Source organism: Hordeum vulgare, chromosome 7H (genome assembly GCF_904849725.1).
Source record: "Hordeum vulgare subsp. vulgare chromosome 7H, MorexV3_pseudomolecules_assembly, whole genome shotgun sequence".
Classification (NCBI taxonomy): Eukaryota; Viridiplantae; Streptophyta; class Magnoliopsida; order Poales; family Poaceae; genus Hordeum; species Hordeum vulgare.
The window spans coordinates 473,584,831-473,656,919 of NC_058524.1; the positions used below are offsets into that span (position 1 = coordinate 473,584,831).

Genomic DNA, 72,089 nt, shown 5'->3' on the forward strand with positions numbered 1-72,089 from the left:
GACTCCTTCCTTGCATCTTTAACACAGATATCTAATCCTAGTCCGATTATTTGCATACATGTCCATCACCGCGGATTGCATGTACCGCTCCACCTTCCATCCACTCACCTTCATGACCGACTGCATGGTATAACAAGCAAAAGGGTTATAAAATAAATAATGCATGCATGCTTCAAAGTCATATAAAATTTTTGCATGACCTTGCCTAAAAATATGACATATTGAGTTTTCTCGAAATTCACCGAAACGGAAATAAATCGACATTTCGGCAAAACATAAGCAACTGGAGGGCATGTCACACTTGCACAAATCTCTCCATATATATATCCCAAACACACATATTCTCATTCACACACATATTCCCATTCTTTAAATGAACAACTTTTGTTACTCACCTATATATCTCCCGAGAGAGACCGATCGAGAGAGATGAAGAGAGACCGATCGAAAGAGCACGCGTGGATGGCTAAATAGCTAGGTAGATCTAGTTGTTGGGGAGGAGAGGTGAATCTAGCCATCTAACTAATGGAGAGGGAGTTATGGTGGAGGGGGCATTAATGGGGAGAGGAAGAGAGGTAGGACAAAGAGAGATGTGTGATACGTTGTCACATCCCTAACCCTTAACCAAGATAGCATTGTGCTCATGTCTTCTTTGCATTTGCATCCAAGAAGTTTCAACAAAAACAACAAAGTGGCAAAGGAAAAAACACTCAAAACCCTAGCCACCATTTCAATTAAAGGAAATTTCAACTAGTTCAAAATCAATGAACCCAAAATGGCCTCAAGAAATGTTCAAACTTTCTGATAAATCATGAAAGTAAATGAGCATTGGAGAAAACTATTTTCTTGACACTTTAAGCATTTTAAATAAATGCAAAAGCCACTGGTTTCAAATTTAAAATTTGAAATCAGAAACTATAATTTTTCCAAAAATGTTGAAAGTCTTGGAAATGTGTGGGGATATTATAATAAATATTTCAGGAGGTCTAAAATAGTTTTTACTTTTTGTTTGGAGCTGAAATAATTAGCAAAGCAATAAATAGCAAAACAGAAAAAACAAAAAAAGAGAAAATGGAAAAAGTATTACCTGTCGCCCAAGCCAGGCCTGGCCCATCTCGCCGCTCGTCCCCTCCCTCGCGCCAGTAGGCAGCACGAGGTGGCCGCCGCCTCCTCCGGCGCGGCCACGCACTTGCGTGCCTGCCTGGCCGCCGGTTCGCGCTGGCGACGATGGGGATAAGCTCCCCAGAGCTTCCCCTATCCATTCCCCGCCTCGGTTCTTCCCCTCCTCCCGGATCCCCTCCTTCTCCCTGCTGCCGCCATTAGAACCGAGCTCGAGCTCGAGCTCGCCGTGCCCCTGGCCATAGGATTCCCTCCCCGAGCACGCCATTAGCTCCGCCTCGTCGCCCTGGTCGTCTCTGCAGAAGCCGAAGCCTCCTCGAGCCCTGCAACGCCCGCAATGCCGTCGTTCTCCTCCTCCGGCCGCCGGACCTCTCCCGTCGATTCGTCGCCCCCAGGCCTTCCCCGAGCCGTCTGAGCTCTTCTCTGCACTCCCTGTGAGCATGCGATGGTTTTCCCTAAGTTTTCCCCGTCGATCCCTTCTTCTAGCCCTAGTTCCACAGGAGCCCGACGAGCACCGCCGCTGCCGCTCGTCGCCGGTAGCCCTCCGATGTCCAGCTCGTCCTCCCCAGAGCACCAGAAGCTCCAGGACGACGCGTAGATGCCGTAGCAGCTAAGAACTAAGCGTGGATCCCTCTGATTCAAAGCCCCCGACGACGCCCGAGCTTCGGCCGCCGCTCCGGCTCGTCGCCGACGCCTCTTCCGGCGACCCTAGCCTCCCTAGTTGGTCCTGCCAGATCGGCCACTTCGCGAGCTTGCTGTAGCTGCCAACCGCGTGCGTTTTCGTGTTGTGCAGCGCCGTCTAGGTCGCCTCCGGCGAGCCCTCCGCCGCGGGTTTGGTCGCCGGCGACCCCCCTCCGGTGGCCGTCGACGTGGCCGACCATTAGGGCGTAATCGCCCTCCCCTCAGTCACTGACAGAGGGCCCCACGCCTGGTCAAACCCCAATTAGGGGCTGGTCAGCGCGGGATTAGCCCCAGAGAGGCTGACCAGTGGGGCCCCTTGTCAGGTTTGACCTGCACAGGTCGGCTGACCTGCTGACGTCAGCCTGATGCAATAAATGGAATTTCCAGTATAAAAATAATTCAGGAAATTGCTAAAAAATTGCAAAAATCATAGAAATTAATCTGTAACTCCAATGAAAATAATTTATATATGAAAAAGTATCAGAAAAATTCAAGGATTCTGATTATGCTATTTTCAACTATGTTTGAAAAAGTTACAGAACCCTAAATTGTGAAATAAGGAATAATTCAATTCTTTTAATCACTTTATAAATGGAATTTGCAAAAATATCCAAATTTCATTATAAATACAATGATCACACACTGCCCTAGAGATAAATCAGTACCATAACATGACATTTCATGCATGTTAACATTAGGTTGATCTGAGCATCAGGTCGAATCAATTAAACCGGTATCCGAGAATACCCGTTTGAATTGCTATTCGAGTGTGATTCAAATCAACTCTAAACCTAAAACATCTTGATTATAATAAATTATCACTTGCATTCTCATGCCATGCCCATGCATCATTTTGATTGCATATGATTGTTATTGAATGTTGCCATTCATTTCGGTAGGCTCCGCACCCCCGGATTCCACCGAATATCCATCTGACGGATATCGTTCCTCCTCCGAGCAACAAGGCAAGCAACCCTTTTGATCATCACGATAACTCCTATGTTCTTGCCCCTGCACCTATTTATTACATTAGGATCAAATGCTTCAACTGCTTTTGCCACGATAGTTGGACCCACTTCCTTTGCATGACTTAACCTTGCCACAGTAAATAGCCGAACCTTGCAACCTAGCATACCTGGTAGTTGCTTGAGCTATGATGTGCCTTATCCTGCTATGCATGCTATGCTTAGAGTTGTGTATGGTCTGTCATCTGGGAGATGAACAGAAATGTGGAATGTGTTCGGTGAGCAAAGGTCGTGTGTTGAAGTTGATTTGGTAAAGGTACCGGTGAAAGGCTGTGTAGGAGTACATGGCAGGTTGTTTCATTGGAACCGTCCTTAGGAACTGAGTTCCGTGTATGTAATCCAAGACTAGATACTACCACATGCTGGGACCTGAAATATGACCCCGCTCGGCCTATTAATCGCGTAGTACTCGGTCCAGGAGTTGCAAGTAGTTTCTGGTGTTTATAGTAATGCTGGAGGCCGTGCATGGTGTTGACCTGAGAGGTGGACTGTGATGCGGTAGGCAGTGGCACGGTGTACCAAGTGGCACCCGGATGGTGGGCTTGAGAACCCTGCGCACATCGTTTGAGGCCGTGGCGGAAACCTCGGCCGGACTTCCGTACGGGTTACTCTCAGATAGGCGATAAACCTGGACTAGGTACTAGTGTGGTTAACGGTCGTGGCCGACTCCCTCGCTGGGCTTCCGCTTGAAGGTTGCCGAGGTGCATGACGTGCACATGGCGATAAGTGGCGGGAGCGTGTGTGACGAAGTACACCCCTGCAGGGTTATGATCTATTCGAATAGCCGCGTCCGCGGATATGGACTACTTGGAGACATATGTTGTTCATAGATAACTTCAATGGCTACTCATAAAATTGTCAAGATAAGCGTGAGTGTCGTGGACGGCATTTCCGTATGGAGACGGAATGATTCCACGATAGTGTATTGTTGTGGTGTTAGTGGACTCGTGTGCGAGAAATCAAGTTGTCAAAACTAATTTCAAAAAGCAAGTTGTCTAGCCACGAGTCAAATGCTGGCTTTCCGCATGAAACCACACAATACCTTCTTGATACCTTGCATGAGTAGTTAGTCATCCCAAAGTCTTGCTGAGTACCTTCGTACTCATGTTTGCTTAATAAATGTTGCAGAGGTTGCTAATGACCCTAATGGAGGGTTCTTTGTAGACATCGACGACGACGAGTAGCTGGTGTCCCAGCTACGATCTGGCCCTACGTCGGCTGTGTAGTATAGTCAGGCCATGTGCCTTCTAGTTGCTCTGTCTGTACCCAGACAGTTTATAACTCTTCCGCTGGCTTGTAATTGTATGACTGCTATTATGGGTCGAGAGACCCTTAATGTGTAATATTATGTGTGTGGCTCTTCCGGGCCTCTTAAATAAAGTTTGTATGGTTATGGTTATGTTGTGATGCCATCGATGTATCTATACATATCGGTATGCCATGCGTACGTGTGTCTTACTTGATATGTATGGGGTTCGAATACCTAGTCGTGAACTTTAGTAGCACTCCTTACAAGGAAATGCCCCTTTGTGATCCAACGAGCCTTGGTAGTTCGCTACTGCTCCGGACACATTGGTTGACCGGCATGTGTCCTTCTTAGTTGTTGTGTCTGTCCCCTTTGGGGAAATGTCACGCGACGTAATGGAGTCCTTGTAGCTTGCTACGACTCGTCTACGTTAGTTGGTGACCGACACCTGCTCTGTTGGGTCATGTATGCCTGTCCTTGTGCGGAACTGCCACTTTGGTTTATGACTAGACATGTCGATCCGGGTTCTTTGACATTGGATTGCTAGCGACACTATCGCATACGTGAGTCAAAAGACGCAAACGGTCCCGGCTAAGGTAAGGCTGCAGCCGTGGAGTTAACCGTGCGTGAGACCACAAAGGGATGCGATGTGTTACAGGCTGGATTCCTAGGGCTTAGGATCGGGGTCCCGACAGCGTTGGTATCAGAGCCTGATGACTGTAGGATTACTAAGCCAAACTGGTCGAAGTTGAGTCTAGAATTGCTTTAGTTATATATAAGGGAATTGTTTGTGGAAGGGAACGTAACACTCTTGTTCTCTTCTCAAGATATTCTATTCTGGTCATCCTCGTCTTTTCTGCGGGAATTAAGGACTAGGTTACTCATCTTCTCCTAGGCTCGTGTTTCCGATCGGTAGCTTATAGGACTACGGGTCGAGAGATATTGGGTTTCTTTTATTCCTAGGAAGCAGGAAGTAAGTTTGGTGACCAGAGAATTGAACTTGATAGTTGAGTGGTTACGCTATTCCATTTTGGGTTGTCTCAAAATTTATTTTTGAGCATTTACAGCCGTTACGCTGCCCAATTTTGCATTCAGAGCTCTAATGCTTTTTGCATTACTCTCTATTTACAGATGCCTGGCCGTCCTTCTCGTCACGTGGTACGTTTGACCAGGTGCATTGATGTACCGGGTCATACGGCCATGCTGGTCAGGGTGATGTCGGTGTGCGGTTACCGCTGGTACCCCGAGTACACAGTGGAGGAACAGTACCAAGACTTCAACCAGAGCCAGTACATTTGCACTGTTAGGGTATTTCCAGATTACCCTGGAGCGGAGAATCCAATCCATTGGTCCTATGGGTTGGGAGTCACTGTTGACATGGCAGTACAAGATGCTGCCTATTCAATGCTGACTATTATGAGAGCGAGACATGCACTGCTGCAGAATTCAGAGTTCTGTTATGTTCTGGCCTCTCAGTCTGGTGAAGAGGGATACCTCAGTGGAGTCTATTTTGATTCTTCTATGGAGGACCCACTTCTGCAGTCCACTGTTGAGATGCTAGAGAACAGAGACAAGGATGCTCGTGCTCTCCGCATGGAGCTTTACGCTACCCGTGCCCGTCTGTGGTCAGCTTTGACGCAGCTGGCACCGGTAGTCCAGACAAGGTATGGAGAGATGGAGATGCTGAACCCTGTTAGGACCCATCTTCCGGCCCACGTTGACTGGCCAGCTATAGGAGGAGTCACACCTCTTCGGGGACCCCTCTTACCACCAGTCAGGGGACCAAGGCCACATCCGTGTCCTTATGGATCCTAGGGATCTCAGGCCGGAGTGTTTCCTGATCCGCAGGTTGAGCTTCCGGGTCATGGAGGTAACCTCTATGAGATGTTCTATGCGGATGCCTGAGCTATGAGCGGAAGGATAGTATGGTAGTAATGTGAAACGAATTCCGGAGGCCTAGATAAATAATGTATAGGAAGCTTGTAAGCCTCTGATGAGTAGTTCCACCATTTCAGTAGTTTGCTCTTCGAGTAAGTTTGTACTGAACTATGTAACGGTGTGTATGAACCATGGTGTATATATAGCAGTTGCTTGTTACCATGTTGTTCGGATATTCATTTCCGCATTCCGTGTGTTCAGTACATTCTTAATCCATAGTTAGTATTGATATGATATTGGTCTAAGCTATGAGTTTGTTTGTCAGGATGGTGTTCACCAGGTTGAACCGTGCCCCTGCTCATGAGCAAGGTGAGGGTAGTCAAGCGTCGCAGGAAGACCTGCCTCACCCACCTTCTCTGGTAGAAGTGATGCTTGAGGCAGAAAGAAACAAAAGGGAGACCAACCGACTGCTAGAGCATATTGAGCAGAATACGGCTCGACGGCCTAGGAATGCTGCAGTGTCCCTCAATGACTTTGTGAAGCTGAATCCTCCAAAGTTTCATCATTCCGTCGATCCCCTCGATGCTGATGACTGGCTGTGCAGCATTTCGCGCAAGATTCGCTCTGCGAATGTGTCTGAGGCCGACAAGGTGACCTTTGCGGCGTATTTCCTGGAGGGACCCGCCAATCTATGGTGGGAGATTTTTGAAGCTATGCGTCCCGCTGAACCAGTGGCCACATGGGCAGACTTCAGCGCAGCTTTCCGTCTGCACCATATTCCAGAGGGCCTGATGGACAGAAAGAGAGAGGAGTTTTGTGCCTTCACTCAGGGCAAGTTGTCTGTGGATGCCTATAGCCGCGAGTTCGGTAACCTCGCCCGCTATGCAACAGAGGAGGTGTCTACTGACGCCAAGAAGCAAGCAAGATTCCGTAAGGGTTTGAGCCCTGAGCTCCGTCGAGACCTGCGCCTCCATGAGTGTGCAAGCTTTCAAGCCCTGGTCAACAAAGCGATCAGTGCGGAGACTGGTCATACTGACTTCGAAGCCACAAGGAAGCACTCCCGTGACTTTGGCTCGTCTTCTGGTTCCGCGTTTCCAAAACGCAGGCTGTGGGTTCCAAACAGTTCTCTGCCGCCAAGATACACTCCGAGGCCATCCTACGTGGCGCCTCAGACGAATCAGGCCAACCCTCCAGCAAAAGCTTATGGTGGTCCAGCTAGCAATGCTGCACCACGTGCCAACCAGGTGATATGCTACAAGTGTGGAGAACCAGGGCATTATTCCCGTGAGTGTCCTCAGAATGTGGGTGCGAAGCAACCCGGAAAGTCCGTTGGGCAGGCCAAGTCGGGCAAAGCGTTTTATGTGAAGCCAACTCCTGCACGTGGCCGTGTGAACTATGTGTCAGCAGAAGAAGCTGCAAAGGATCCCGACGTCATGTTGGGTACGCTTCTTGTTAATCATTACCCAGCGTCTGTTCTCTTTGACACTGGGTCTTCTCATTCCTTCATTTCAGAAAGTTATGCACAGTTGCATAACATGTCATTTTGTGATATGCCAATCCCATTGGTTGTCCAAACCCCTGGTAGTAAATGGCAAACCTCTAGGATAACCTATGACAATGAAATTCTAGTAGACAGGCTAGTTTTTCTAGCCTCATTGATAGCGTTGAAATCTTCGGATATTAATATCATCTTGGGCATGGACTGGATGTCAGCTCACTATGCCAAGATTGATACTCGCTCTAGAAATGTCCAGCTTACCCATCCCTCGGGTGAGATAGTAAATGTCTCTACTCGAGTTGCCAAATGCCAGCTCTATTCCCTAAATGCCAACCCTCTTCCGGAACTTGAAGACATTCCGGTAGTCCGTGACTTCCCGGATGTTTTTCCAGAGGAACTGCCAGGAATTCCACCTGACAGAGATGTAGAGTTTGTGATAGATCTTGTTCCGGGAACTGTCCCAATAGCCAGAAGACCTTATAAGATGGCACCCCTGGAGCTAGCCGAACTTAAGAAGCAATTAGATGAGGCCTTGAACAAGGGTTTCATTCGTCCTAGCTCTTCTCCTTGGGCTTGTCCCGTCCTCTTCGTCAAGAAGAAAGACGGAACGGATCGGATGGTTGTAGATTACCGACCAGTTAACCTGGTCACCATAAAGAACAAGTATCCGCTCCCCAGGATCAACGATCTGTACGATCAGCTCACTGGATCCTCAGTCTTCTCCAAAATGGATTTGAGGTTGGGATACCATCAAATCAAGATTATGAACGGGGACATTCCAAAAACGGCTTTTGTTACTCGTTATGGCCAATATGAGTACACCGTTATGTCCTTCGGTTTAACCAATGCCCCAGCCACCTTCTCTCGACTGATGAATTCAATCTTTATGGAGTATTTGGATAAATTCGTCGTAGTATACCTCGATGATATTCTCATCTACTCCAAGAATGAACAAGAACATGCCGAGCATCTAAGGCTGGTATTGATGAAACTTCGAGAGCATCGCCTTTATGCCAAATTTTCAAAATGTGAATTCTGGTTACCAGAAGTGACCTATCTAGGCCACGTAATCTCTGGTAAGGGTATTGCTGTCAATCCCGAGAGAGTTCAAGCTGTCCTTGATTGGACTCAACCTGAATCGGTTAAGCAAGTTAGGAGTTTTCTTGGTCTAGCGAGCTATTGTCGCCGCTTCGTCGAGAATTTCTCCAAGGTTGCAAAGCCTCTGACTGAACTCCTCAAGAAGGATAAAAAGTTCGAGTGGACACCACAGTGTGAGCATAGTTTTCAGGAACTGAAAAGACGCCTGACTTCCGCACCTGTGTTGCTACCACCAGATTTTTCTAAGGACTTTGTTATCTATTGCGACGCCTCGCGACAAGGATTAGGTTGCATTCTCATGCAAGATCGTCATGTGATCGCATACGCCTCTCGACAGTTGCGTCCACATGAGGATAATTATCCCACACATGACCTCGAGCTTGCAGCTGTGGTCCATGCACTAAAAACCTGGCGACATTACCTTCTGGGTAATCGTTGCGAAATATTCACTGATCACCAAAGTCTGAAATATATCTTCACCCAGCCGGATTTGAATCTCAGGCAAAGACGGTGGGTTGAGTTGATCTCGGATTACGACTTAGGGATAACTTACACCCCGAGGAAGGCCAATGTAATGGCCGATGCACTAAGTCGTAAATCTTATTGTAACAATTTGATGCTACAACAAGGTCAACCACTTCTCCATGAGGACTTTCGGAAGTTGAATCTTCATATTGTTCCTCAAGGATTCCTTTCTACCCTGGTGGCGAAGCCTACTCTTAAGGATCAAATTACAGCTGGCCAAAAGCGTGACAAGGGTATATCACGGATCAAGGAGAATATTTTTAGCGGAAACGCTAAAGAATTTTCCATGAATGATCAAGGTGTGGTGTTCTTCCAGAATCGTTTAGTGGTTCCTAAGAACCCACATCTAAGGCAGTTAATCCTTAAGGAGGCTCATGATTCCCCTCTCACCATTCATCCCGGTAGTACTAAGATGTATCAGGACCTACGCCAGAGGTTCTGGTGGACTAGGATGAAGAGAGAAATTGCTGAGTTCGTTGCTAACTGCGATGTTTGTCGTCGAGTTAAGGCAGAACATCAAAGGCCTGCTGGCACCCTTCAACCTTTAGCTATTCCTGAATGGAAATGGGATAAAGTTAGCATGGATTTCATTACCGGATTTCCCAAGACCAAGAAAGGAAATAATGCTATGTTTGTGGTCATTGACCGTCTTTCCAAAGTGGCTCATTTTCTTCCTGTTCGTGAGAGTATAACAGCTAGTCAGCTAGTAGAGTTATATATCTCTCGAATAGTGTCTCTTCATGGTGTTCCCCTGGAAATTAACTCGGACCGTGGAAGTATCTTTACTTCTCGCTTCTGGGAAAGTTTTCAGAATGCCATGGGGACTCACTTATCTTTTAGCACTGCTTTCCATCCTCAATCAAGTGGTCAAGTAGAAAGAGTGAATCAAATCCTAGAAGATATGCTCCGAGCTTGTGTTATTTCGTTCGGTATGAATTGGGAGAAGTGCCTTCCATTCGCCGAATTCGCTTATAACAATAGTTATCAATCAAGCTTGGGCAAAGCCCCTTTTGAAGTTCTCTATGGACGAAGATGTCGAACACCTCTTAATTGGTCAGAAAGCGGAGAGAGGCAACTCTTTGGCCCGGACATGATCCAGGATGCAGAAGAGCAGGTTCGCATTATTCGTGAAAAGTTGAAAACAGCCCAGTCTCGTCAAAAGAGCCAATATGATCGTCATCATAAGGCTGTGACCTTTGAAGTTGACGAGAAGGCTTACCTTCGGGTTACACCTTTGAAGGGTACCCATCGTTTCGGTATCAAGGGCAAGTTGGCTCCTCGTTACATTGGACCTTTTCGCATTCTTGCCAACGAGGAGAAGTTGCCTACCAGTTGGAACTTCCTCCGCATCTTTCCAAGGTTCATGATGTTTTCCACGTCTCGCAACTCAGGCGTTGCTTTTCGGATCCTATCCGTGAAGTAGACCACGAAACGCTTGATCTACAAGATAACCTTTCTTACCGAGAATACCCCGTGCGTATTCTTGATCAAGCTGAGCGTACCACTCGACGTCGAAACCTCAAGTTTCTTAAAGTTCAATGGTCAAATCATTCTGAAAAGGAGGCAACTTGGGAAAGAGAGGATCGTCTCCGACTCGAATATCCTGCATTATTCCCGACGACTTCTAAATCTCGGGACGAGATTCTTTTGAGTGGGGGTGAGTTGTCACATCCCTAACCCTTAACCAAGATAGCATTGTGCTCATGTCTTCTTTGCATTTGCATCCAAGAAGTTTCAACAAAAACAACAAAGTGGCAAAGGAAAAAACACTCAAAACCCTAGCCACCATTTCAATTAAATGAAATTTCAACTAGTTCAAAATCAATGAACCCAAAATGGCCTCAAGAAATGTTCAAACTTTCTGATAAATCATGAAAGTAAATGAGCATTGGAGAAAACTATTTTCTTGACACTTTAAGCATTTTAAATAAATGCAAAAGCCACTGGTTTCAAATTTAAAATTTGAAATGAGAAACTATAATTTTCCCAAAAATGTTGAAAGTCTTGGAAATGTGTGGGGATATTATAATAAATATTTCAGGAGGTCTAAAATAGTTTTTACTTTTTGTTTGGAGCTGAAATAATTAGCAAAGCAATAAATAGCAAAACAGAAAAAACAAAAAAAAGAGAAAATGGAAAAAGTATTACCTGTCGCCCAAACCAGGCCCGGCCCATCTTGCCGCTCGTCCCCTCCCTCGCGCCAGTAGGCAGCAGGAGGTGGCCGCCGCCTCCTCCGGCGCGGCCACGCACCTGCGTGCCTGCCTGGCCACCGGTTCGCGCTGGCGACGACGGGGATAAGCTCCCCAGAGCTTCCCCTATCCATTCCCCGCCTCGGTTCTTCCCCTCCTCCCGGATCCCTTCCTTCTCCCTGCTGCCGCCATTAGAACCGAGCTCGAGCTCGAGCTGGCCGTGCCCCTGGCCATAGGATTCCCTCCCCGAGCACGCCATTAGCTCCGCCTCGTCGCCCTGGTCGTCTCTGCAGAAGCCGAAGCCTCCTCGAGCCCTGCAACGCCCGCAACGCCGTCGTCCTCCTCCTCCGGCCGCCGGACCTCTCCCGTCGATTCGTCGCCCCCAGGCCTTCCCCGAGCCGTCTGAGCTCTTCTCTGTACTCCCTGTGAGCATGCGGTGGTTTTCCCTAAGATTTCCCCGTCGATCCCTTCCTCTAGCCCTAGTTCCACCGGAGCCCGACGAGCACCGCCGCTGCCGCTCGTCGCCGGTAGCCCTCCGATGTCCAGCTCGTCCTCCCGACAGCACCAGAAGCTCCAGGACGACGCGTAGATGCCGTAGCAGCTAAGAACTAAGCGTGGATCCCTCTGAATCAAAGCCCCCGACTACGCCCGAGCTTCGGCCGCCGCTCTGGCTCGTCGCCGACGCCTCTTCCAGCGACCCTAGCCTCCCCAGTTGGTCCTGCCAGATCGGCCACTTCGCAAGCTTGATGTAGCTGCCAACCGCGTGCGTTTTCGTGCTGTGCAGCGCCGTCTAGGTCGCCTCCGGCGAGCCCTCCGCCGCGGGTTTGGTCGCCGGCGACCCCCCTCCGGTGGCCGTCGACGTGGCCGACCATTAGGGCGTAATCGCCCTCCCCTCAGCCGCTGACAGAGGGCCCCACGCCTGGTCAAACCCCAATTAGGGGCTGGTCAGCGCGGGATTAGCCCCAGAGAGGCTGACCAGTTGGGCCCCCCTGTCAGGTTTGACCTGCACAGGTCGGCTGACCTGCTGACGTCAGCCTGATGCAATAAATGGAATTTCCAGTATAAAAATAATTCAGGAAATTGCTAAAAAATTGCAAAAATCATAGAAATTAATCTGTAACTCCAATGAAAATAATATATATATGAAAAAGTATCACAAAAATTCAAGGATTCTGATTATGCTATTTTCAGCTATGTTTGAAAAGGTTACAGAACCCTAAATTGTGAAATAAGGAATAATTCAATTCTTTTAATCACTTTATAAATGGAATTTGCAAAAATATCCAAATTTCATTATAAATACAATGATCACACACTGCCCTAGAGATAAATCAGTACCATAACATGACATTTCATGCATGTTAACATTAGGTTGATCTGAGCATCAGGTCGAATCAATTAAACCGGTATCCGAGATACCCGTTTGAATTGCTATTCGAGTGTGATTCAAATCAACTCTAAACCTAAAACATCTTGATTATAATAACTTATCACTTGCATTCTCATGCCATGCTCATGCATCATTTTGATTGCATATGATTGTTATTGAATGTTGCCATTCATTTCGGTAGGCTCCGCACCCCCGGATTCCACCGAATATCCGTCTGACGGATATCGTTCCTCCTCTGAGCAACAAGGCAAGCAACCCTTTTGATCATAACGATAACTCCTATGTTCTTGCCCCTGCACCTATTTATTGCATTAGGATCAAATGCTTCAACTGCTTTTGCCACGATAGTTGGACCCACTTCCTTTGCATGACTTAACCTTGCCACAGTAAATAGCCGAACCTTGCAACCTAGCATACCTGGTAGTTGCTTGAGCTATGATGTGCCTTATCCTGCTATGCATGCTATGCTTAGAGTTGTGTATGGTCTGTCATCTGGGAGATGAACAGAAATGTGGAATGTGTTCGGTGAGCAAAGGTCGTGTGTTGTACTTGATTTGGTAAAGGTACCGGTGAAAGGCTGTGTAGGAGTACATGGCGGGTTGTTTCATTGGAACCGTCCTTAGGAACTGAGTTCCGTGTATGTAATCCAAGACTAGATACTACCACATGCTGGGCCCTGAAATATGACCCCGCTCGGCCTATTAATCGCGTAGTACTCGGTCCAGGAGTTGCAAGTAGTTTCTGGTGTTTATAGTAATGCTGGAGGCCGTGCATGGTGCTGACCTGAGAGGTGGACCGTGATGCGGTAGGCAGTGGCACGGTGTACCAAGTGGCACCCGGATGGTGGGCTTGGGAACCCTGCGCACATCGTTTGAGGCCGTGGCGGAAACCTCGGCCGGACTTCCGTACGGGTTACTCTCAGATAGGCGATAAACCTGAACTAGGTACTAGTGTGGTTAACGGTCGTGGCCGACTCCCTCGCTGGGCTTCCGCTTGAAGGTTGCCGAGGTGCATGACGTGCACATGGCGATAAGTGGTGGGAGCGTGTGTGACGAAGTACACCCCAGCAGGGTTATGATCTATTCGAATAGCCGCGTCCGCGGATATGGACTACTTGGAGACATATGTTGTTCATAGATAACTTCAATGGCTACTCATAAAATTGTCAAGATAAGCGTGAGTGTCGTGGACGGCATTTCCGTATGGAGACGGAATGATTCCACGATAGTGTATTGTTGTGGTGTTAGTGGACTCGTGTGCGAGAAATCAAGTTGTCAAAACTAATTTAAAAAAGCAAGTTGTCTAGCCACGAGTCAAATGTTGGCTTTCCGCATGAAACCCCACAATACCTTCTTGATACCTTGCATGAGTAGTTAGTCATCCCAAAGTCTTGCTGAGTACCTTCGTACTCATGTTTGCTTAATAAATGTTGCAGAGGTTGCTAATGACCCTAATGGAGGGTTCTTCGTAGACATCGACGACGACGAGTAGCTGGTGTCCCAGCTACGATCTGGCCCTACGTCGGCTCTGTAGTATAGTCAGGCCATGTGCCTTCTAGTTGCTCTGTCTGTACCCAGACAGTTTATAACTCTTCCGCTGGCTTGTAATTGTATGACTGCTATTATGGGTCGAGAGACTCTTAATGTGTAATATTATGTGTGTGGCTTTTCCGAGCCTCTTAAATAAAGCTTGTATGGTTATGGTTATGTTGTGATGCCATCGATGTATCTATACATATCGGTATGCCATGCGTACGTGTGTCTTACTTGATATGTATGGGGTTTGAATACCTAGTCGTGAACTTTAGTAGCACTCCTTACAAGGAAATGCCCCTTTGTGATCCAACGAGCCTTGGTAGTTCGCTACTGCTCCGGACACATTGGTTGACCGGCATGTGTCCTTCTTAGCTGCTGTGTCTGTCCCCTTTGGGGAAATGTCACGCGGCGTAATGGAGTCCTTGTAGCTTGCTACGACTCGTCTACGTTCGTTGGTGACCGACACCTGCTCTGTTGGGTCATGTATGCCTGTCCTTGTGCGGAACTGCCACTTTGGTTTATGACTAGACATGTCGATCCGGGTTCTTTGACATTGGATTGCTAGCGACACTATCGCATACGTGAGTCAAAAGACGCAAACGGTCCCGGCTAAGGTAAGGCTGCAGCCGTGGAGTTAACCGTGCGTGAGACCACAAAGGGATGCGATGTGTTACAGGCTGGATTCCTATGGCTTAGGATCGGGGTCCCGACATACGTCTCAAACGTATCTATAATTTTTGATGGTTTCACGCTGTTATCTTGCCAACTTTGGATGTTTTATATACCTTTTATATCTTTTTGGGACTAACTTATTAATTCAGTGCCAAGTGCCAGTTCCTGTTTTTTCTGTGTTTTTGACTCTTTTCAGATCTGATTTTGGAACGGAGTCCAAACGGAATAAAATCCCCGAAATAAATCTTTCCAGAACAGAAGAAGATCGGGGGACGTGAGGGCCAAGACAGGGGGCCCACAGGGAGCCCACAAGCCCTGTTGACACGGTCAGGGGGGCGCGGCAACCAGGCTTGTGGCCTCCCTGACGCTCCCCTGCCCTGGCTCTTTGGCCTATAAATTCCCTAAAATCGCAGAAAAAATCAGGGCATCCAAGAAAACACTTTTCTGCCGCCGCAAGCTTCCGTTTCCGTGAGATCTCATCTCGACCCCTTCCTGGTGCTCTGCCGGAGGGGACTTTGGAGTTGGAGGGCTTCTACATAAACATCATCGCCTCTCCAATGACTCGTGAGTAGTCCACTTTAGACCTGCGGGTCCGTACTTAGTAGCTAGATGGCTTCTTCTCTCTCTTGGATCTTCAATACAAAGTTCTCCATGATCTTCATGGAGATCTATCCGATGTAATCCTCTTTGGCGGTGTGTATGTCGAGATCCGATGAATTGTGGATTTGTGATCAGATTATCTATGAATTATATTTCAGTCTTTGCTGATTTCATATATGCATGATTTGATATCCTTGTAAGTCTCTCCGAGTCTTGGGTTTTGTTTGGCCAACTAGATCTATGATTCTTGCAATGGGAGAAGTGCTTGGTTTTGGGTTCATACAGTGTCGTGACCTTTCCCAGTGACAGAAGGGGCAGTAAGGCACGCATCATGTTGTTGCCATCAAGGGTAACAAGATGGGATTTCATCATAGATTTGAGATTGTTCATCTACATCATGTCATCTTGCTTAAGGCGTTACTCTGTTCTTTTGAACTTAATACACTAGATGCATGCTAGATAGCGGTCGACGTGTGGAGTAATAGTAGAAGATGCAGAAAGTATCGGTCTACTTGTTTTGGACGTGATGCCTATAGATATAATCATTGCCATAGATAACGTCACGACTTTGCGCGGTTCTATCAATTGCTCGACAGTAATTCGTTCACCCACCATCTACTTGCTTTCATGAGAGAAGCCACTAGTGAACACTACGGCCCCCGGGTCTATTCACAACTATCGTTTCCACTTTCACTTTTACTTTGCTTTGTTTACTAATTGCTTTCAGTTCTCACTTTGCAAACAATCTATAAGGGATTGACAACCCCTTCATAGTGTTGGGTGCAAGCTCTTTGTGTTTGTGCAGGTACTTGTGACTTGAACGGTCCTCCTACTGGATTGATACCTTGGTTCTCAAAGTGAGGTAAATACTTACCGCCGATCTGCTACATCACCCTTTCCTCTTCAAGGGAACACCAACGCAAGGCTCCAAGGCCGCAGGGAAATCCTTTGCATATTTGCCAAGGAAGTCCCTATAGGCGTAGTCGTAGCAGCAGGATTCCTGGCGCCGTTGCCAGGGAAGGTCTGTTGTCGCAGTAGCAGAATGATTTCTGGCGCCGTTGCCGGGGAGGAGAGATCAAGTCAAGATCTATCCAAGTAGGTGTCACAAACTCATCTCTTGCATTTACCTTTTTTGCGAGTTGCCTCTCGTTTTCCTCTCCCCCACTTCACATTTGACGTTTTCATTTGCCTTTCTCCCTTGCCGTTTTCATTTGCCTTTTTGCCTTTCTCCTTTGCCGTTTTCTTTTCTCTTTTGCCTTCTTTCTCTGCTCATTTTTCTCGCTTGCTTTCTGTTTGCCTGTGTGCCATGTGCCTTCAATATGCTTGCATCTTCGTTTTCTCAAAATCTAGTGATATGGATCCTCATCCACTTGCTAATCTCTTTAAGAGATCCAATTATGTTGATCCAATTGCTAGTAAGTTGAGTGCACTTGACTTTCTCTATGGAGTTTTGCTTGAGATGCGTGAATCTGAAAATCGTGATGAAGAAACTTATGAAGTGATTCACGAGGGCTCCTTGAATGAAAAGCATGATTGCAATGGTTTCACTATAAATCCTATTAGTGACAATCATGCTAAAAATATGCAAAACCCTAAGCTTCGGGATGCTAGTTTTGCTATGTCCCCTACTTGTTGCAATAATCATGATTGGGGTGATGATCTTTCTTATGATCTTGAAAATTTGTTCAAGCCTCATGATGATTATGATATTTGCAACAATATTGAAAGTGGGATTGGAGAACTCATGACTTTAGTTGATGACAATCCCACTATTATTGAAGAGCGTAAACTTTGCATGCATGTGGATCATGAAAAGAATATCCTATGGGATAGCTATATTGTTGAATTTGAATATGATCCCACATGTAATTGCTATGAGAGAGGAAAATATTATGGTAGAAACTTCATGTTACCAAATTACCTCTCGTTATGTGGAGATTGCTATTGTCTCTTTCTTCTTCCTTGCATATGGCAACTATTGGTTGTCTTGACAATCTATTTTCCTATAAAATGCCTATGCATAGGAAGTATGTTAGACTTAGATGTGATTTTCACATGCTTTATGATGCTCTCGTTGTGCTTCAATTCTTGTCTTTTGTGTGAGCATCATTGAATTATCAATGCCTAGCTAAGGGCGTTAAACAATAACGCTTGTTGGGAGGGAACCCAATGAATTTATCTTTTTCTTTCTGTTTTGTTGCTTCCACACTTTCATAATTCTATTATGATTGTGTTTCTTGTGTTTCTTTTGCGTTTGTGCCAAGTGAAACCTATATGATTAGTCTTGGGGATGATCGTTTGATCATGCTGGAAAAGACAGAAACTTTTTGCTCACAAAAAGAATTTTCATTTTTTGACTGTGAGAGATTTTGAGTTGATTCTTTTTTCTGCTGATCGCTACGCAAATTCTTCAGACCGTCGTAAGTTTTCAGAATTGTTGAAGTACCAGAAGTATACGAAGTATACAGATTGCTACAGACTAGTCTGATGTTAACAGATTCTGTTTTTGTTGAGTTGGTTGCTTATTTTGAAGAAACTATGGATAGTATCGGGGGGTATTAGCCATGGAAGATTGAAAATACAGTAACCCAACATCAACATAAGTAGAATTTAAGTTTGCTACAGCACCTAAGGAAGTGGTGGTTTGCTTTCTTATACTAATGTTATCACGAGTTTCTGTTTAAGTTTCGTGTTGTGAAGTTTTCAAGTTTTGGGTGAAGTTCTTATGGACAAAAAGATAAAGAGTGGCAAGATCTCAAGCTTGGGGATGCGCAAGGCACCCCAAGTTGATTCAAGGATGTCGTAAAAGCCTAAGCTTGGGGATGCCCCGGGAAGGCATCCCCTCTTTCGTCTTCAATCCATCGGTAACGTTACTTGGGGCTATATTTTTATTCACCACATGTTATGTGTTCTTCTTGGAGCGTCTTGTATCGTAGGAGTCTTTTATTTTTTTTGTGTCACAATCTTCCTTGCTGCACACCTAGATATAGAGACATGCACTCACCGTGATTTTGTCGAGCTTCACTTATATCCTTTGGTTAGACAATTCAGCTCACATGTGCTTCACTTATATCTTTTGAGCTAGTTGATTTTGCTCTATGTGTTTCACTTATATCTTTTAGAGCACGGAAGCGCGTGTATTGGTAGTTGATCTATGCTATGATATTAGTATCAAAAGGGGTAGTTATCCAAAAGGATATGAAAACTTCCACCTTCATGTGCATTGAGTAGTTGGAGAAGTTTGATTCATCTCAATTAGTTTTGAGTTGTGGTTGCGGTAATATTGAAGTTATATTAGTAAGGTGTTGTGAATCTAGAAATACTTGTGTTGAAGTTAGTGATTCCCGTATCATGCACGTATGGTGAACCGCTATGTGATGAAGTCTGAGCATGATTAGTTCATTGGTTGTCATCCTTTGTGTGGCGGTCGGGATCGCGCGATGGTTTATACCTACCAACCCTTCCCCTAGGAGTACGCGTTGAATGCTTTGTTTCGATTACTACTAAAACTTTTGCAACAAGTATATGAGTTCTTCATGACTAATGTTGAGTCCATGGTTTAGATGCACTTTCACCTTCCACCATCACTATCTTCTTTAGTGTCGTGCAACTTTCGCCGGTGCACAAAACCCACCATATAGCCTCCCTCAAAACAACCACCATACCTACCTACTATGGCTTTTTCAAAGCTATTCCGAGATATATTGCCATACAACTACCACCATGACATGTGCCACCACTTCTACATTGCCATTGCATGATCATAAGATAGCTAGCATGATGTTTCTATTGATGTCTATGTCATGCTAGATCATTGTCACGGTACACTACCGAAGGCATTCCATATAGAGTCATCATTGCTCTAAGTTTTGAGTTGTAAGTGTGATGATCATCATTGATGGAGCATTGTCCCATGTGAGGAAATAAAAGAGGCCAAAGATGCCCACCAAAATAAAATAAAAATAAAAAAGAGGCCAAAGAGCCCACCAAAAAATGAGAGAAAAAGAGAGAAGGGACAATGCTACCACCTTTCCACACTTGTGCATATTAAGCACCATGATTTTCATGATTGAGAGTCTCTCGTTTTGTCACCACCATATAGCTAGTGGGAAATTTTCATTATATAACTTGGCTTGTATATTCCAATGATAGGCTTCCTCAAAATTGCCTCAGGTCTTCGTGAGCAAGCAAGTTGGATGCACACCCACTAGTTTTTTAAGAGCTTTCACATACTCTTAGCTCTAGTGCATCAATTGTATGGCAATCCGTACTCATTCACGTTGATATCTATTGATGAGCATCTCCATAGCTCATTGATATGCCTAGTCAATGTGACCATCTTCTCCTTGTTTGTCTTGCAACCTCCACCACACTCCACACCACTTATAGTGTTAAAAACATGGCTCACGCTCATGTATTGCGTGAGAGTTGAAAAGGTTTGAGAAAGTAAAGGTGTGAAAACAATTACTTGGCCAATACCGGGGTTGTGCATGATTTAAATTTGTTGTGCAAGGATGATAGAGCATAGCCAGACTATATGATTTTGTAGGGATAACTTTCTTTTGGCCTTGTTATTTTGAAAGTTCATGATTACCTTGCTAGTTTGCTTGAAGTATTATTGTCTCCACGTCAATAGACAACTATTGTTTTGAATCTAATGGATCTGAACATTCACGTCACATAAGAGAAGTTACAAAGGACATCTATGCTAGGTAGCATGAAAGCATCAAAAATTCATTCTTTATCACTTCCCTACTCGAGGACGAGCAGGAGTTAAGCTTGGGGATGCTTGATACGTCTCAAACGTATCTATAATTTTTTATGGTTTCACGCTGTTATCTTGCCAACTTTGGATGTTTCATATACCTTTTATATATTTTTTGGGACTAACTTATTAATTCAGTGCCAAGTGCCAGTTCCTGTTTTTTATGTGTTTTTGACTCTTTTCAGATCTGATTTTGGAACGGAGTCCAAATGGAATAAAATCCCCAAAATAATTTTTTCCATAATAGAAGAAGATCAGGGGACGTGAGGGCCAAGGCAGGGGACCCATAGGGAGCCCACAAGCCCTATTGCCGCGGCCAGGGGGGCCGTGGCAACAAGGCTTGTGGCCTCCCTGGCGCTCCCCTGCCCTAGCTCTTTGGCCTATAAATTCCCTAAAATCGCAGAAAAAATCAGGGCATCCACGAAAACACTTTTCCGCCGCCGCAAGCTTCCGTTTCCGCGAGATCTCATCTGGAGACCCTTCCCGGTGCCCTGCCGGAGGGGACTTTGGAGTTGGAGGGCTTCTACATCAACATCATCGCCTCTCCAATGACTCGTGAGTAGTCCACTTCAAACCTACGGGTCCGTATTTAGTAGCTAGATGGCTTCTTCTCTCTCTTGGATATTCAATACAAAGTTCTCCATGATCTTCATGAAGATCTATCCGATCTAATCCTGTTTGGCGGTGTGTTTGTCGAGATCCGATGAATTGTGGATTTGTGATCAGATTATCTATGAATTATATTTGAGTCTTTGCTGATTTCTTATATGCATGATTTGATATCCTTGTAAGTCTCTCCGAGTCTTGGGTTTTGATTGGCCAACTAGATCTATGATTCTTGCAATGGGACAAGTGCTTGGTTTTGGGTTCATACCGTGTGGTGACCTTTCCCAGTGACAGAAGGGGCAGCAAGGCACGCATCGTGTTGTTGCCATCAAGGGTAACAAGATGGGCTTTCATCATAGATTTGAGATTGTTCATCTACATCATGTCATCTTGCTTAAGGCGTTACTCTGTTCTTTTGAACTTAATACACTAGATGCATGCTGGATAGCGGTCGACGTGTGGAGTAATAGTAGTAGATGCAGAAAGTATCGGTCTACTTGTTTTGGACGTGATGCCTATAGATATAATCATTGCCATAGATAACGTCACGACTTTGCGCGGTTCTATCAATTGCTCGACAGTAATTCGTTCACCCACCGTCTACTTGCTTTCATGAGAGAAGCCAGTAGTGAACACTACGGCCTTCCACTTTCACTTTTACTTTGCTTTGTTTACTCTTTGCTTTCAGTTCTCACTTTGCAAACAATCTATAAGGGATTGACAACCCCTTCATAGCGTTGCGTGCAAGCTCTTTGTGTTTGTGCAGGTACATGTGACTTGAACGCTCCTCCTACTGGATTGATACCTTGGTTCTCAAACTGAGGGAAATACTTACCGCCGCTGCGCTACATCACCCTTTCCTCTTCAAGGGAACACCAACGCAAGGCTCCAAGGCCGCGGGGAAATCCTTTGCATATTTGCCAAGGAAGTCCTTATAGGCGTAGCCGTAGCAGCAGGATTCCTCGCGCAGTTGCCAGGGAAGGTCTGTTGTCGCAGTAGTAATGTGAGAGAGGCCATTTATGAAGGAGAGCTATGGTGGAGGGGGACATTAATGAGGAGAGAAGAGAGGTAGGAGGAAGAGAGAAGAAGAGCAACAATGGTGTGGAGAGTGGAGAGGGGAAAGGAGGGGGAGAGACGTCAAAGTGGGGAGAGGAGGGGTAAAAAGGTGGCACCAGCCACAACTAGCAGTAGCGCTGCATACCAGAAAGCACTGCTACTATTTTATTAGTAGTAGTGCTTGTCACATGCGAGCGCTACTACTAAGTGGGGCCCACTAGCAGCAACGGTGGTGCAAAACAAAGCGCTACCGCTAAACACTTAGCACTAGCGCTGTATTTTGGGCTACACTGCTACTACAGCTATCGTCAGTGGCATCGTCTGGTCCCACATAGTAGTAGCGCGTTTTTGATAAGCAGCGCTACTGCTAAGGTGTTAGTAGTAGCGCTTAACTCGATCAGCGCTACTGCCAATTAGCAGCAGCGTTTTCTTTTTTCCAGCGCTACTACTGAGGTACTGCCTATAAGCATTTCCGTAGTAGTGTTAGCTTTGCCCTTCTTCTTGTCATGAGTACCCTCGTCGGCTTTAACAAAGGTTTCCTTAAGCGGGGGAGGTTGCTAGTTTTTAATCTTCTTGTTCTTATTGGACTTGGGTGCAAACCTAATTCCTTCCTTCGCAACCACTTCCTTTTGATTGCTCAAATGATCATTAAGATTCTTTTCGCCTTGGATGCATGTCACAAGGCCTTTCTCAAGTTGCTCTTTTAATTTGGCATTCTCCTCCACAAGATGCACATGCCACAACATGGGTTAGTAGCATGGGCATTATCAATTAATACAAAAGGAGAACATGTGGCTATTTCCTTAGTGAGTTTTACTTGGAGTTGAACATGAGACTCTTTTGAAGAAGCATGAACACTCTTCAAATCCTTGTGAGCCTTGTCAATTGTGGCAAACTATTCCTTGAGTCTATCAAGGTCAACCCCAAGTGCAACTTTTTCGGATTGGAGCACATGAGTAAGAACAAGAGCATGATCCTGACCCCTTTGTAATTTAGCAAGGTCACAGTTGTGTGACTCCTGAAGAGAAAAATGAAGACCTTACTCCTTCTCAAGAGCGATAGAAAGATTTGCTATCTCATCGGCATAGTCATGACTATGTCCTTGTAACATAGAGATATTTTCTTCATGAGTTTCAGTGAGGTCACTAGCCTCTCCTAGTTGATCCAAGAGAGAAACAAAGTACTTCTTAGTTTTACCCTTGACCTTTCCCATGAATGTATCAAAGGAATTTTCCTCAACATTTACCTTCTATTCTTCATCTCCACTATCCATAGCAGAAGGGGTAGTGGAAATGGTAGTTTTCATGTTTGAGGTTACCATGTTGGTTGCCTTGGCCATAAGGAACTTGGCAATGCGGTTCTTGTTGGGGGCATCAAAGAGGGGCACCTTTCTTGGGGAATAGAATGCAATGGCCACCGTGGCCATTCCCATTACCTCACCACTTCTGCAATCATCATCACTGATCATCCTCATCGGAGAGGTACTCTTCTTGAGCCACCAACGCCTTTTGGGGCATCTTTTTGGAGAAGTTGTTTGGCTTTGTATTCACGAACAAGTTTGCCACCATTGTCATCCCTCTTGTCATAAGGATAGTCTGCCACAAAGTGACTCACATTCCTACAATTGTAGCAAGTCCTCATGCGTTGCTTTCCCTTGGACCCACTCGAGTTATTCTTGGACAAGTTGGGCCTTGAGTTTCTCTTGTTGCCCCAAAATTGCCTTGACGCAAGAGCCATGTGCTCGTTATAAGCATATTTGGTATCTTTGAGACAACTTTCCTCTTCTTCTTGTTCATCTTCCTCCAAAATAGCCTTGGCCTTCAAAGCAAGGTTGGAGGAGTCTTTTCTTGACTGTTGCACACGAGCAAGAGCGTTCTCGGCGGTCTTGTTTAAAATGTTCATTGCTATGAACTCATCCAACAAATCACTCGAGGACAATGAGTGAAAGTCCGACCTTTTCCGGATGACAGAGGACATGGCCTTGTTGAAAGGCATGATGGCCTTGAGAAACTTCCGCTTAATCCAATTCCCATCCACATCCTTTCTTCCATAATCTTTAAGAGCAACGTCAAGAGTTGTCACTCTCCGGTAGAGCTCACGAGGGTCGTCATCTTCTATCATCAAAAATTCATCGGCTGCATCAAGAAACACTTCATAGTTAGACCGTTGAGTACTTGAGCTTCCCTTGTACATGGAAATAATGTGCTCCAAAAATTATTTGACATGAGTGAAGGGACACAGTGAGCAAGATCTTCAAGGCGGAGTGATTGAGCTGATTGTCGACCTCTTCTCTTGGCGTGAGGTTGCTTGGGTCATGTGGGTAGTACCCTTGCTCAATGATTCTCCAAAGTTGTGATGAGCTGTGATTCAAATGAGCCTTGATACGGAAAAAAAAACCAATTAGCAAAATCATTCTTAACAAGTTTAGGAGGAGGACCGAGGTTAATAATATGCGGTGGGTAAACCGGTCTTCCATGGACCACAGGAGGAGGAACCGAAGCAATGGTATTTGCTCCACTCGTTCCTTGAGGCAACTTATTTTTGTAACTACTATCATTCTCCTTCTTGGAGTTGGTCTCCGACTCTAAAGTTGTGGGATTAACCACTCGCAACGGACCGGTAGAAAGACTGATGCCTTCAAGGAAATCTTTGAGCATGTTTTTGACCTTGATAGCCACTGAGGATCTAAGAGAGGAAATAGCCTCATTTAGTTCCTCTCGGGTGATCGAGTTAACAACCCCGGACTTGGGCAACTCCAAGACCCATTCCCCGTCGTCAACCATACTCTTTGGGTGGTGAAACCCTTAATAAAGAGACGTAGCTATGATACCAATCGAAAGGATTTATATGGTTGACTAGAGGGGGTGAATAGGCAACTAACAATTATTAAGCTTTTCTTTAACAAATTAAGTTTAGCAACAAATAGGTTGTCTAGATGTGCAACTAAGTGAGAAACCTATATGCTACTAGCAACAACAACAACAAACAAGTAGCTAATACAAGTAAAGTTAAGAAGTAACCACAAGTGGAACCGATGAAGACGAGGATGTGTTTCCAAAGTTCCTTCCCTTTGAGGGGAAGTACGTCTCCGTTAGAGCAGTGTGGAGGCACAATGCTCCCCAAGATGCCACTAAGGCCATCATATTCTCCTCACACCATCACACAATGCAAGCTATCGTGATTCCACTAGTGGTGCCCTTGAAGATGGCGACCGAACCTTTACAAACAAGGTTGGGGCAATCTCCATAACTGAATTGGAGGCTCCCAACGGAACAACGAAGCTTCACCGTAATGGAATATGGCTTTGAGGTGACCTATTCCATATAGGGTGCTCAAACACCCAATAGTAACAAGATCCGCAAGGGATTATTGGGGGAACAACTTTTCTCTTGGTGGAAGTGTAGATCAAGGCCTCCTCCTCCAAACCCTAGAGCATCAACAAGAATCGATGACTAGGGAGAGTGATCGAGCAAGTTTGATCTTAGGGGCAACAATGGAGCTTGGAGAGGGAAAATATAAGGTCTCTTGGGAGAAGAAGGCCTATATATAGTGGGAAGAATCTATCATTTTTCTGCCCAAAGTTGCACTTCAGTGATAGTACCACGCAGGGGAGCGATACTTTCGCTTGCACGGAAGTACCGGACACCATAGGCAATACAACACAGTCGGAGGGGCGGCAGTTCTGCCATAGCGGTACTTATCCTTAATATTCTCGATAGGGGCCAATGAAGCCAACAGGAATTTATAAGCGGAAGAAAGAACGGAAGGGGAGGGCGGCAGTACCGCTGGAGCGGTACTACCACTCCTCCCCAAGCGGTACTTCTGCTTAAAGTGAGAAAAGGCCCCAAAGATGCCACACATGATGACCAAGCGGAAGAGGGGCCGGACCTGGAGGGCGGCAGTACCGTTGGGGCGGTACTACCGCTCCAGAGAGCGATACTTCCAAATCACTTTGAAGGCCTAAGGGGCAGAATAAAGGCTCCATTGTGCCAAGAATGGGATGGGGTGCAAGTGTGTGTGAGTTTGTTCCTGCCAACCTTTCCATACGCGGATCCCCTCTTGATAGTACGGTTTACCTATGACTCAAGTCCACCATCACTAAATCGATAGACAAACACCGTCTTCTCTTTCAATCACTAAGGGGATAATAACCGTCTCGTGCCACCTGATAATTCTTTGAAATATTAATGCACATGATTAGTCCGCAAAGGGGCATTGTCATCAACCACCAAAACTATTTAGGATAAATTGTGCTCTTACACATGGGTTACTATAGCTAGGAACCAGGGGTGTTACAACACCTTGATGGCATGTCGAGGTGCGAAGGATGGTTCTACATATGGAGGTAACCTAATGCCACCCCGCGCTTCTTGGCGAAGAGTTTTGGCCAATACTTGCTCTTGTACGAGTATCGAGGCTTGAGTACCTTTCTCACCGATAGTGCTTGCCGTTGGTGGCTTGTCTTTACCGCGAGAGGCCTTCCTTTTGGAATCGGCTCGACCTGCACCCCGTAGACGCTCTAAAACCTCAATTGGCGGCACAACGCCCCGCTAGCCCCATTTTTTTTGAATCAGACATAGTAAAAGTAATGTATCCAGATTTCTTTGCGATTCGGGTCGTGGATGATCAGTTGATGTGACTCGACATTGGATTCCTGAATGGAGACGGACTACGACCTGCAGTTTTTTCAATTATTTCGGAGTAGTATCGTAGGCAAAATTTAGATCTCAGTCGAGCGGCAAAACCTCTTTGTAGCCCCTGAAAGGATCAATATGGTCGACTAGAGGGGGTGAATAGGAGACTAACAATTTTTAGCTTCTTGTTTTCAATTGGGCTAAACAATAAAATAGGTTGTCTGGATATGAAACTAGGTGGACAACTTATATGATGAGCTCAACAACAACAACAACGACAATAGCACGCACAAGATACAAACACAATATAGTTTGCACGAAGTAAAGATACGAAATAACCACAAGAGGAGTCGATGGAGATGAGGATGTGTTACCAAAGTTCCCTCCCTTTAGGGGGGTACGTCTCCCTTGGAGCAGTGTGGAAACACAATACTCCCCAAGAAGCCACTAGGGCTATCGTATTCTTCTTACGCCCTTGCATAGTGCAAGGTGTCATGATTTCACTAGTAGTGCCCTTCAAGGCGACGACCAAACCTTTACAAAAAAATATTAGGCCAATCTCCACAATTTAATTGAAGGCCCCCAACACCATCACAAAGCTTCACCATAATGGAATGTGGCTCCGAGGTGACCTCTTCCGTCTAGGTTGCCCAAACATCCAAGATTAACAAGATTCGCAAGGGATTAATGGGGGAGTCAATTTTTTCTTGATGGAGTCACCATATTTTTTCTTTATTTCCACATGAACATATTTTTAGATACATGATAATATATATATATATATATACATATATATATATAGGGTTGCGCTATTCGTCAACCTGGATGAGGAATAGTTATTCTTCAACCCCCTCTATTTTCACATCAATACACCGTAATTTTACGTTTCTGAAATTTTAATCTTATCTCATACGTAAAAATAGATCATATTCTTCACCCGAGGTAATCTTACGAGCTTTTTATAAATAAATTACATTTAAAATACAAACAGTTACATTCATATTGACCCACTATGTAAAATTTGGCATAAAAAATTAAAAATACAGGCTATAAGACAAGAAAATATGCATTTTATGTATCGTTTACACTATGTTTGTACGTTTGTAAATTTACGTAACAAAAATATTTTTTACGGTGATTATATATTTTCTTACTGTGTTTTTACGTATGGAATAAGCAAAAAAAATATGAAACGTAAATTTACGATGCATTGATGTTAAAATGGAGGGGGTGAAGAATAACTATTCTTCATCCAGTGTGACGAATAGCGCGACCCTATATATATATATATATATATATATATATATATATATATATATATATATATATATATATATATATATATATATATATATATATATATATATATATATATATATAAATGCAAGATGATTTTTGAAACTAATGAATAATATTTTCTGTATACATATTGAATATTTTCCCAATACACAACAAAAAAATTCTAGATACAATTTTATTATTTTTAAATATGGGATGAACACTTTTAAATAATGTTTTTTTTCTAAATGTGTGATGCATATTTTTTAAGTACAAGATAATAGTTTTCTTCAATGTGCGAACACTTTTTCGAAGTACCATGAATGTTTACATTTATCAAGGAACAACCAAAACATAAACAAGAAAGAAAATAACCTCACCTTTGGAAGGAGAAGAATATTTTCCTGCCTCCCTCTATATTTTGCCTCCGAAAATATGTGGGCTCTTCTTTTTACATGTTCACTTATTTTTTTTATTTTATCTTTTCATACAAACCACGAGCTTTCTATTATTTGCGTATTATGATGGTTGCGTCAAACTGGAGCTAAAAGAAGTCAAATGAAAGACAAAATGAGCCTATACAAAAATCTTCGTAAGACACAGGCCGAACCCAAAAATACAATGGACAAACAAGCCTATGAAACATCCAAGCAAAAGAGAAAGAAACACACATATGAGGGCAAATGGAGGAGGCGTCTAGCAGGGCGTCTAGGGCGTCTAGCGGGGCGACTTGTGGGGCGCCCCGTGCGGAGGCTCCACAGGAGATCGGATTGCCGGCGGCTAGAGAGGTGATCGGACCGCCGGCGTCTCATGTCCAGGGATCTGAGTCCGACGATGAGATCCAGGAGATCTCTCCTCGGGCGTTTACTACGGGGGGTGGGGTGGACTGCTGCCCTGACGGCGGCGAGTTCAGTCAACTATGGAGTGGATCTCGGACAGAGCATACTCATCGCCGGTGGGAGGTTCTCTTCCGGGATTCGTCCGCGAATTCTCTGGATGACATGCGAGGGTATATCATTCTACACTTACAGTCTATGTGGGCTACCATTAGAGATGAAGAAGGAGACATTCTGGCGGGGCGCTATCTACAAAAGGAGGAATTCCCCAAGGCGGGACAGATCCTTCTCATCGATGGCTATCGTTTGACAGTGCAGGAGCAGTCGACGTTAGGGGGCCAGATCCAGGATTCGGTAAGTGTTCCTTCGCTTCCTAGTCGTTTCGGTGGTAGGTTTTGGGTTCTTGCTGATCAGGATGACGAGATGGAGGAGGAGCTGGGGGAAGGTGACGTGCTGGCGGAGGTGTCGCCGATATCCCCGTGTACCCCATCTCCAACCACGGCGGCGCTACTGGAGCGCAAGGTCCATCGTGACCACATCCTTGCGAGGAAGAAGACGGAGGCGTCTTCTCGGAAACCATGGATTGGACCGATTCCAAAGGTAAGCCGGCGGCCTATCTCCCTTCTTGATTTCTTCAAGCCAGATTGCTAGATTAATTCCACAAAGAACAAACCGAAGGCAGCATCCGTTCTTCGGCCGGCAATGCCGCCGGTGATCGCGGCAGGCAAGAGTGTTTCCAGGGCGATAGTTACGGAGTCCCTGCGGGGCTCCAGGGAAACTTTTTTGAATGTTGCGTTGATGGCTGTTGGGCCTGAAGTGCTAGCGAGTTCGGCGGCCTCTTCTCTGCCTAATGTTGGGTATACGACCCAGGGTTTAATAAGTTTAATACCACAATCCGACCTGGACTCAATATCTCCTTGGTATATGGCCTAGGAAGTTCCAGTTCGGATTGATGTGTCCTCGACTGCGACCAAGCCTGCCGTCGCTACAGCGTTGTATCCCCTCGATCACCTGGTTCCTCCGTCGCCAAGAGCTAGGTTTCGGCAACCTAGGGTTTGTCCAAAGCCTGGCTTCCCAAGGCTAGGAACTGGGAGGGCGACTAGGGTGCCGCCTTCTGCTACGGCGTGGTTGGCTATAGCAGGGCGTGGCTCCAAGCAGTCGGCCACTAGTCGGCAACCGGGGCAGCACTCGGGCCAGGGGAACCCCCCCGTCGCTAAGTCCTTGGGCTCGACCCCCGCGCACGCAGGGTCATCCCAGGCTGTTGTTCCCGCTGGGAAGCCACCCATTGGTGCACCCAGGCAGAAGGACTCCACCCAGGCGAGGCCTCATCGCGGCCGCTGGGGTGATGAAGGTGGTAATGGATACAGTGATGGGCACTATCGTGGGGGTTCATCCTCGGGAGGCGGTCGTGGGTTTGCTTGGCAAAACAATGGATTTAATGCACCTCCGGGTCAGTTTGTCCCGGGGCCTTCCGGACCTGCGTATCCGAGGAGAGGAGGTTTTAGACATAATTGGATTGGCAGAGGGGGCGGGAGGAAGCCTAAACCTCTTGTCCCTACTCCTGAGCAGCCTGATGATCTCAATGATTCTGCCGTGGTGTCTACGGCGGAAACAACTAAGGAGGTAGCTGCTACGCCTCCGGCTGATCAGACCTTGGTGAGTGCCAAAGGCGAAGGTGCCGAGAGGCCTTCTAAGTGGGCTCGAAAGAAAGAGAAAATGACGTGCTATCGGTGCAGTGAGACCGGGCATTTTGTTTCTGAGTGTAAGGCCGAGCTTTGCATTTATTGCTTGAAACCTACACATGGTGCTGATAAGTGTCCTCTTACTGTTGGGCCTATGCCAGTCATGACTATCTATGGTGTTTCTAGCCAAGATTTGATGTTTTTTGAGTCACCACCCACTAAGGCTAATGTTCATGCTCCTGAGGCTGGCCACACGGATACAATGACGGTGACGCGGGGGGTGCTGACGGTGGAGCAGATAGTGCAGCAACTTAAGGAGCTGGTTTCCTCTACCTTCAGATGGGAACCTGTTTTGATAGCTGATAATGTTTTCAAAGTCGTTTTTCCTACTAAGGAGGATCTAGCTCGATTGCTTAAGTTCGGTATGTGCAGGGTTGCTAGCACGAGTATTGTTCTTGAGTTTGATGCCTGGAAGTGTGAAGAGCCTAAGGGGAGGCCCCTACCCCAGATTTGGGTGCACTTTGCAGGAGCTCCTTCTAGAGCGACTAATGACTTTCAGGTTGCATGGAGTCTGGGATCGCTCATTGGTAAAACTGAGGAGGTGGATATGGTGTACACTAGAGCCAAAGGAGTTGCGCGGATGTTGGTTAGTGTTCTTGATATTGAGCTTGTTCCAGATGAGGTTATTTGGACCTTTGAGGGGTTGCGATATACTCTCCAGCTGGAAATAGAAAGCCCTACAATGTTTGATGTACCTGACACAGATAAAGATACTCCCATGGCTGATGGTGATGATGCGAGTGGCTCCAAAGATAATGCGGAGGGGTCGAAGGATAGAGGTCCGACCGACTACCCTAATCAGACTACTAGGTCGCAGCAAAATCAGCCTAATCCTACCTCAGGTAATGGCCCAAACAGTTTGGGCTCGGCTATGCACCAGGATTTGCGATTTGGCTCTTTTCAACCCGCGTCCACGCCGGCTAAGTTTGATTCTCGGCCGGGATGCTTTGGGAGTGTAGTTCGGCCTAGGACGCCGCGCTTTTTAGGAAAGAATCCTCGGTGCAACAAAGAAACTGTGCAGCCTCAATCTACATTGCAACCACTATCTCTGGGGAAGTTTCTAGCGGGAGAAAGGGCAGCGAATTCTCAGCTTGGTTCGGATGTTGCACCATCGGCGGTACAGCCAGATATTGATACTTGCTTGGGAGGAGCAACATCGGATGGACTCGGGTATGGCGAACCTACTGGCTCGGCCATGCAAGTTTCATTTTTGCAGGGTGATGTTGGTGACGCCCAGGTGCTGTGCATGCAGGCTGCCGCGGCAAGTCAGGTGGACAGTGGTAGCGCTGGGGGGACAGACCACCACAGCACGATACGGATCGACTTCCTGTTCCAGAGGATGCATCGGCCGCTTGCGGCGGCGTGCTGGCATGTGCAGGAGATGCCCAGATGGGCTTCATTCCTGCTGCTGCTGTCGATGAGGCCAAGCAGGTTACGTACATACATACCGATGCGGCCATGCTGGCCATGCATGAGGATGTTACCGCTGGGGGTGGCAGCGATTTTTCTGGTGCTCTTCCTGCTCCAGTGGCTGTTGAGACCGCTTGTGTTGGAGCGCGGGCCAGCATAGGAGGCGACCCGATGGGTGATGCCCTTTGTGCTGCTCTACCAGATGACATTTCTGAGGTGGTTGTCGTTTCGATGGAGGGTCCAGCTTGTTTGCCCATGGCGGGCACGGAATTTACACCTACTGTTGTTGCACCAGAGTCTAGTCTGATCTCAGTTGATGATGTCATAGCATTCGGAGGTGTTCCCAATCCGATGGGTCCGGATAGACGGACTAGTCAACGGGTACAGTCTCAGCCAAATGTGGATGACCTGCAGATTGGACGGGCGATGCGTATGGCCAAAATGAAGGAGGTTCAGAATTCAACAGGTATGAATTTTAATACTAAACATTCTATTCTTCATTTTACTCCGCAAGAGATTTTACATAAGGCTACGGCAGTGGGGGTGACTTTGGGTGAGACTAGCCAACAAGTTTCAAAATCTATCAATGACTTATTAGACTTAGAAGTTGATAGGGCATTGGATATTATTCGAAACTTAGCGGTGGTTCGCCCTATGAATGATAACGACATATCGGATATGGGGGGATTGAATTTATTATGTCAAAACTTAGTCCCCGAGGAGGAGAGTAAACAGTCTCAAGTAGATATCGGTGATTCGAACATAGTTAATACTCATCTTAATGATACGGCCAAGGTTATTCATGGTTATATGGACCAGGACTATGCTTTGGATAAGCCAAAACGCAATTCGAAACGTAGAGTTTATCCAGTCTCTGCTGTTCGTAGGAGTGCTAGATTCAGGACTGCTAAATTTTTTTATGATGAAATATGAAAGGACTTTTTTGGAATAGCAGAGGTCTGAGAGACTTGGCTAAAATTAGGTTCCTTGCAGAATCAACGTTGCAACATAGTCTTGACTTCATCGCGTTGATGGAGACGGGGTGGGAAAACTTCACATCGCAGTTTCTGAACTCCCTTTCCGGAGGAGTGGATTTTGAATGACATTGTCTCCCTCCAAGAGGAAGGTCCGGAGGGATCTTACTTGGGGTACGATGCAATACACTTCAAGTGCGAGAAGTAATCATAGGTGACTTCACGGTAAAATTTAGAATTAGAAACAAGGAAGATGGGTTTCAGTGGGCTCTAGTAGCGGTATATGGTGCCGCTCAACCGGAGCACAAGCCAGCTTTCTTGGCTGATTTGGTTAGAATTTGCGATGAAAATCTACCACTGGTGGTGGGTGGTGATTTCAATATCATCAGCGCGAGCTGATGAGAAAAGCAATGATAATTTTGACGGTAGATGGCCCTTTATGTTTAATACAATCATAGAGAGTCTGAATCTACGGGAGATTGAACTCTCTGGACGGAAATATACTTGGGCCAATTCTTTACGTAACCATACTTTTCAAAAATTGGATAGAGTACTAACTAGTGTTGACTGGGAGCAGAAGTTCCCTTTAGTCACAGTTAGTGTTATGCAGAGGGCTATATCTAACCATACTCCATTATTGTTAGACTCTGGCAATGCTACTCACAAAGGAAAAAGAGATGCTTTCTCCTTTGAGGCCAGTTGGTTCACCCGTGAGGGATTTTTAGACATTATTGCTAGAGAATGGAGCAAACATACAGAGGGGAAATCTAGTGTAGACATCTGGCAAAGCAAAATCCGACACCTTAGACAATTCTTGAGAGGTTGGGCTAAGAATGTGTCCGGACAGTACAAAGATGAGCAGGACCAACTGCTTCACTTTATAGATGCCCTGGATCGTAAGGCTGAGACCACCATGTTAGATGAACATGAAAGGTCGTCAAAATATGAGGCCGAACAGCGGATGCGTGTTCTCCTCAGGGAAGAGGAAATGAAATGAGCTGTCAGGGCCAAGGTCAGGGCAATTGTCCAAGGGGACAACAACACAAAGTTTTTCCACTTGATTGCAAATGGCAAACATAGGAAAAAGAAAATCATACAACTGGAGCAAGATGAGGGTACCATAGTAGGACATGAGAACCTTCAACTTTATATCACAAATTATTATAAACGGTTGTTTGGTGCTCCAGAACATAGTTTTGTATCTATGGATGAGTATCAGACTACGGACATTCCTCAAGTCGGACAGGCCGACAATGAGAGTCTCTCTGCACCATTTCTAGAGAAAGAGGTGTTACATGCAATTGAGGGTATGAAAAATGGTAAAGCTCCTGGTCCAGATGGGTTTCCAGCTGAGTTTTATAAACATTGTTGGCATATTATTAAGGCGGATCTTATGTCTATGTTCCATGATCTGTATTCTGGTCACCTTCAACTCTTTCATCTTAATTTCGGTACGATTACGCTATTACCGAAGAAAGAGGGGGCCTCCAGAATTGAACAATTTCGTCCTATATGTCTGCTCAATGTCAGCTTCAAAATTTTCACAAAGGTGGGAACGGATAGGCTAACTAAGATGGCACATTCGGTCGTGCAATCTTCGCAGACAGATTTTATGCCTGGTAGGAATATTCTTGAAGGGGCTGTCGTTCTACATGAGATTAGTCATGAACTACACTCCAAGAAACTCAATGGAGTTTTATTTAAGGTTGATTTCGAAAAGGCATACGACAAAGTTAAATGGTCTTTCCTGCAACAAACTCTACGTATGAAAGGGTTTGGCGACATTTGGCGTAAACATGTGGATTGTTTTATAAAAAAAAGGAAGTGTCGGTGTTAAAGTAAATGATGACGTCGGTCATTTCTTTCAGACGCTTAAGGGACTTAGGCAAGGAGACCCTATGTCACCTATTTTATTTAACATTGTTGCGGATATGTTGGCGCTAATGATCAGGAGGGCTAATGACAAAGACTTAGTAGGGGGACTAGTACCACATCTAGTTGATGGGGGTGTCTCTATCCTACAATATGCGGACGACACGATCCTTTTCATGGAGCATGATCTCAAAAAGTCCAGAAGCTTGAAACTCATATTATGCTTGTTTGAACAGCTATCTGGGTTGAAAATTAATTTTCACAAAAGTGAGCTTTTCTGCTTTGGGGATGCACAAGCTGAACAACTCACGTATTACCAACTTTTCGGCTGTCAGGGCGGTACATTACCGTTCTCATATTTAGGGATCCCTATTCATCACCGAAAGTTGACCATCAAGGAGTGGAGATGTATCGAGGATCGTTTTGAGAAAAAACTAAGCTGCTGGAAGGGCAAGCTATTATCCTACGGAGGACGATTAGTTCTTGTCAACTCAGTGTTGACAAGTATGCCAATGTTTCTCCTATCCTTTTTCCAAGTGCCTGTTGGGGTGCGGAAAAGGTTGGATTTCTATCGATCTCGATTTTTCTGGCAGAGCGACGAGGTCAAGACTAAATATAGACTTGCTAGATGGGACATTATTTGTAGACCCAAGGATCAGGGATGTTTGGGTATTGAAAATCTAGAGGTCAAGAACAGGTGTCTGCTTAGCAAGTGATTATTCAGATTGTCTGTCGAATCGCAAGGGATGTGGGTACAAATTCTAAAGAACAAGTATCTACAGCACAAAACCCTAGCCCAGGTCACTGCGCGACCGGGTGATTCTCCTTTTTGGAAGGGTCTAATGAGGACAAAGACCGCTTTCTTTAACAGAACTAGATTCATCATTGGAAATGGTGAAACTACTAGATTCTGGGAGGATACTTGGTTAGGACCGCAGCCTTTGGCTCTACAGTATCCGCAACTCTATAACATTGCACAACGAAAACAGACTTCAGTTGCGACAGTGTTACGGCAGACTCCTCTTAACATTCAATTTCGCAGAGCATTGTTCGGAAATAGATGGGTTAGTTGGATACATCTGGTCAGAAGACTGATGGATATTTCCCTGTCTGATTTTCCAGATACTATTCGGTGGAGGTTGACCACGAATGGTACTTTCTCAGTGAAATCGATGTACGACCATATTATTGATACGTCGCCTATTCCAAAGTCCATGCATATTTGGAAGGTCAAGGTTCCCCTTAAGATAAAAATCTTCATGTGGTTTGTTCAGAAGGGAGTTGTTTTAACTAAGGATAACTTGGCTAAAAGAAACTGAAAAGGAAATAAAAGATGTAGCTTCTATCAAACGCATGAGACGATTAAACACCTCTTTTTGGAATGCCCTATGGCTAAACTATTATGGCTCTCATTACAAATTTCTTTCAACACTAAACCGCCTACTAGCATTCACATGTTATTTGGGACGTGGCTAAACGGGGTTAATGTTCTTTATGCCAAACTAATTCGGGTTGGAACTTGTGCCATGTTGTGGGCGATATGGAACTGCAAAAATGATCTAGTTTTTAACAGACTGAATTATATTAACTTTTTGCAGGTCATCTTCAGGGCTACCGCCTTGATCCACACGTGGTCCTTACTCACTCCTGTGGAAACCAGGGAGCCTTTGGTTACTCGGTGTGTCCGATGGGAGATGGTAGCTCAGGATATCTTCAACCGATATGGATGGCGGCATGCTAATAGGATTGGACATTAGTCCAGTTTATTAGAGGGTTCTACTCGGTTGTTCGGCAGTCTGATCGCCGTGTAATTTTTATTTTCTTCTTCTTTGAATGATCGGACTCCTTTGTTGTTTTCAGACTATTTTGGTTTTAATAAAATGGCTGTATGCATCACTTGATGCAGAGGCCGGGGCAACGCCTCCTTTTCGAAAAAAACATGCCATCGTGGAAAAAAAAGAGAGAGGCTTTGATGCCATATCGATGATGTCAGTTAAGTCTTAATCAAATGGGTCTACTCCGCCCTAGTGGACCAGGCCTAGTCGCGGACCCGCAGGCTAAGAAAACAAAGAGAGTATATGTGATCGAATGGTTTGATAATTAAAAGGATAGTAGTATCTTAACCCATTAAAGTTTAAGCCTTACATTTGACATCGTTAGATCAACTCTAACGGGCTGATTCAAATGGACGGTGAATTTGTTCATTTTTTTTCCGTTTAGGTCGGCCAGGCGGACACGAACGTTCGCTTCCGTAAATGGGCCGGCCCATGCACCCAACGCTGGCCGGAATCATTTTTGCCGGCGTGCGAAAAAAAATACATAATGCATAATTAAACATTAAAAGCCGGTCACGAAGACCGGCGATAGTCCACGCGTCTGAATTACATTAAATAAACATAAAACAAACCCTAAAACTACGTCCACGTAGCCCTAGGCGTCGTCGTCGTCGGGGCCGGTGAGGTCGACCAGCGTAGGCGCAGGGCTGGCCCAGGGGAACGTCGAGTTCGAGAGGGCAGCTACCTAGGCCTCCATAGTCTGTCCCGCCGGCGCGGGCTGTGCTGGTGGCGGTGGCAGCGCAGCAGCATGGGAACGCTCCTCCGTCTCCGCCTCCCGTCGTTCCTCCTTCGCCTCCTTCTCCATATGCATGAGCCGAAGGCCTTCGACGCGCTCCTCCAGCAGGTGCTGCGACCTCGAGTGCTCGAGTTAGGCCTGCTCCTGCTACGGTGTAGCGCCCAACCAGATGGGTCTCGCCATCACGAACTACTGGACGACGCAGGTCCACTGGTAGACCTCCCGCGGCTTCGCGGGCTAGGGCTTCGGCGGAGGTGGCACGACGCAGTCGCCGGCGGCCGATAGTGCGATGGCATCCGCGAGCTGCTGCTGGTACGCCGGCTCCTCGTCGGCCCTGCACCACACTTCCTCCTCGCTGTCGCGGAGAACACTAGTGAGCGCCGCGTGGTAGGCGGCCTCAGCCTCCTGGTCCTCGTCACTGACGACAGGCGAGGGCGGCGGAGGGCCTCCTGGCCGCACTTCGCGCACGCCACGACGACGCTGCTCCTCGTGCTCCACCGCAAACCACACCTCCCAGTTAGGGGAGTCGACCGGATACGTGGGGTCTCGCCGCTGCTCCGCCCTCAGCAGACGCCGACGACGGCTCACCTCCTCCGCATGCACCCGCGCCGACCGCGGCACAGCCGACACTGGAATCCTCTCAGGATCCAGATGTTAGCCGTGCGACAGCGTGACATCGGGGTAAGGGAGTGGCACGCGGTGCTCCCAGTGCCACCGCGCTTGGTGCACCGGGACGCACACGCGCTGGTGAGGCCGGTGGGAAGACAACGACGGGGAGATGGCGCGGGGGTAGAGCGGGGCCTTGCCCTTGTTTGGGAAGCCGCCGACCATGGTGAGCTAGGGTTTCGGTCGTTTGGTCGCCGAGGAGGTGGCTGGATGTGGGCAGGCGTGGTTCTGGAAGAAGATGGCGGAATCCACCGCACGCTCGGATTAAAAAAGGCCGTCCGCGGTCGCCGACACGTGGGCCCGAGGATGACGGTCGTCATAAATTGTGTTGACCGCGGTGGTTGGGGACGGACACCGATGGGGCGCACGCGTCCGCTTCGTGTCCGTGCCGACGCATTTCAGTCTCAAATTTGGGCCGGAAATGGTTCGGCGCGGACGCGTTTTGGCAATGGGTCGGCGCGTTGGGCCATCATTTTTGTTCGCGCCGACTCAAACGGACGACGGCGGACGAAACGGGTTGCCCCATTGAAGTTGCTCTTATCGCATAATTTCTGTATTTATTTTAGGTTGGTGATGTTCATTCGATGAAAGGAGACGTTTTCATTCACTACGAAGCTTTTGTTGTGATTTCATAGAAGTTGAAGATGCCATGACAACTTAGTTTTTCGAATATGATAGGATGTGTGTGGGTGCATTCATATGAATTAATGTATGGTGTTCTAAAGAAAAAACAAAGGGTGTACTCAAGTAATTATTTTTGAACTTACCATGAGGTATTAGGCGTACTACTATACAACAGTAACGAGTGTGATTCCGACGAGTTGAGATCGATTAGACATAGCTCATGAGCACCTTGCAATACATTAATTATTACTCCCTTCATTTCATATTAACTGTCGCTGTTTTAGTAAAATTTATACTAAAATAACGGTAATTAGTAGGAATCAGAGGAGTAGCACTAGCATATATGAAAAGCATGGTCAAACTTATCGGTTGTTTGTGATCATCCCAAAGGTCAAGCATAGGCCACCCTGCCGCGGCCGCCAAGTGTCGGGGGCGACCGATCTCCGCTGCAGCTCGACTCCGGGCTGTACAGTTCCCTCTGCTGCGCCGCAGGATCACCGTTGTTACTCGTGCTCCAGCCGGAACTGGCCGTCGAGCCCCCGCCGAGCGCCACCGACCCGGACCGGCTCCGGGCGTGAGTCCTCGGGGCGGCCAGCGGCGCCATACGGGCCTTAGCGCGCGCCGACTGCGTAACCGCCATGTACCCGGGAGTCACCTCGGCGCGCACCGGGTACAGGTCCGTCGGAGGGCTCTTCCTGCTCGGCTCCATCTCCACGGTCCTCTCTGAAACGCCTTCGGTGGCCGTGGCCGTTCCCGCGGTCACGTATGACGTCTCCGCCGCCGGTAAGTGCTGGTCAGCCTGCTCCGGCAGCGCACTGTTGGGCGCCATGCAGCGCTCCAGCCAGTGCCAGCCGGCCTTGCGCTTGTCCAGCTCGTCGCGCTCAAGCCGCATTTGTTCGTGATGGAATTTCATCTGTGAAACTAGTAGGAGTATTAAAATTTGTTTAGCCGAAACATGTCGAGAGAGAATGGCAGGGAAGACGCACCTTGGGGTGCTGGAAGTCATGCGCAAAAGCAGGTGGCCACGCCGCAGCGTCGTCATGCCGGTGCATGGCTCCGGCCCGGGAGACGGCGTCCCACCCTTCCTGGAACGGGCTCAAGTTGCCGATGCTGCTGTGCCTGTGTCTTGGTCGCCGTACCTGCGCTGCCGTCTCCCCGTCCTCCTCGTCCTGGTGGTCATCAAAGAAAAGGCGGTCGTGCCCGTACGACTGCCGACGGGCACCGTGCGCGGGAACGACGGGGGCGGGACGGCCACGCGTGGCGGCGTGGGGGGTGAGGCGGCGGGCGCGGACGCGGTCCTGCGCGCGGACGAGCGCCTGCATGCAGCGCATGGTGTGATGGACCTGGCGACGCACCTGGTGGCCGCGCACCAGCGCCTGCAGCCGCACCAGCCCGCGTAGAGCGCGCAGAGCTCTCCTCGCCTGAGCACAAGCACAATGTTACACTCTGCTTTTCTTTTAAGCTACGTAAAACATGCGAGATCTTTTTCCCTTTGATAGGAATTCGTTACCATTTCAAAGAAAAATATGTAGTTACCATTTCAACTTTCGAGAACATTCAACTATTATCAATAAATTGACTGAGTCAGTATAATCCTTTTGTTTTTATTTACTCTGCACAGTTTCTAGCTTTTATTAAAGTCAAACTTTATAAAGTTTGAACAAGTTTATAAAAAGTATTATGAACATTTACAACAACAAATTTATATGATATGAAAATATATGCAATCATGAATTCAATGATACTGATTTGATGATGTACAATATATTGTAATATATGTTTTTACAAAGTTGGAATACATTTAGAGGGTGCTTGGATTCAAGGGACTAAAACTAGTCTGACTAAAACTAATCTCTTTAAGAGGCTAAAGTTCCAAACACCCCTGACTAAAAAGAGGCTAAAACTAGTCTTGAAAGCTAAAATCTTTTAATCAGGGGTACCCCTACTAAAATATGCATTAGTCCTCTCTCTCCTCATTTAACTCCTCAGGCAAGTTCTGGATTGGAGGGTTTGGAGGATAATAAATGCTCATTTACTCGATTTTAGTCTCTTTAGTATTTGGATCCAAACATGGGTGGGGCTAACAAGTTTTAGTCTCATTACTTTTAGTCATGAGACTAAAACGTATCGAAACACCCTCTTAAGATTTGGCTTTAGACAAAACTAATATGAAGAGTAAATAAAAACAGAGGAAGTACTTTCTAGGCCAGATCACAACATCTAACCACTCCATACAACTAATAAAATCCAAGAAATGAATTCGTACAAAACATAAATCCAAAATTTCATTTCAAATGAATTATTAAGTTTACGAGGGCAAATAAGTACACACAAAATAATCGGAAATGTTATTGGGAGAATACACGGATCTTGGCGCAAGGGAAAAATGGCAATTTCATTAATGGCAATTTTGGAAGAAAAAAAAATTAGTTTTCCACATGAAAATTTTACTATTGAAAGCATGGCAACTATATTTATTTAAGCATGATAATTTCATTTTTTTAAACATGACAATTTTATTATGAAGAGCATGAATATTTTACTTTTAATGACAATGTCATTTTTATTTATTTTTTATCATGGCAATTTCCTATGTGTGATTTCTATGCTTTCTAAAATGAAAATATAAAGCATGGCAAATTCCTTGTACATCATCTTTAATTGATATGCAAGCTTGCCATCCACTATCTTTTTTTTTTTGCATTTTGGACCATGGTTTTTGTTTTTGCTGGTTTGTTATGTTTTCAGATTTATTATGGCCTTTTGGCCATGTAGGTATTATCTTTCTTTTTGGGAAGGACACAATGGCAATTTTCAGGGTCTTAGTAGTTTATTATGGCATTTTGTAATAGAAAAAAAGGTTTTGTAATTTTTGCTTTTAGGTGGCCAAACGAGAAAACTAAACGGGCTGGTTCGCCCTTAGGGTGGTTCTGGTTGGAAAATTTTCATTCCCTTGACCAAACCAATCATACTCCCTTCGTTTTTAAATATAAGTCTTTCTAGATATTTCATCAGTGGACTACATACTGATGTATATAGACATACTTTAGAATATAGATTCAATATTTTGTTTCGTATGTAGACCCTTAGTGAAATCGCTTAAAAGACTTATACTTTAGGAACGAAGGGAGTAAAAAACAATTCATTCGCTTCACCTCTGTTTTTTCAGATGACGTACCCCGACTATTGAGGTCCAAAAATTTAACGAAAAATCGGCTAGTACGGGGTGCAGACACACAAAGTACGAGCATGTGGAGCAGAAATGGCACCGCATGGATGAGGTGAGTCGGTGAGTCTGTGTAAGTGACGCCAACTACTTACGGTAATCTTATCATAGTTCTCATACAAATCCTACTTTTTAGGTAAACGCTTTCATCCAGCGCACCGGCCGAATTGTTTCGGACGGTCACACGTGGAACGTGCGTCTCGCTGGCAGGTTTGTAATATTTTTTGCTCAAATTTGCTACAACTATGTATAAATTTAATACAAACGTTTGTTATTTTGTTATATTTTGTTCATTTCAAAAAGCTACATTCATGTTTGGTTGCAACTTGATTTCGTTGAATTTTTGCTACAATCGACGTTTTGACTTTCGCTACAACCGTGTTATTTTTTTGCAACAACCGGCATCATGTTTTGTTTCAATCGTTCACTAAAAAAGTTCATACACGTTTACGTAAATATTTGCTACAGCCGACGTTTGACTTTTGCTATCACGCACCATTAGCTTCGTTTTTTTGCTACGATCACGTAGATATATTTTTTGCTATAATTTTTTTGTTACAACTGTTGACGAAAATTACTACATCATGGATGAAATTTGTTGCATCGAGAAAATTTTTGCTGCATGTAAAGATCTAAAGGCGTGACCCAACTACAGCTGACCGATCGGACGGCCCGCGCGTGGTCCGCCGAATCGTTCGGCCGGCGCTGCGGGCATCGCCCTACTTTTTAATGCCCTTAAGATACCTGCATGCTTTTTAGCTTAGTCACTGTATAGGAAACTGCTCTTAACAGGAGCAAAGCTTCGTTTTCACCACAAAATATAAAGACTTCGTTTACTAGTTACTAGTTACTGCTAGATGAACTCGTTCAAAAATAATAATCATACATGGTGCTAACATCGCCCAAAAGAAAATGGTTTTCCAAAGAGAGAGGTCCTGTCGCAGATACTTAATTTTTGGTTAATTTTTTCGTTTGAGCAAGCAACATGCACATTTGGAAGAAGTTGGCGGGAGAGACGCTGCGTACCAAGTATCCCCGGTAGAATGCCTGGATGCGCACGGCGGCGCGGTCCTCCCTGCCGGCGGCCCTCTCGCGCAGGGCCGCAAGCCTCGCCATCCTCGACGCCATTGCGCGGCGCGCCCTCCTGACCTCCGCCTCCACCCCTCCGCCCTCCCGCGCCCACCCAGCGGCGGAGCTTCCGCTGCCCTCATTGGTCACCTCAGGCGACGTGTCGGCGGCCGGGAAGTGCTCGACGGACAGTATCTCCGCCGCCTCCTGCTCTTCGCCTCCGAGCCCCTGCCGATCCAACGACCAACCATCAGCGTCAGTGAATGGCTGATAAGGACCGACGGTACGTGTACGAGAAGCGGGATCACACAGACCTTCTTGGCGTGGCGCGGGTCCTTGGACGGGGAGGCGGAGGGGCTGGTCTTGAAGACCTTCCTGACGGTGGCCAGCCAGCCGGCGCCGCCGGGCTTCTTGCCCATGTAGGCGGCAATGCGTTGCGGGGGGCGCGCTTTAATTCGATTTGGTGTAGGAGTGGCTCGGTCGATGGTGGATCGATCGCGCGGTCAAGGGAGATGATGCATGGATTTGCCGTACGAGGCGGGAGGTGGTGTGGGTGGTGAAGGGACAATAAGTGCAGGCGCGCGGGAGTGCCGTGACCGCGAGGGCGCCGGTGGGGGTGGTCGGTACAGGAGCGGCTTTATCGCGCGCAGCGTCACGGGGCCCGCGCTGTACTTACGTGCAGCAGCAGCGGCGCCGCGGTTTGTAATTGGCCGGGAAGAGGCGGAAACTCCATGGGTGCTCGATCACCAGGTGAGTTCAACACTGGCATCTTTGCTGTGGAATCAGTGGGTGGCACCGGCATTCGTCGGTCGTCACCGCCTGTTATTGGTGAATTTCACAAAGGGAATCGTTTCCCACCCTCGCGCCGGTCGAACCGATGCGCCGGTCGTCCCCTCGCGCGCATGGACCTATGCAACATTTTTCCCATCCGCATGCTTCGTTGGTCAGTGGATGCAACATTTTTCGTTTAAATATGTTGCAACGAGCATCATATTTGCTGTAAGCGTTTTTTTTATTTTTTTCGTTCCAGTAAGAAAACTGCATATACGTTTGGTTGCAACTCTAGTTCGTCGGATTTTTCGTTACAATCGATGTTTTTTACTTTTGCTACAACCGGCATCATGTTTTGCTGCAACCGTTCACTAAAAAAGTTGCATACACGTCAAGTAAATATTTGCTACAACCGACGTTTGACTTTTGCTACCACGCACCATCAGCTTTGTTTTTTTTGCTACGATCACGTAGATATTATTTTTGCTATAAATTTTGTTTTTTGTTGCAACCGTTAAAAAAATTGTTGCATTGCATCGAAAGTTTGCTGCATAGGGAGAAAAATGTTGCATGCGGATCCAACGGTGTGGACGATGCGGGGTTGGTGGATCCTGCGGCTCGCGCGCGGCCGGCCGAAAGTTTGGGCTGGCGTGCCGACGCAGATTAGTCCCTTTCACAAAAGTATGCTTCTAGCCTTCTAGGTCATGTGGAATTTCCTTTTTCCTCCCAAAAAATTGTCATAACCGGGCTTGGGTCCGCAAATCTTTACTCCTAAAGAGGAGTCGCCTGTCGCGATGGTAGGTTTGGTAGTGGGCTTTCATCGGTTTATTTTCGTCTCTTCTCTCACCTACGTGTGGGTTGTTTTCGTCTCTCCTCCCACCAACATCTATTTCGTCTCAATTTTTTCATCTCACCTCCCACCATCACACCCCCACACCGATTTCTTGTCCACCGGTTTATTTCTTCTCCAGTCTTTTCTTACAAATCAATATTTTCTTAACATACAAAAGATCATAGATCTAACTTTCCAAAATTAACCAAATCAAATGATCCCTCCGTTTAGTGCAATTTTCTTTAGAAAATCCACTAAATTATTTCCTCTTCGCTCTTTCCTTACAAATTAGTACTTTCCTAACATATAAAAAATGACGGATCTAACTTTTCTAAATTAATCAAATCACCCGATTCCCCAATTAGTGCAATTTTCTCATTCCCTTCCACCTGGTTTTTTTCGTCCTCCCTTTCACCCAGTCTTTTTCATCCGTTTTTTGCTCCCCACGACCCCGCCTGAAAACAAATGAACCAGGGAAGAAAGCCCAGCAAACCCACCTAATTGAAAACCTACGAACATGTCCTCTTTCCTGCCAAGCCGCTCGTGTGGGCGACTCTGGAGGAGGCAAACCCTAGCCAGCAACCCCTACCCCCGTGCTCATCTGGCCGCCCCAGCCGCCGGCGGTGGTGGCGGTGCCCGGCCGTCAACAACGGCAGACGTGGTTGGCGCGCCCCGACGCGCTTCCCACACACGGGGACGAGACGTCAAGCAGGCGGCGCAACAAGATTCTTTCCGAGAGTCGGCACACGCGAGGAGCAGCTGCACGATGGAGCATGGTTGGGGGCTCGCGAAGGTGGTGCTGGTGCGTGGCGGAGTCCTCCTGGATTCGGTCGACGGGGGAGACAGGGGTGACGGCGTGGTTCAGCCATGGATGCGACGCAACGGAGCTCGACCATGAGTGTTGCGCGAGCGATGGCTCAGTGCTGCTGCGTTGGCTGTGGGCCATGGCTCGCGCGTGGTGGTGCTCTCATGGTGGTGGTGCCGACGGCGGTGTCCAGATCTGGCTCCTTTGCCGTTTGTTTGGGGTCACAAGACTACAAGACGGACGAGGTGAGGGAGATCAACCGTCCCCGGCCGTCCTAGAGTGACTAGGCGACGACAAGGTGGAGGCACCAAGGTCGTGCGGGTGGAGCCGTGTTGAGGTACGTCCGTGCATTGGCAATCAACCGTTTATGACACGTGACACGATGTGGTGCAGCTATGAGGACTTCTCTTCGGTGTCTGCGTCATAGAACCTCGTCATTGACGTCGCTAGATGGACGAACTCCTTGTTTTTGACGATCGGACGCGACAACATTGTCGCCTATTGCTGAACCTACTCCTCGTCAATGTTGGTCACATGCCACGAGGACTCCTTGTTAACATGGGGTGTAGGTCAAGATGTTGTTATCGAAGAGAGTATTGATTAAATCAAAGGTGTTACAGTTGAGTTCCGTTGATCAATCGAGATAAAACATTGCTTCTTATTTTGCAGTTAGCTTCCCGCAAAGTTGGATCCCATCGGGATCACCGACCATGCATGCACCACAACGGCAATGAGGTCCTTCGACGTGGCTATTTACAAGAAGCCACCACAACATTGTGTTGCGCCGCCATAGGTGATGGTTTCCTATTGCATCGCCTACCACCATCGGTGAACTTATTCTATAGCCCGTCAAGAAGTCTGAACAATTCAACTTTTGAATTTATATCTGGTTAATATATATGCAGAGTTATTGGCAAGTTGATAGTTCACGCTTCAATGATTCAAAACTACCAATACTCAGCAGCTTAGCACTTGTTTCTTACTTTTGCTACCCAAAGTGTCCAATTGCAGTCTGACTAATTGATAACAAAGATATGGCTAAGAAATCTATCAACCACCTTTTTTCTAAAAATTCGAAATTTCAGATTTCATAAGTTAACACGTAGTACCAGTCTGAAGAATTAACGCGTGATCCAATTGAGGACATGAACCGCTGCATACAAATGACATCTCTACTACTATTTCTAATGTATGTTTTAGTGCTTTTACATTAGACATATTGTTCTTCTTTTACACGTGCGGTCAACTCGAACAAGATAATTTGTTTGTTTTTCTATTTTTTGCTTGCTGAAATGTACGATTTTGTCCAGGTTTAAGAAGGATAATGTTATGACATACGGAGGGGGGCATGTAAGTTGGTGAAGACCTAAGGTGATTTTGTGACAGTTGTATGACGAGTAATTGGAGTTCACTAGCTTGTAATGCAAGGGCATGGAAGTGTTACTTCCCTTGTAGTTAGAATAAATCCGAAACTTAAATAGATATCTCTATAGTGGTAGGTTAAATATACACCACAGTGTTGTTAGTACGCTTCACAAGAAATTACTTATAAAAAAGCCGTGTTGTTAGTGGTTTTGCCTTCCTTATAGAAAATTTGTATATTTTTGTTGTATATAAAGTACTACTTAGCTATTTGACCTCAAAGGTAAGATAATGATGAATCATGAACTCCATATAATGCTCAACCTAGATTGCATGCTCCTTCTTGCGTTAAAAATGTTCTTTAATGGTTGTCAAAATGGTATGCAGGAGCAAGCATTGCACGATCAACACAAAGACTTGAGGAAGAAGGTAGTATTTTTGAGCTTACATGTTACACTTTCTGTGTGTAACATAGTTTTTTTACAATTAAATTGGATCTTCTCTTTGTTGCCAACACAAATTCTAGACCTGATTGATGAAGTTTATGAACTACATGGAATAAAAGCAATATACATTATAATATAAAAAGTCCTTTGTAGCAAAGGAAGTATATCATCACTCTTTTCTTGCAAGACACTAGTTGTGCTGAGAGTGAGCTCTATATGTCCTGGCAAGATAGATGGCAAAGTAGCTCAATTATGCATGCCGATGAGACTTACCTGAGACTTCTGTTACACTCGAAAGATGTTTCATCCATTCAAATTGGTTATGGCTTTCTACATGGCATGAGGTATAACCTGCCAAATAACTCATATGCATAAATGTTTTTAAGTATGGTAGCCAAATGATTCACCCATGACATGTTCTTCAAATTTATTTATAGTAACTATTTAGAACACGAGTGGTTGATTTTTAGGCTAAAAAGACGACAGTGAAGTTGAGAGAAGAGAGTGTGACTACGATCCATGAACATGATGTGCATTAAGAGATGGTATGACTTCTTCAGGGAACCATCTTGATTGTTCTCTTTTCTCCATTATGTTGACCATAGGCAAGGTTATTCAAGAGTGACAGAACACACTGTCATGTTCCCAGAATATCTTGGTCATTTTTCTATTATGTAAGACAAATCATTATTTAAATGATGATAAACTATAATTGTAAAGATATACAAAGAAGTAGAAAAACTAAAAGTTCCTTCGAGGCCATAACCCCTACATGTTACATGCCCATCACGTCTTTGCCAATGACCATGAGGGTCATGATCTTCAGTTGCATAAGATACAATGAGCTTTCATGTTAAATCTTTAACAAAAGAAAATCCAGGCGGCAATTCCAGGTTTATTAGTTTGTATGTCATTGCATATGATGGTTTATAAAAGTCACCAACAAGGTATATTTAGGACGTGGTCAAGAAGGAGCTACCATGGCAGTTGATTATGTTCGTCCTGGACTAATCATGACCAATTTGACGAGGCACTCCTTTGCTCTGATGAGTAAGATCTCTTGCTAATTCTTTCTTCTAAATATATTTGTCAAATTTCAAGTGTAAGCTATACAAGAATAAAGTGGAAAGTGTGTTTATTTCCCAAAGGGTTATAATTTTTTCACTTGTAGCAATTCGAGTTGTCTCACATGATTTGGAAGATTCTACCCCCAAGTTCTTATTTATTCTTATGATCTTGTCTCCAAGTAAGTAATCTTTGTCATTGTATAAATTCTTCTGAATCTGAATATATATAAAAGAAGACACTTTGTGGTTTTCAAGGCAACAACAACTACATGTTATGTGGGCCTCGACCATCAACTGAAGGGAGTGAAAAGCAAGTACTTTGTTGACAACAAAGAGAAGGCTAGCAATATGGTAAATTTATGATTGAAGTAATTGATGTCGTACTTTGAAAGTTATGTTTTTCTTTATTGTAGAATAAAAGAATCATGTATGCACAACAGAGAAAACATGTTTATTTATTATTTACATCTTGTCGCTTGCTTGATGAAGACTCATGTCGCCGCGGGTCTTGTCCTTATGCAAGGTCTTTGGTTGAAAACACGTGTCTACTTGTTTGGACTCGATAGAGGCAACTCTTCGCGCCATTGCCCTCTTGAAGGCATTGTCGTGGAGCTCAGGAGTCGTCGATCGGGCGTCGTCTAGATGCCAGGCTTATTCTGGGTTCACGTTATATCTTTTGATCTGCTTTGTTAGAGAGTGACCCATAATATTATCTCATTTGGTCATGTGCTTTGATGTGTTTCTTTATATATAAAGCGAAGTGAATGCCTGCTTTGCGTGACACTTATTAAAACGGATATGTTTCATCCTTTTTATCCTTGATTCTTCATGTAATAGTTGTAGCTACACTGATTGTATTATTATGAATAAGCAGACAAGTAGGTTGCATACCACCAGTATTAGGTGTTGATTGAGTTGCTTTTTGTTGAAGATCATAACAGCGGAGCAACTATCCGATGGAAGTGAAGTTAGTGATTGGCTCTGTGATTAAGCTGAAGCTTAATGAAACTCGTCATACATTAGGGCACAGCTGGAGAGACAAGGCTATTTTGTGATGTTTTACCTTTGTAGGTGTGATGGAATATGGACATGTTCTGGTACCCCAAGTGTAGGATCCCAAGTATGTCTAGAGGGGGGTTTGATTAGACTACTTGACCAAATAAAAACTTATCATTTTCCTAATTTTAGTTGTGGGCAAGTTTTAGCAACTGTAGCAAGTCAAGTATACCCTACACATGCAAGTCTAAGAGTATAGCAGCACAAAGTAAAGATATGCACATGTAAGTAGAGGGTAGGGATAGGAAGATCAAACAAAAAGATTGACATAGAGATTTTTCACGTGGTTCCGATAGGTGGTGCCATCGTACGTCCATGTTGATGGAGACTTCAACCCACGGTGGGTAAGGGCCGCACGAGTCCACTGAGGGTGCAACCCACGAAGGGTCCACGGAGAAGCAACCATGTCTATTCCATCATGGCTTACATCCACGAAGGACTAGCCTCACTCGGGGTAGATCTTCACGAAGTAGGTGATCTCCTTGCCCTTACAAACTTCTTGGTTCAACTCCACAACACGAAGTAGGATGCTCTCAAGCGACACCTAACCAATCTAGGAGACACCGCTCTCCAAAAGGTAATATATGTGGCCGTATGATGAACTCCTTGATCTTGTGCTTCAAAAGATAGTCTCCTCAACACTTAATCACTCTCTCATAGATTTGGCTTGGGTAGAAGAGATTGATTGGGTGGAAAGAAACTTGGGGAGGCTAGAAATCAAGATTCATATGGTAGGATTGGAATATCTTGATCTGCGAATGAGAGGAGGTGGAGGGGTATATATAGGCATCTGTAAAAAACCAACTGTTACAACATTATTGCCCAACTTAGTGAAACTGAAGTAAAACTCAGTGGCATCAACTCGTGCAAAATGTGGTAACTTTAGGCTTTTCGGGGAGACCGATATATGAATGTCGGTGGGTCCGACTTTGGCTGGCCTAAGCAGTTACCAGACTTGGTGGCACCGATTCCTAAAACTCAAAAATGCCGATTCTTAGAAATAGGTAGACATAGAGTTGGTTATTGATTCTCGGGCAGACAAAAACCAAACTTGGTGTCCCCGAGATGCTAGGGTTTGGCATAGGATATGTGTGAGGCAAAACTCAGTAGGGACAAATGGAAATTGTTGGTGGCACCGAATTTTGGACTTTTAGGATTTTGGACAGAATATTTGTGGGATAATATCATGAGTAATTTTGGTGGCTAATCTTTAAGCACTTGAGCAACTAGATCATCATAGTCACCTCATCCCCTTTTAATTTTATTAGCTTTCCTATGCACTCAAATGTGATTTATCACAAAATATAAAATGTAAAGTCTTCAAGCTTGTTGCCAATAGACGTTCCTTGCATCTAGGGGTTCTCCTCACAATCCTTAGCCAATGCATCATTGAACTTTTCCTAAAATATACTAGATAGAGTCATTAGTCCAATTCCATATATGTTTTTATTAGTTACCGAAACGTCCTTAGGGAGAAATTGTGCTGTTAATATCCCCTTTTTCGTAATTGATGACAACATATAGATCAAAGCTTTGACAAATGATATAATCAGTAATAGATCGTCGCTTTGAGAAGTATGTGATAAGCAAGAGCTCCCCCCTAAATTTATGCATTATTTTAAATTTCCATTTGAATGCAAATGCACAATCGATTAGATAGTCTACACTTTGTTTTTATACACGGATCCTCTCTCGGATTTCATGGCCTCCAGCCATTTGCCGGAATCCGGGCCCACCATCGCTTCTCCATAGCTCGTAGGTTCATTCTTGTTCAACAACATGACATCCAAGACAGGGTTACCGTACCACTCTGTAGTAGTATGCGACCTTGTCGACCTACGAGGTTTGTAGTAACTTGATTCGAAGCTCAATGATCACCATCATCAGTTTCCACTTCAATTGGTGTAGGCGCCATAGGAACAACTTTCCGCGCCCTGCTACACACTGGTTGAAGTGTCGGTTCACTAACCTCATCAAGTTCTACCACTCTCCCACTCAATTCTTTCGAGAGAAACCTTTCCTCGAGAAAAGATCCATTTCTAGAAACAAACACTTTGCTTCCGGATCTGAGGTAGGAGATGTACACAACTGTTTTGGATATCCTATGAAGATGCATTTATCCGCTTTGGGTTCGAGCTTGTCAGACTGAAACTTTTTCACATAAGCTTGCAACCCCAAACTTTTAAGAAACGACAACTTAGGTTTCTCCAAACCATAGTCTATACTGTGTCATCCCAACGGAAATACGCGGTGCCCTATTTAAAGTGAATGCGGTTGTCTCTAATGCATAACCCATAAATGATAGTGGCAATTCGATAAGAGACATCATAGTATGCACCATATCAAATAGGGCGCGGCTATGACGTTCGGACACACCATCACACTATGGTTTTCTAGGTGGCATGAATTGTGAAACAATTTCCACATTGTCTTAACTGTGTACCAAAAACTCACAACTCAGATATTCATCTCTATGATCATATCGTAGACAGTTAATCCTCTTGTCACAACGATCTTCACTCTAAAATAGCTTTGAAATTTTCAATATTTCAGACTTGTGATTCATCAAGTAAATACACCTGTATCTACTCAAATCGTCACTGAAGTAAGAACATAATGATATACACTGCGTGCCTCAGCACTCATTGGACTACATATATCAAAACATGTATTGCATCCAACAAGTTACTTTCTTGTTCCATGTGGTATAATTTTGCATGTCTGAAGTGATTCAAAATCAAGTGAGTCCAAACGATCCATCTGCATGGAGTTTCTTCATGCGTTTATACCAACAGGTATGGTTTGCATGTCTCAAACATTCAAAAATGAGTGAGTACAAAGATCCATCAGCATGAAGCTTCTTCATGCATTTTACACCAACATGACTCAAGCGACAGTGCCACAAGTAAGTGGTACTATCATTATTACTTTGTATCTTTTGGCACCAATATTATGAACATGTGTAACACAACGATCGAGAATTAATAAACCATTGAAGGTAATTATTCAAGCAAATAGAATAACCATTATTCTCTTTGAATGAATAATCATATTGCAATAAACACGACCCAATCATGTTCATGCTCAACGCAAACACCAAATAACCATTATTTAGGTTTAACACCAATCCCGATGGTAGAGGGAGCGTGCGATGTTTGATCACATCATCCTTGGTAACAATTCCAACACTTATCGTCACCTCACCTTTAGCTAGTCTCCGTTTATTCCGTAGCTTTTTATTTCGAGTTACTAATCACTTAGCAATCGAACCGGTATCTAATACCCTCGTGCTACTAGGAGTACTAGTAAAGTACACATCAATATCATGTATATCAAGTATACTTCAGTCGACTTTGCCAACCTTCTTATCTACCAAGCATCTAGGGTAGCTCTGCCTCAGTGACCGTTCCCTTATAACAGAAGCACTTAGTATCGGGTTTGGGTTCAATCTTGGGTTTCTTCCTTAGAGAAGCAACTGGTTTGCTGTTTTATGAAGTATCCCTTCTAGCCCTTGCCCTTCTTGAAACTAGTGGTTTTACTAACCATCAACAATTGATGCTCCTTCTTGATTTGTAATTTCGCAGTGTCAAACATTGCGAATCGCTCAAGGATCATCATATCTATCCTTGATATGTTATAGTTCATCACGAAGCTCTAGTAGCTTAGTGGCAGTGACTTTGGAGAACCATCACTATCTCATCTGGAAGATCAACTCCCACTTGATTCAAGCGATTGTTGTACTCAGACAATCTGAGAACATGCTCAACGATTGAGCTTTTCTCCTTTAATTTGTAGACAAAGAATCTTGTCGGAGGTCTCATACCTCTCAACAAGGGCACGAGCATAAAATCTCAATTTCATCTCTTAGAACATCTCTTATGTTCCGTGACGTTTCAAAACGTCTTCGGCGCCTTGCTTCTAAGCCATTGAGTATTACGCACTAAACTATCACGTAGTCATCAAAAACGTGTATGTCAGATGCTCGCAACATCCACAGATGACGCACGAGGTGCAGCACACCGAGTGGTGCATTAAGGACATACGCCTTCTGCGCAGCAATGAGGACAATCCTCAGTTCTACGAACTTAGTCCGCAAAGTTGCTACTATCATCTTTCAACTAAATTTTCTCTAGGAACATATAAAAAACAGAAGAGCTATAACGCAAGCTACATCATAATTCGCAAAGAGCTTTTGACTATGTTCATGATAATTAGAGTTTAACTAATCAAATTACTTAATAAACTCCCACACAAAAAGTACATCTCTCTAGTCATTGGAGTGGTACATGATCCAAATCCACTAACTCAAGTCCGATCATCACGTGAGTTGAGTATAGCTTCAGTGGTAAGCATCTCTATGCTAATCATATCAACTATACGATTGATGCTCGACATTTCGGTCTCATGTGTTCCGAGGCCATGTCTGCACATGCTAGCCTCGTCAAGCTTAACCCGAGTGTTCCGCGTGTGCAACTGTTTTGCACCTGTTGTATGTGAACGTTGAGTCTATCACACCCGATCATCACGTGGTGTCTCGAAATGACGAACTGTAGCAACGGTGCACAGTCGGGGGGAACACAATTTCGTCTTGAAATTTTAGTGAGAGATCACCTTATAATGCTAACGTCGTTCTAAGAAAAATAAGGTGCATAAAAGGATTAACATCACATGCAATTCATAAGTGACATGATATGGCCATCATCATGTGCTTCTTGATCTCCATCACCAAATCACCGGCACAATCTTCTTGTCACCCGCGCCACACCATGATCTCCATCAACGTGTCGCCATCGAGGTTGTAGTGCTACATATGCTATTACTACTAAAGCTACATCCTAGCATTATAGTAAACGCATCTGCAAACACAAACGTTAGTTTAAAGAGAACCCTATGGCTCCTACCGATTGCCGTACCATCGACGTGCAAGTCGATATTAACTATTACAACATGAACATCTCATACATCCAATATATCACATGACGTCATTGGCCATATCATATCACAAGCATACCCTATAAAAACAAGTTAGACGTCCTCTAATTTATTGTTGCATGTTTTACGTGGCTGTTATGGGTATCTAGTATGATCGCATCTTACTTATGCAAAAAACCACAACGGAGATGCGCAAATTGCTATTTAACCTCTCCAAGGACCGCCTTGGTCAAAACCGCCAGTCATCTTTATGCAACGGGGTTGCATGTTAGTTGATGAAACCAGTCTCTCGTAAGCGGACGAGTAATGTCGGTCCGGGCCGCTTCAATCCAACAATACCGCCGAATCGAGAAAAGACAAAGGAGGGCAGTAAATCGAACATCACCGTCCACAAAACCTTTTGTGTTCTACTCGAGATAACATCTACACATGAACCTAGCTCATGATGCCACTGTTGGGGAACGTTGCATGGGAAACAAAAAATTTCCTACACACATGAAGACCTATCATGGTGATGTTCATCCACGAGAGGATATTTGGATCTACGTACCCTTGTAGATCGCAAAGCAGGAAGCGTTTAAGAAACGCGGTTGATGTAGTGGAACGTCTTCACGTCCCTCGAACCGCCCCACGAACCGTCTCGCGATCCGTCCCACGATACGTTCCGGTCTAGTGCCGAACCGACGGCACCTCTGCGTTCAGCACACGTACAGCTCGACGATGATCTCGGCCTTCTTGATCCAGAAATCAAGATGGAGAACTAGATGAGTTCTCCGGCAGCGTGATGGCACGCCGGTGATGGTGGTGATCTATTCCTGCAGGGCTTCGCCTAAGCACCGCAGAAATCTGATCTAGAGGAAGAACTACAAACTAGAGGAGAGGGTAGCACGTGGCTGAAATTGTGTGTCTCAAAAACCCTCAATACCTCTAGTATATATAGGAGGGAGAGAGGGGAGGAGGCAGCCTCAAACCCTCAAGGTTTGGCCGAAATTGGAGGTGGAGGAGTCCTACTCCAATCCTACTAGGAGTAGGATTCCTCCTTTCCACTTGGAAACCCTTTCCACCTTTTCCACCTTTGGGTTTTTGCCTCTCAAACCTCATGGGCCTTAGTGGGAGCTTATGTCAGCCCACTATGGGCTGGTTTGTATCCTCCTACAGCCCATAAGGCCCCTCGGGGAATGACACCCCTCCCGATGGTCCCCGGTACCCTCCCGGCACTCCCGATACACTACCGATGAGCCCGAAACTTTTCCGGTGACCAAAACAGGGCTTCCTATATATCATTCTTTACCTCTGGACCATTCCAGAGCTCCTCGTGACGTCCGTGATCTCATCCGGGACTCCGAACAACATTCAGTAACCACATATGACTCAAATATACTAAAACATCGCCGGACCTTAAGTGTGCAGACCTTGCGGGTTCGAGAACTATGTAGACATGCCCCAAGGCACTCCTCGGTCAATATCCAATAGCGGGACCTGGATGCCCATATTGGATCCTACATATTCTCCAAAGATCTTATCGGTTGAACCTCAGTGTCATGGATTCACATAATCTCGTATGTCATTCCCTTTGTCCTTTGGTATGTTACTTGCCCGAGATTCGATCGTCGGTATCCGCATACCTATTTCAATCTCGTTACCGGCAAGTCCCTTTACTTGTTCCGTAATACAAGATCCCGTGACTTACACTTAGTCACATTGCTTGCAAAGCTTGTGTGTGATGTTGTATTACCGAGTGGGCCCCGAGATACCTCTCTGTCACACGGAGTGACAAATCCCAGTCTTGTTCCATACTAACTCAACGGACACCTTCGGAGATACCTGTAGAGCACCGTTATAGTCACCCAGTTACGTTGCAACGTTTGATGCACACAAGGTAGTCCTCTAGTGCCAGTGAGTTATATGATATCATGGTCATAGGAACAAATACTTGACACGCAGAAAACAATAGCAATAAAACGACTCGATCAATATGCTACGTTCATAGTTTGGGTCTAGTCCATCACATGATTCTCCTAATGATGTGATCCCGTTATCAAGTGACAACACTTGTCTATGGTTAGGAAACCTTGACCATCTTTGATCAACGATCTAGTCAACTAGAGGCTTACTAGGGAGAGTGTTTTGTCTATGTATCCACACATGTATTTGAGTTTCCAATCAATACAATTATAGCATGGATAATAAACGATTATCATGAACAAAGAAATATAATAATAACTAATTTATTATTGCCTCTAGGGCATATTTCCAACAATATTACCTCGGCGTATGACCCGCCCTATGAGGCCGGGTCAAGATGATGGAGACTCAACGTTCATACTCAAGATGGTCCCTGACATACAAGGCAGGAGGCGCAAGGCGGTTCATTAAAGAGAGTTGCAACGTCCGCGGACATGAAGATGACGACTCTTGGCCCACAAGGGAAAAGGTCACCAAGAGTTTCCTTTCTTAAAGGAGCAAGGCAAGTTAGAAACATAACATGTCACGAATCATAATGTGACCCGGACTCTTGTAAACCTAGGGTCTCGACCTATATATAAAGGCGAGTCTCTTGGGCTGATAGACTTAAGTTACAATCAATTGAGAGCTAGGTCAGGCGAAACCGTAGTCTTGTAATCGATTTCATCATCAATACACACAAAGCTTGACGTAGGCTTTTACCTCCATCGGAGGGGTGATACGTCTCCGTCGTATATACTTTTCCGAACTCTTTTGCCCTTGTTTTGGACTCTAATTTGCATGATTTGAATGGAACTAACCCGGAGTGACGCTGTTTTCAGCAGAATTGCCATGGTGTTGTTCTTGCGCAGAAATAAAAGTTCTCGGAATAACCTAGAAATCCACGAGGAATTTTTTGGAATATATAAAAAATAGTGGCGCAAGAATCAACTGGAGGCACGGAGCCAGGAGCCCACAAGCCCACCAGGCCCGGCCACCCCCTTGGCCAGGGCTGGCAGGCTTGTGAGATCCTCAGGGCTCTGCCGCCCCCAATTCCATCTCTATATAACCTCTTTCGTTCGGAAAAAAATCAAGGAGAAGAGTTCATCGCGTTTTACGATACGGAGGCGCCGCCACCTCCTGTTCTTCCTCTGGAGGGCAGATCTGGAGTCCGTTCTGGGCTCCAGAGAGGGGAGATCGTCACCATCGTCATCATCAACCTTTCTCCATCGCTAATCCCATGATGCTCTTCATCGTTCGTGAGTAATCTCATCGTAGGCTTGCTGGACGGTGATGAGTTGGATGAGATCTATCATGTAATCCAGTTAGTTCTTGACGGGGATTGATCCCTAGTATCCACTATGTTCTAGATTGATGTTGCTACTACTTGGGTATGCTTAATGCTTGTCACTAGGGCCCGAGTGCCATGATTTCAGATCAGAACCTATTATGTTGTAGCCAATATATGTGTGTTTTAGATCCTATCTTGCAAGTTGTAGTCACCTACTATGTGTTATGACCCGGCAACCCCGGAGTGACAATAGCCGGAACCACTCCCGGAGATGACCATAGTATGAGGAGTTCATGTATTCACCACGTGTTAATGCGTTGGTCCGGTTCTTTATTAAAAGGAGAACCTTAATATCCCGTAGTTTCCATTAGGACCCCGCTGCCACGGGAGGGATGGACAATAGATGTCATGCAAGTTCTTTTCCCTAAGCACGTATGACTACATAGGGAATACATGCCTACATTAGATTGATGAACGGGAGCTAGCCACATATCTCTTTGTGTTATAGCTGTTACATGATGAATCACATCCGTCACACTCATCCATCACCGATCCACTGCCCACGAGTCTTTTACTACTGGTTCTCGCTATGTTACTTTGCCTAGGCTTGTCCCTTGCTACAAGAGGGATTGGGCCACTTTGCTGCTGCTGTTGCTACTGCTGTTACTTGTTACTTTGCTGCTGCTGCTGCTACTACTGTTCCTTGCTGCCCCGCTGTTACTTGTTGCAAGACTTTGTTGGTTCTAACATCCCGTCAACAAGGCTTTTTCTGGCGCCATTGCTGGGATTTCCCAAAGCTTTTTCTGGTGCCGTTGCTATCATACTATCTTGCTACTGATACTTTGCTTGCAGACACTAATCTTTCAGGTGTGGTTGAATTGACAACTCAGCTGCTAATACTTGAGAATATCCTTTAGCTTCCCCTTGTGAGCGAATCAATAAATTTGGGTTGAATACTCTACCCTCGAAAACTCCTGCGATCCCATACGCTTGTGGGACATCACCCCCTTGGCCGCGACTAGGGGGCTTGTGGCCTCCCCTGGTGCCCTCTGCCTTGGTTCTCAAGCTCCCTGCGTATCTTCTGTTCCGGAAAAAAAATCTTTTCGTAGTTTTTATTCCGTTTGGACTCTGTTTAATATTCTCCTCTGAAAAAGGTCAAAAACACGGAAAAAACAGGAACTGGCACTTGGCACTGAGTTAATAAGTTAGTCCCAAAAAAGATATAAAAGGCATACAAAACATCCAAAGTTTGACAAGATAATAGAATGAAACCATCAAAAATTATAGATACGTTGGAGACGTATCAATGCCTGATGTGGAACATAACCTGCCTCGATAGACTGATGTACAGGTTGAGGCGGCTCAGCCGCCACCGACCCAGCAGCCAGCTCAGCCTCCGCTGATCCAGCCACGAGTTCAGCATTTCCGAACGTCGGAGGGCCAGTTCTCCAACCCCGTAGACAACATGCTGGCTGCTACGTGCAACTTGGAGTCTCCCCATTCATGGAAACATCCTGATCGAGGTGGAAGCTAGGAACACCATCAAGATTCTGAAGACGTCCGTGGTTCAACAGGAGCAATCTTCTTACAGTCGTGATCGGTTGCACTCCACACCGCATGCGAGCCACATCAAGAGTCGCCATGAGGATCCTCCGGTGGTTTCCAGCAGTGGTCGCCGATAGTAGCCTCAAGCCAACCTTCCCGGACCACCAATGTCTAATGCCCATGCACTTGTGAACGTGGCTTGAGCCGCCCGTCAGGCAGAAGCAGAGGCGGCAGCGGCGGTGGCGGCTCATGTGGTTCCGACTTATGCACATCCAACACCTGCGTATAGCGAGCCAGGTGAAAGGACTGTAGGGGTCCCCTGTTTGTCTTTCTCTCTTCACAATGACTTATGCCTAAGGATTTCAAAGGTCCTCGCAATGTGCCCAATTACACACCTGATATTGAGCCAGGTGCGTGGATTGATAGTTATGAGCTAGCTATGGACATGCTTGACGCTAGTGATGCAGTGTATGCCAAGTATCTCACGATGATGTTGGAAGGGCCGGCTCGAACGTGGTTGAATAACCTACCACCCAACTCCATCAACACTTGGGTGGAATTGAAGGAGCGATTTATTAAAAACTTCTGAGGAAGTTGCAAGCGCCCAATGACGATTATGGATCTGCAACACTGCATTCAGTGTATGGATGAGTCGACTCACCACTGGACACGCTGGGTTGCAGAGATAATCCACTCAGTGGATGGCATCACGACGGCTCAAGCCGTGCTGATCTTGGAGAAGAACTATCGTTTTGAACCTTTGGTCTTGAAGCTTGGTCGTGTGAAGTAAAAGGTGCAGGATATGGGCGAGTTGATGGACTCTCTCACCAGGTACGTCGAGTCAGACGGTACGAAGGATGCCAGCTCAGATGATGACAAAGCAAGTGAAGTTAAGAAAGGGGATGGCACCAAGGGTCATTCTCAAGCTCATGGATGCAATGGTAACCGGGGAGGTCAATGAAATAGAAGGAAGCAAGATGACGGGCCAGATTTTGTTGCCAATACCAGCGCTAGGCCTAGAAATCAGCGCCGAAATACTGGTCAATCTCGAGGCTACAATGGGAGAGAACCACATAATTACGAGGAGATTCTTAAGGGACCTTGTCCTAAGCATAGTACCCCGGATGCCCCATCTACTCATTCTTGGGAAAACTGTTATGTGATGCATGAATTTCGTCTCCAAGCATCCAGGGATAACCACGGAGGAATAGCGGTGGACACCTGAGTCAGTTTGGCCCTAGCAGGTCGCAGGGGGCTTGTTTGGCGGGTTTCCTGGCTCCTGCCCTCACGTTGGACAAAACTCTAGTCAGGGTAACTAGCAGTACAATAACCAGGGTGGCTTCAAGCAACAAAACAACCAAGGTGGATTTCAGAGCAACCCTAAGCAATTAAACAGTGGTCAGTACCATGTTTTCACCACCAACACCTGCAGGCGGGATAAGAAAGTCAGGCAGAGGGCGATCAACATGGCTGAGCTAGTGGTTCCTAGGTACGTCAATTGATCAAAACAACCCATCACATGGAGTAGAGATGATCACCCGCCCCGGGTCGATAATCCTGACGACTTAGCATTGGTGGTGGCTCGACAGGTTGGGAGATATACCCTCTCCAAGGTTCTCATGGATGGAGGAAGCATCATTAATATCTTATATTATGACACCTTCAGGCAGATGAATTTTTCTAAGGGCGACTTGATTTCTTCGTCCATGGTCTTTCACGACATTGTCCCAGGGAAGTCAGCATATCCAGTTGTGCGGATCAAATTAAACATTGCTTTTGGTGACGAATCCAATTATAGGAGCGAGTCTTTGATGTTTGAGGTGGTCAAGATCAAGAGTCCTTACCATGCCTTGTTTAGACGGTCGGCTTACGCCCGCTTTATGGCCCGACCCTGCTATGTGTACCTCAAGCTCAAGATGCCGGGTCTTAAAGGAACCATCACAGTCAATGGAGATCGAAAGATAGCACAGGAGTGCGAGGAAGGAGACGCTGCCTACACTGAGTCGGCATGCACGACTGAAGAGTTGAAGTTTCACAAGGCTAATGTGGACCCGACCGACATGAGTCCCCTCAAAAAAACCAATGTCGATTCTGAGCCGCCCCTCAAGTTCAAGCCAACAGATGATACCAAGCAAGTCGATTTCACCCCAGGCTATTCTTCTAAGCAGTTCACTGTTGGTACTAGCCTGGATCCTAAATAGGAAAGCGCGCTCATTGAATTCATCCATGAGAATCAGGACATCTTTGCATGGAAACCTTCTGACATGCCAGGAGTACTGACAGAATTTGCTGAGAACCACCTCAATGTGGATCGAAAGATGAAAAAGTTCGACAATACGTCTGATGATTTAACTAGGAGAGACACAAGGAAATTGGGGAAGAAGTCGCTCGACTCTTGGCCGCCTGGTTCATCATCGAAGTCTTTCACCCAGAATGGTTTTAGTTCTCAAGAAAAACAATTTTTTTTCATATGTGTATTGATTACACCGATCTCAACAAAGCTTGTTCGTAGGATCCTTTCGCTCTCCCCTGTATCAATCAAATCATTGACTCTACGGCGGGTTGCCAGTGTTTGTGCTTTCTGGATGCGTACTTTAGGTACCACGAGATCAAGATGGCCAAGAAGGATCAGGAAAAGACAATTTTCATAACCCCTTTCGGCGCTTTCTACTATGTTTCTATGCCCTTTGTACTTAAGAGCGCGCGGGGGGGGGGGGGCGACTTATCAACGTTGTATTCAGAACTTCTTGCACAGCCAGATTGGGTGCAACGTTCATTCCTATGTCTATGACATCATGGTAAAATCTCACAAGAAGACGCTCTTGGAAGATCTCAAGGAGACATCCGATAATCTTTGCGTGTACCAGATGAAGCTTAACCCGGCCAAGTGTGTTTTCGGTGTTCCTGTGGGCAAGTTATTGAGTTTCTTGGTGTCTGAGCGAGGCATGGAGGCTAACCCGAACAAAATCAAGGCGATAAATTCGCATGGTAAGCTGGCTAATGTCAACTAGGTCCAGCGCATGGCGGGTCGCATTGCGGCATTGAGCCGTTTCATAAGTCGCCTCAGTGAGAAGGCCACCCCCTTTACCAACTGCTCAAGAATACAAATAACTACGTTTGGACAAATGCAGTTAATGAGGCCTTTGAATCCCTCAAGAAACAACTTGCTAAGCCACTTGTGTTAGCCGCCCCCATTGATAAGGAACCCATGCTCCTCTACATTGCCGCTAATTCAAAGGCAGCGATTGTAGGAGTGGTTGTCGTATGCAAGGAAGAAGGCAAGGAGTATCTAGTTCAACGGCCGGTTTATTTTGTTAACGAGGTGTTAACCTTGTCTAAACAACGATGCCCGCATTGGCAGAAGCTAGTCTTTGGGATTTTTATGGCAAGTCGGAAGCTGAAACATAACTTTCACGAGCACCCAATCACTGTGGTCAGTTCACCGCCAATTGGGGACATTATACAGAAACGTGAGGCTACTGGATGGATTGCTAAGTGCGCAAATAAGCTTGATCCCCATCCCGTGAAGTATATGCCCTGCACAACCATCAAGTCTCAGGATTTGGTGGATTTCATGAACAATTGGACCAAGTTGCAGATTCGAGAAGATAGGCCGGATAACACGTAATGGACTATTCACTTTGACGGTTCCAGGCAATTGGAGGGCTGAGGAGCTGGCGTGGTGTTATCCTCTCCACGAGGTGACAAGTTTTGCTATGTATTACGATGCATGTTTCCTTGCACTAACAACGCCGATGAGTTTGATGCTCTTTTACACGGTCTCAGAATAGCTAAAGAGATGAACGTTAGCCGGGTCAGATGCTTGGGCGACTCATATATGGTAGCACAACAAGTCTATGGAGATTGGGACTCTAAAGATCCGCTAATGGCGGCTTATAGGCATGCAGTAACCGAGGTGGCACGTCATCTTCATGGCTACCAGGCTGACCACATTGATCATCGACATAATGAGACAGCTCATGCTTTATCACAACTCGGATCTCAATGCAATCCTGTTCCCCCCAATGTGTTCTTGGATGTCCTACACAACCCTTCTTTGAAGTTGCTTTCTGAATAGGACATAATAGTTCCTAACCCAGAGTCACAGTTGGTGCTAGCTCTCCATGCAATTCTTGACTAGACGGTTCCTTATATGGTTTAGCTAGCCCGAGGCGAGTTGTCGGTGGACGAGATCACCGCTTAGCAGATAATAAGGCGGTGCAAGTCTATGATCATCCATAAGGGCGAGTTACACAAATGAAGCACTTGTGGGATTTTTTAGTGATGTGTTTCCTCTGAAGAAGGACGGAAAATTCTCAGTGAAATACATGTTGGCGACTGTGGGCATCACGCCGGGTCATGATCCTTAGTGTCAAAGGCTTTCCAACATGGTTTCTATTGGTTGGCGGCTCATGCACATGCGGAGGATATATTGCGCAAGTGTGATGGATGTCAGAATTTTGGCCATCAAGTTCACGTGCCGGCTCAGGAATTGCGCATGATCCGACCACATGGACTCTTGTGGTCTGGGGGCTTGATATGGTTGTCCCATTCAAAATGTCTTCCGACAAAAAGACTCATCTATTGGTGGCGGTTGACAAATTTACCAAGTGGGTTGAGGCGAAGCCAGTCAGCAATTACGAACCAGAAACAACCATCAAGTTCCTCAAAAAGTTGATCTTTCGTTTTGTCTATCCTCACAGTATTATTACTGATAATGGTACCAATCTATCCAAAGGCGCCATGAAGCAGTTTTGCCAATGGGAACATACCCGGCTTGATGTATCCGCGGTAGCACATCCACAGTCCAATGGTTAGGCTGAGCGAGCTAATCAGGAAATTCTGCATGGGATCAAGCTCCGACTTATGTTTCCTTGACAGCGCACTCCGAGTTGTTGGGTCGAGGAGCTCCCCGCAGTGCGTTGGAGTATCAGGACTACGCCAAACAGGTCCACTGGTTACACGCCCTTTTTCTCGTTTATGGGGCTGGGTTTTTTTTACCCAGTGATATAAGGCATGGTTATCCTCGAGTCACCGCTTATGTGGAAGTAGACAATAAGCAGGCACGTCAGGATTCCTTGGATGCCTTGAATGAAGAGCGTCATTTGGCTGTAGCACAGTCAGCTATATATCAACAAGACCTACGCCACTATCACACCCGTAGAGTTAAGAGCCGAATTTTCTAGGAGGGCGACTTAGTGCTTCGATTGATTCAAGATCACACAGGCATGCAGAAGCTATCACCCCCATGGGAAGGTCCTTTCGTCATTCATAAAAGTCTTCATAATGGCTCCTATTATCTGATAGACCTTCGTCCAGATAAGCCAACTTCAGAGGAGGAGACGACCCGGCGGTGGAACATTGCCCACCTTTCTCCTTACTATACTTAGAGCCCTTGACTTCTTATCCATGTACACAGTTCAATATTTTGTACTATTCTTATCAAGACAATAAAGCCAGCACCCACGAAATTCGGGGTTTCTGCCATTTCAGCCTACATAATGAGCACGAGTCCTTATTGTTTTCATAAGCCGCCCAATAGGATGAGCCACCGCCAAGGAGGTCAATCAAACATGGACGCTATTAGTATCAAAGAGGATAAGCCTCCATGTGTCCATCGTTCAAACATGGATGCTGATAAGCCAAAGAGGACCAGTTTCCATGGTGCATGGTTCAAACATAGGTGCCAATTTATGTTCCGGAGAATCAAGCTGGCTTACCCGGGGGCTACTTGTCCCCAGGTTGTTTGGCAGTAATAGCATTGTCTTCTTCAATCCTATGCTTGGATTTTCCCTTATCATATGTCACTTGGGGGCTTGCAATCCATTGAGTTTAGCTTTCTTACCCTCTTGTCTTGTGAAAAATTAACGCTTTATAATGGTTATACTAGACTGTATGCCTTTGCGACTCCCCCTATTGGCCCCGTGTACTCTTGGCGAGTCAATCTATTGTGATCCTGACTTGTGAATGTTAAAACATTGAGGTGTCGTGTGAGAGCCAGCATATGGAAACTAGACAAACCATGGGTTCATGGAACCTGCTTCATTGAAGCCTGACTTGAGCCTGACCCGCTAGTCTAAATTATAAAGGTTATTGCACAAACCTATCTTAGGGTACGACTAGAGCCTTGCAAGCCCATCTACCTGTCGTGACTCACTGAGATGGCTTATTTATACTAATTTGATGCCCCATGTGGTGTTATGTTTTCTAGGGAAGGATTCAGTATTCTTGCCAGCTCATACAAAGCATTGTGGCTATGAAGTCATTTTCTTATGAAGGAAAAATCCAATTACAAGACAGTAAATTTCAGAAAGGCGACTTATATTAAAAAAGCCATGCCAAAAACCTCAGCATGCAGAAAGGTATTACACAAAATAGCAGTCTTTACATCTAAAGATATTACATGGCTACAAAAGGCTATATTGTTTTTGAACATATCAACCCGGTGGAAAGTTCCTCTGAGTTAGGATCTTTCGGGTTAATCTTGAGGAGACACCTTGATGAAGCCACCTCTGGATTATCCTACGCCGAGCCTTTGGGGTCTTCGATCTGGAGGTTGCCCAAATCCCAGTTGTAATGGATTAAAGCATGGAGTTCAGCTTCTTCATTCAAGATGGGCGACGGGTCAGCATCAGATGCAAAAGGGTGCTTACGCCACTGAGGAGTAAGGACCACTAGTTCAAATGTGGGAGGCGGCACACGCTTGTTGTTCTCACCATAAGCCGCCTAATATTTTATTAGATCAATAGCTTCAGCAAGATGACTAGCCGGTGGACGAGCCACGTCATGCGTCGGGCATAGTCTTCCCGAGTCAATTCTGATCCATCATCCTTATATTCAGGGAACCCACCTGCTAGTTCCTCCGGCTTGAGTTCTGGTGCATAAGCCAAAGCCCAGTGATTACCCCTTTACGTGCTGCTGATTTCTTTAATTCTTCGATCTGCTTAGGCATGGTTGAGAGACGCTGCAACATGTCACTGATGAAATTCACCGGTTCCTTGTCACCCATGATAGCCTTGATGGTGAACAAGCCGCCAGCATACAGTTGCTCTGTTAAGGTGTACAAAGCCTTCAACTTCAGCACAAAATTGTCTTGCAAATTGGCAGATTGAGGGCCTCCGGCAAATTTTAAAGGAGTATAAGTCGCCCAACGAGTCATGTTTTTCTACAAAAGGTGCAACTGAAGGTCTTACATACAAATACTTACCAAACACAGCACTAGTCATCCTGGAGATGTGTCTTTTCAGACCAATTAGTTGTTCAGTAGCCAGCTTCAGCTGACGTTCGGCGTCTTCAGGATGTTTCAGCAAGGCGGCTTTGTCAACTTCGACTATCTCTTTATATAGTGTGTACTCAGCCCTAAGTTTCTCAATTTCTACCAAGGATATCCGAAGTTTCTCTTTAGCCTGAGCTCTAGCAACTTGCTGCTGTGCCAAAATTTTCTTCATACCACTCAAGTTTGCGTAAGCCTGGTTCAAAGTTTCCTATACAATCAAAGACCAGGCGGATCATTAGTTCAAAGCCGAGTCGCCAACACGGCTTACACAAGATTTTTTTGCACTTGCATGGAAGATTGATATCAAGTCTCAAGCAGATTGCTAGCAATATACTTGACACTTGGGGGCAATTGCATGTCAGTTTTTCAACGTATTAATAAGACCCGACTCATCTTCAAGAAGATGACCCGACCCTTGGGGGCTATGGGTCCAAGTGTTTCAAGTAAGTATTGACAAGACTCGGCTCATCTTCAAGAAGATGACCCGGCCCTTGGGGGCTATAGGTCAAAGTTCTTTAAGTAAGTATTGGTAAGACCTGACTCATCTTCAAGAAGATGACTCGGCCCTAGGGGGCTACAGGTTGAAGTTTTTCAAGTAAGTATTTACAAGATCCGACTCATCTTCAAGAAGATGACCGACCCTTGGGGGCTATAGGTTGAAGTTCGTTAAGTATGTATTGACAAGACCCGATTCATCTTCAAGAAGATGACCCGGCCCTTGGGGGCTACAGGATGATTCTGAACAATTTCATCAAGACTCGGATAATCTTCAAGAAGATGAGCTAGCCCTTGGGGGCTACGTAAGGATAAATAGAATGCATTATTGAAGGACAACATACCTCATGTCTTTTCCTCATCATATTAACTAGCCTGGCTTCGAGATCCCGACTTGTGGAGAGGCGGCTCAGATATCCAGCATGCAGTTCTTCAAAATCGAGTTTTTCAATGTTGGGAAGCTCATGTTTAGATTTCCCTTTCTCCACTTCAAGTGTTGCACTTTTGGCAGTGTGCTTGGCCAGCACGTTGAAGACAGGCGTTGTATAACCTGTCTGAGTAATCTCAACTCTCTCTTCATCAGATATAGCATCTTTGGTTGCTCTTGGAGGACTCGACGGGTTAAGATTGGCCTTCAGACTTGTTTCCATGGCCGTGTCATCAATGTTTGACGGTTCAACATGAATATGAGGAAGATCATCTGGCTCCTTGACGAGTTTTGGGGAAGTCAACACGAGTGTCAGCCGGCTCAACATGAGTTTCAGGGATAGTAAAATCCACTTCCTCCTGTTCAGGTACTTCAGGATTGCTTAACGACCCGCCTGTTTTCCTTTTCTTCGCCTTACCCCTGAAGGATAAAGGTTAATACATATACGATAAATTAAAAGTACTAAAGAAAGTATTAAACATAAAAACAAGGACTTACCCTGGAAGACAGACAAGGGGTGGAAACTTTGAAGCAGTTGAGTCGCTTGATGAAGGTGGTGATTCCTATTAAGGGGAAACCCAGAAAATTTGGGTGATCAACAAATAAAGCCTGCTGTTGGGAAAGGAAAAGTTAGGATGAAAGACACCTCATTTTGGCGTTTACGATTGGTTGTTTTCTCGGGCAAGCCTTCTATAAGATCGCCTGAGGAACTGCGGGTATGGCGCCTTGGTGTGTAGAGAGTATTCTTCAAAAGGAAATTAGGATCCAAATAAGCATCCGGATGAGTCATAGGAATTTCCTACAAACCCACCTTGGTTGTCTTGTGAAGGAAAGACTTGAGTCGGAAGAGATTGAAAATACCTCAACATCTTCGTCTTGGCTATCAGCGTCATCCTCGTGAGATTGAATAGGTAGTTAGTACATCATACGTTAAAAATAGGGGGAAGATACAACATTTATCTCAGATTGGTCTTTGGCGGTTTGTGACTCGCCCATAATAGATGACTCATCTAAAGCCGTTTTGTTCTTCTTCTTCTTCTTTGGGGCGGGTTTAACTTTCTTGAGAGACCTTTTCATTTGTTTCCGCCTCCAGAAGGCCAAGATTTTCTACAACAATATTGATAAGGAAGCAAACTTCAAAGCAGTAAAGGAAGAATAAGCAAGGTAGAAGATAGTTAAGGTTGTTTACCTCAGAAGCCGAGTTTTGAGTACAGAAAGGCTTCAATCCAATTTTGCAACAAACCTCTCTGGGATGGCTTGATAGTCTCTTTACATTTTTATTGACTTCATCAGAATCGAGCATGACATTGGTGAAGCATTGCACATTGTTTAAGTCGCCTTCATAGTCGCACATCAGGGTGCCCAGACGACTCAGAGGCATGACCCGCCAATCTACCCAGCACCAGATCAGGTCAATCCCGGTTAAACCACTCGCTGTCAAGGCCCTGAGCTTTGGCCATACAAAGGCAAAGGTGCCCTCCTCTTCTGAAGTTAGTGAGCCGGGAAGTTCAAAACTCATTGGGAGGCGTTCCTCTCTAAAACCGGTAGAGGGTTCTCGTCGGCTGGTGCAGTATTCTTGCAGTAAAACCAAGTTTTGTCCCAACCTTTGGAGTGGCTAGGCAAGGCAACAATAGGAAAGACACTTTCTCGTCGCCTCTGAATTGTTACCCCGCCAAGTTCTAAGACGGGCCCATCAGCAAATTCGGTCTGGCGGTTTAGGTAGAATAATTGCCTAAATAAAAGAACTGTGGGATCTATTCCCAAGTATACTTCACAAAAAACTTGAAATTGGCATAAATTGCTGATTGAACTTTCACCCATTAGGTGAAAAGCCTCGTTCGAGGCGATCAGAGAAAACTACTATTTCCCCTTCATTGGGTTGCAAACGTACTTCCCCAGCGGCGGCTCGCCATCCAATATGTTCCTTGGGTGACAAGACTCCTAAGGTCACGCACTGCTGGAGTGTGGTTTCAGAAATCTCCGAAGGTAGCCAGTCGCATTTGGAAGGTTTTGACATGATTACGGACTCACAAGGGAAAAGAGCTGCAGAAATATGTTTGGCGGGTTATCCAAATAAACAAGACTTGTTTGAAGAGCAAGGGACTGAAGAAATAAATTATAAAGCAATCTATAATGCTCAAGTCCCCCTAATATAAAGGCGGCCTACGAAGTTGGCGAGTTACAATCCTGTCAAGGAAACCGGTATAAAAGTAAAGGCGGCTTACAAAGGGGTAAACAATTTCAGATTTTACTAAGTATGGGACAAACAAGTTTCTACCGAAGTGCATGAAAATACGGATCTACCAATGGTTTAGAAAGGAAAAACTCAATATCCCTAGAAGACAACAAAAATACGGAAGCAGTGGCAGTTCATTATTTAATACATATCATAAAGCATCTGGGGGAGTTATACAGGGAGCTAGATCACTACATCTACCGCACCCTAACGATGGGAAAATGTTCATTGGATAATCAAGCAGGTCTGCAATGGTGACGAACACGAGATGAACTCCGACGAACTCTATTGAGCTATAGTGGATTAACATGCAGATTTGGGAAGATGAAAGGACTTACGTGACGGTGCTGACGGGGGTGGAGAAGACCCGCGATACAGAGGTGAATTCACGTGGCGCGGTGTTCCTGGATCAGATTGCTCGATGATGGGAGTCGCACGGCGGCGGCGCGTTATACCTCCATTTTGCATCATGCTTTTATATCAATATTTATTGCATTATGGGCTGTTAATACACATTATGATACAATACTTATTCCTTTTCTCTCTTATTTTACAAGATTTACATGAAGAGGGATAATGCCGGCAGCTGGAATTTTGGACTAGAAAAGGAGCAAATTTAAGAGACCTATTCTGCACAGCTCCAAAAGTCCTGAAAAGTTACGGAGAATTGTTTTGGAATATATAAAAATAATGGGCGAAAAAAATACCAGAGGGGACCCACCAGGAGGTCACAAGCCAGGGGCACTACCTACCCCCCTGGCCACACCCTTCAGGCTTGTGGCCCCCCTGGCAGGCCTTTGGTGCCCATCTTCTCCTATATGAAGGGTTTTGACGTGGACAAAATTATATCAGAGCTTTCGGGATGCATCACCTACGTATCGAGGTGGAACTTTGACATAACCAATCTAGAGCTCCGACGGAGCTATTCCACCGGGGAAACTTCCCTCCTGGATGGGGAAATCGAATCCATCGTCATCACCAACGTTCCTCTCACCAAGAGGGGGTCAATCTCCATTGAAATCTTCATCAACACCATCTCCTCTCCAAACCCTAGCTCATGTCTTGTATCCGATCTTTGTCTCAAAACCTCAGATTAGTACCTGTGGGTTGCTAGTAGTGTTGATTACTCCTTGTAGTTGATGCTAGTTGGTTGATCTGGTGGAATATTATATGTTCAGATCCTTAATGATTATTAATACTCCTCTGATTATGAACATGAATATGCTTTGTGTTAGTTACGTTTGTTCGTGAGGACATGGGATAAGTCTTGTTATAAGTAATCATGTGAATTTGGTATTCGTTCGATATGTTGATAAGATATATGTTGTCTCTCCTCTAGTGGTGTCATGTGAACATCGACTACATGACACTTCACCTTTATTTGGGCCTGGAGGAAGGCATTGGAAAGTAATAAGTATATGATGGGTTGCTAGAGTGACAAAAGCTTAAACCCTAGTTTATGCGTTGCTTCGTAAGGGGCTGATTTGGATCCATATGTTTAAGGCTATGGTTAGATTTATCTTAATTCTTATTTCATAGTTCCAGATACTTGCGGCAGAGGTTAATCATAAGTGGGAGGTTTGTCCAAGTAAGGGAAGCACCCAAGCACTGACCACCCACATATCAAATTATCAAAGTAACGAACGCGAATTATATGAGCATGATGAAAACTAGCTTGACATAAATTCCCATGTGTCCTTGGGAGCGCTTTTCTTTATATAATAGTTTGTCCAGGCTTGTCCTTTGCTACAAAAAGGATTGGGCCACCTTGCTGCACCATTGTTACAGTTGTTACTTGCTACCCGTTACGAATTACCTTATCACAAAACTATCTATTACTGATAATTTCAGTGCTTGCAGAGAATGTTGGAAATATGCCCTAGAGGCAATAATAAAATGGTTATTATCATATTTCCTTGTTCATGATAATCGTCTATTGTTCATGCTATAATTGTCTTAACAGGAAACAGTAATACACGTGTGAATAAATAGATCACAATGTGTCCCTAGCATGCCTCTAGTTGGCTAGCTCGTTAGTCAATAGATGATCATGGTTTCCTGATCATGGGCATTAGATGTCATTGATAACGGGATCACATCATTAGGAGAATGATGTGATGGACAAGACCCAATCCCAAGCATAGCACTAGATCGTATTGTTCGTATGCTAAAGCTTTTGTAATGTCAAGTATCTTTTCCTTCGACCGTGAGATTGTGCAACTCCCGGATACCGTAGGAGTGCTTTGGGTGTATCAAACGTCACAACGTAACTGGGTGACTATAAAGGTGCACTACGGTTACCTCCGAAAGTGTCTATTGGGTTGGTACGAATCGAGATCGGGATTTGTCACTCCATGTGACGGAGAGGTATCTGTGGGCCCACTCGGTAGAACATCATCATGAGCTCAATGTGACTAAGGAGTTATTCATGCGATGACGTGCTACGGAACGAGTAAAGAGACTTACCGGTAACGAGATTGAACAAGGTATAGGTATACCGACGATCGAATCTCGGGCAAGTTCTATACCGACAGACAAAGGGAATCGTATACGGGATTGATTGAATCCTTGACATCGTGGTTCATCCGATGAGATCATCGTGGAGCAAGCGGGAGCCACCATGGGTATCCAGACCCCGCTGATGGTTATTGGCCAGAGAGGTGTCTCGGTCATGTCTGCCTATCTCCCGAACCCGTAGGGTCTACACACTTAAGGTTCGATGACGCTAGGGTTATAGGGAATTGTTATACGAGGTTACCGAAAGTTGTTCGGAGTCCCGGATGACATCTCGGACGTCACGAGGAGCTCCGGAATGGTCCG

General features: G+C 45.4%; 1 protein-coding gene across 1 annotated transcript; it reads right to left on the minus strand.

The window, feature by feature from the left end:
• Window positions 1-38,725: 38,725 nt before the first annotated feature.
• On the minus strand, window positions 38,726-43,379 carry LOC123410603 (protein IQ-DOMAIN 21-like). Its single transcript, XM_045103545.1, has 4 exons — window positions 43,099-43,379; window positions 42,743-43,012; window positions 39,477-39,911; window positions 38,726-39,403 (listed from the first exon to the last, which is right to left on the minus strand). The coding sequence occupies exons 1-4, from the start codon at window positions 43,201-43,203 to the stop codon at window positions 38,882-38,884; spliced, it is 1,332 nt and encodes a 443-aa protein (XP_044959480.1). The 5' UTR covers window positions 43,204-43,379; the 3' UTR covers window positions 38,726-38,881.
• Between the last annotated feature and the right edge of the window lie 28,710 nt (window positions 43,380-72,089).

Coding starts and splice junctions, on each gene's coding strand:
- LOC123410603 (XM_045103545.1), bottom strand. CDS start 43,203: ATGGGCAAGAAGCCCGGCGGCGCCGGCTGGCTGGCCACCGTCAGGAAG. Junction 43,013..43,098: donor ACCCGCGCCACGCCAAGAAG/GTCTGTGTGATC, acceptor TTGGATCGGCAG/GGGCTCGGAGGCGAAGAGCA. Junction 39,912..42,742: donor CATTCTACCGGGGATACTTG/GTACGCAGCGTC, acceptor GCTTGTGCTCAG/GCGAGGAGAGCTCTGCGCGC.